Source organism: Perca fluviatilis, chromosome 18, assembly GCF_010015445.1.
Source record: "Perca fluviatilis chromosome 18, GENO_Pfluv_1.0, whole genome shotgun sequence".
NCBI classification, from domain to species: domain Eukaryota; kingdom Metazoa; phylum Chordata; class Actinopteri; order Perciformes; family Percidae; genus Perca; species Perca fluviatilis.
The window spans coordinates 6,740,529-6,812,617 of NC_053129.1; the positions used below are offsets into that span (position 1 = coordinate 6,740,529).

The 72,089-nt window shown below is 39.8% G+C and overlaps 1 protein-coding gene across 1 annotated transcript; it reads right to left on the reverse strand.

Moving 5' to 3' along the window:
- Window positions 1-22,182: 22,182 nt before the first annotated feature.
- meis2b (Meis homeobox 2b) lies at window positions 22,183-60,265 on the reverse strand. The gene is made up of 13 exons (XM_039781984.1): window positions 59,792-60,265; window positions 59,145-59,377; window positions 58,608-58,749; window positions 58,431-58,481; window positions 58,120-58,170; window positions 57,818-57,964; window positions 52,427-52,541; window positions 37,295-37,434; window positions 33,072-33,148; window positions 31,783-31,841; window positions 31,371-31,460; window positions 29,555-29,652; window positions 22,183-23,555 (listed from the first exon to the last, which is right to left on the reverse strand). Exons 1-12 carry the CDS (start codon window positions 59,801-59,803, stop codon window positions 29,594-29,596), a joined length of 1,176 nt encoding a protein of 391 aa, XP_039637918.1. The 5' UTR covers window positions 59,804-60,265; the 3' UTR covers window positions 22,183-23,555; window positions 29,555-29,593.
- Between the last annotated feature and the right edge of the window lie 11,824 nt (window positions 60,266-72,089).

Below are 72,089 nucleotides of genomic sequence, written 5' to 3' on the forward strand. Positions count from 1 at the left end.
TGTCAGACACCTGAGATAATTGATCATGTCAATTATTTTTTTTTTATTCAATCAAATGTTCAAAAAATAGACAGGAGGTACAAAATAGCCCTCTCCACTCTACATATATAAGTAAAACAGAAATTTCATGCACACTTTATATGTGCAATCCATTATCTCTTTCCAAATAATAAACACTGTCTTATGCAACAGTTTCAACTAAACTGGAAAACTGAATCACAAAACATTTTAACACTTCAAATATGTGAGTTTTGTGCATTTAAGATTGCTCACTTAAAAAAATAAAATTACAGTACATTAAGTACAGAAGCATCGTGCTTAAAGGGCTATTTTTTAACTCAATGTACTCTAACTACTTTAGAGAACGTGCTTTAACATAGGCAATGAGGTACATTTCCAACCCATTTAAGATAAAAGAAAATCAAACACAGCTTAGTCACAATCAATTTGGACATTACATCTGATTCAATGGCCATGTTCCTGACCAGACACTTACAATGGCCACTTTAGTTTATCATGAACACCAACATAAAGAACACTTCCTTATTCTTCAGAGGAAGTCATTATTATCAAACGTCATCCATCCCTCTGATAAACCAAATAATAAATAAACAAGCATGATTTCATGGGATTCGAACTTGTGCCATTTTGGGAAAAAATCTAAGAGGCAGCAGACCAAGTCTTATTAAGAATTACTGTAGAACCTGTGGTGTACAGGTTCTACAGTAAATCTTAATAAGTATAACATCATAATAACTCATACATCGTATCTTTAAAACAAATCAAATCAGATCAAGTTGTGACCATACTATCCATGTACATAAGACCATTTTGGTATTTTACTTTTCCAACACAAATAACAGACATTTCAAACCAGATAATTGAAACCATAATATCACTGGAAATCAATAAAATGTTGATGTAATATACTATAAAGATCCCACATCAGCTTCACAATAAATAAAGAAATTCAAGGAAAAAATGCATATAATTGAGCAATGGAGGACCACTTGCCAAGAACAGTAAGGGATGTTAAACAGTCAAGTTAAATATAGTCCTATTTAGAACAGGCCAAAATCCTACATAAATACAAAACCCGGCTTGAATTACAGTCGGGGAAGTAGACCTACATCCTCATTTGAGTTTCAAGTTTATTTCAATGTGCTCACCTCTATATTGAATGCACTATAGAGGTGGGTGAATAATGTCTTTGTCATCATGTATTTTTGTTTTGTTTTGTTTGTTCGTTTTGTATATGTCACCATTATGTGTAACTTTTAATTTATAGTAAATGAGTGCTGTATGACTGCTGGCTGTCTCTATGTTAGTCCTATTTACCTGCCTAGGGACTGCAGATTATTATTACTAATTCTGGCATATTTACATTGTGTTTTTATTAGGGCTGTCAGTTTAACGCGTTATTAACAGCGTTAAAGTGCCCATATTATGAAAAAATCACTTTTTCTGGGATTTGGGGTGTTCTTTTGTGTCTCTGGTGCTTCCACACACATACAAACTTTGAAAAAAATCCATCCATGCTGTTTTGAGTGAGATACAGGTTTCTGAATGTGTCCTGCCTTCAGTCTCCTAGTGAGCTGTTCAAAATCGGCTCGGACTGTGACGTCACAGTCCGAAATGAGCTGGCTAACCACAACCGTTAGCTTGTTAGCATGCTAACCGTTAGCATTATCATGCTAACGCTAATGCTAACGCTAGCATGCTACGTCGTTCTCAATAGCAAAGCACTGCTACAACACACACAAGTTCACCATAATCTACAAAAGAACTACTTACATGTGTGCCCTCATTTAGAAGTCTCCCAGCTAATCCTGCCTTGTAACTGACCAAAGTTGGAGAAACAGCCTTTCTTTTACTGTCTCTAGAGTTAGCTAGCTGACATGCTCTACATCTGAGCTACTGAGCATGTGCGAGTGCAATCAAAGATAGTACAGAAGAAGAAGATGAAAAGAGGTCTCACTCTGTAGCTAAAACAGAAACCAGGTGAAAAGAGGATCTGCAGCAGTGAGAGAGAGCTGTGCAGTACAACAATATGGTGTTTTTTGAAAATTAAACCATGTAAACCTATTCTGGTACAACCTTAAAATACAGTTATGAACCTGAAAATGAGCATAATATGGGCGCTTTAACGCAAACCCATTTTAACGCCGACAATTTTTTTATCGCGCGATTAACGCATACACAGTTAAGGAAGGATTAACGTTCTTTCGGATCTAGCTAGACCAGAAGCAAAATTATGAATCCCACTATGGCCACACGGCATAAACATTCAAATGAAAAATAACACTCAGTAGCCTAGCTAACCCGTTTCACACACACACAGACAGACGGAGACAGGCAGACACACAAACAAACACAGACACACACACGCAAAACGGCTGAGCGGAGACACGGGAGAGTGGAGAGGATCGCAAATAGAGAAGAGGAAAGAAAACACTGAGAAACATCGAGAGACGCTAGTTAGCTTGGAAACGATCTAAGTGGAATAATGAAGCTGAAGAGGTGTAGCTACACTACGGCACTTTTCCTGTCTAACAGCCGTGGTTTAGAACAACATTGTGTTTCTGGGACTAACAGCTAACTGTAAGTTGGATTTCTGTGTGTTTGCTTCACTGAAGATAACGTCCTGCTGGCTGCTGCACGTCCACATGAGCCCGCAACTTTTTTTTTTTCCTTTTTCCTCTGTGCGTGTGTGTGTGTGTGTGTGTGTGTGTGTGTGTGTGTGTGTGTGTGTGTGGGTAGGTTTGTTAACGCAGTGGTTTAATAGGGTTTGAGTAAGTTTTACATTGAAATGCTGTAGGGGAGGAATCATTTTGTGTAACTGGAGTGTTTTAAGTGGAAACTGATAGAGAAACGGGTAAAGGGGTAGCTAGTTGTGTGTAATATCATTTGAAGAAATATTGCAGTTAGCCTATTTGAAGGGTGTGATTTGGTTTATGTTTTTTTTTGTTATTCAATCTAATGGCTAAATGTTATTTATACATTTAAGTTATTGTTAAGTAAGCAGTACCTTTTTTTGTTAAAGAGTTGTCTGAGGTCAGTTATTCCAATACAGCTCAATAGATTTGCTGGTTAAAAGTAGGGTGGTATATGACTAATCCAAAATAGGTAAACCTTCGTGGTAGCTACCTTAAAGAAATGAACCCAAACACTTCATCATTCCAGTCTAAAGTTACTTATTGCAGCTTACATAGTTTTCTTCATGACGTGTTTACTTATACAGGCTCTGAAGACGAATAGGTGTATTAAATAAAATGTATTATAGACATTATAACAGGAAGAGCAACGCTATCTTCCTGTGTTCCTTAACAGCAAGCCACATTCGAAACGCGACTGAAAAGTTTCCTCAGACAAGACTCCAAAGATCAGAGAGGTAAAATCAGAGAGGTAAACGTCGTTATGTTTTAAAATTTTAATGACAACTTAACAAAAAGGCATTCACGCGGACAGCTACGTATTCTCTTCCCATTTTCAACAGCTGTCGTCACTACGACAACAACAGACGTATTTGGCTGACGGTCGCCAGTTAACATGGTTTCTCGTTAAACCGAAACACCGTGAGCCAAGAACCAGAGTTGACTCATGCGCACTGTGAACTACGGACTAATAATCTTTGGGTAGATTTTATTATGTTTTTTTAATGTTTTTTTTAGGCTGCAATTGTTACTGTTGAAAAATAGGTAGTGTAGGTGGAAGTACTTATAATTATATATTTGCTTGCTGACTAATACACTTCCAGTAAAATTTAAACGATTTGCATGGGTTATAATTACCATCCTCCAAAATTCGTTTTTACAGTGCAACAACCGGAACGCTCAAGTGCTCAAGTCCCCTGGGTTGCTACAATATACAGTGGAGTAGGGGAGACAATTAGACACAGGTGAAACACATTAGGGGTGGGCAGGTGATCACACAGGCGGGAAGGCAGACAAAGACGGGAAGATAAGTGTATGTAACAAAGACAGACAGTGAGTTTTAAAAATAAAACAGGAAGTGTAAGCTGAATGTAAATAAAACAAAACATGACCTAATCATGGGAGCTGGATGTGACATACCAATAGAGTACTTAATCCTTTTTTATAACCCATCATGTGAATGGATGCATTAGTAGCGTAAAATGCTTCCATCACTAGCTGCTGCAGTAGTGGGCCAATCACATGTTGCATTAAATCAAAGACCGCTTGTAATGATTGGGTGCACACAAAACCATATAGTCATTTTTCTTTCTAGATCTTGGTACAAAGGTATTGTTTGACTAAAGCCGTTCCGAAACTACTTGATACAGAGTAAATTTGGTTATTATCTTAAAAGTATGGAGTAGCGATACCCAGACGATGTTCATTGTGCACACTTTAGCATGCCGACAATAGCATTTTGTTCAAAACAACACAGTGCCAACATACAGAAACAACTTGTATAAATACAGCTTTGTGTTTGTTGGTAGGCATTACTTTTAAAATTTTTGATGGAGTTAGGTTTACTCAGGCCACGTCCACACGTACCAAAACAATTTTTTTTCCCCGTCTTCCCTAGCATCGTTTCAAGAATAGTTGCGTCCAAAGGGATCCATTTGTAAATGACTCAAGACGCTACTTCATATTCCAGGCCTATAGTTGGCACTGTTTCTGCTACAGAAATTCACCAAAAACGGAGAAGAAGAGGCAGAGCATGGGCATAAAGCTCGCACGCTATATACAAACAGACAGTAGAAGAAGAAACCAAACACAAGAAGAAGACGACGAAAATGGCTAATGCAAGGAAACCGAATTGTTTGTGTAACAAGCAACAGTCATACATTTTTATCACTAGCTTGAATTATTCGGAATGAGAAAGGAAAAGCTCTGCTCCCCTACTTGCACTTAACAGAACTGCATGTAACATTTCCATTGTCTGTGTTGTCTATGTGCTCTGTGTTCTAAATGTGAACCCTGGGTTTGATTTTTTTTTTCTTCCAGTCCAATCTAATGAGCATCATCTCTGTCTAGGGATGCTGGCTGAGGCTCTTAAATCTCCTTTGTGTGACTGGACAGGTGTCTAACTGAATGATGAATGACCCTGTTTTTCCCCACATAATTGGTTCCTCGCTGTTCGGCCTTAGACTGGCTACATGTCTGCTGGGCAGCCACCTCCATCTGTCAATCACCGACCTGCTGCTGCCTGGCTGGACCACTGATAGCTATGCTAATGCACAGTCCTCGCACCCAATTGGCTGAACCTGCACTGGCCCAAGCTAATCCATTATAGCTGTAACAAGTATAATCTCCCCCAAAATACTAGGTTCCCAGTGTGCTAAACGTTATTTGACTGTTCCTGTCACGTTGGTGCTGCCAGACGCACCGGTGAGGTGATGGATGAGCTTGGCCCCGACCCCCTCATTCATCACCTGCTGACTTGTGTTTGTGTGCTGTTTCAATAATTTTATGATTTTTTATGAGTTTCACTTAGGACTTGTCTTCCCACCTTCATATTCCTGTTCGAATTTTAAAATCATTTTTGGGGTGAAAGTCTATTCTTCCCTCATTTATCAAAGATAAGACTCTTTTCATTGTGTAAAAATGTGCTAAAATATCAGTGGCTAGTATCAAATGTCCTGACAAGCAATAATGCCAAGTGGACTGGCTGACTGTTTATGTTGGGAATAATTGCCCGGGCTAACTGTGATAGCTGTAATCAGTATCAAATGGCCATACTTAAATTGACCAAATATACAGTACAGCTTGTGCACTCCAACTCCACTGGTTTATTTTGCTCTCTCTTTCAGCAGCTGTGGAGGGGTGATTACACTGTTCCCTTCAAAGATTCACGGCAGTCTTTTTACCTGTGAAGGAATCTTTTTGCCTATTTGAAAGTCAAAAACCTTTTGAACCCCATAGGTCAGAGATCTTTAACAGGGGGTCTGGGGCCCCTAGGGGGTCCTCAGAGTTACTGCAGGGGGGCCGCCAAATTATTGTAAATCTTTTGAAAGTTTGTCAGTACAGAAAAATACTGCACATCTATAACGTGAGACAGGTGCGTCAAGAGGGAATTAGTAATAGAAAAGTTGCAGAGAAACTCCTGCACATTGTCTAACGTGCAAAAAATAAATGTAATAGTAGGCAACGTTTCAGTACTAGACCATCAGGCAAAGTTAATGAAGGGAGTTTCTTTGCAACTTTTTCAAGTTTAAAAAAACCAAAAAGGTCTCAGAAGTGTTTGGTATATATGGGGAACTGAACTACCAAGCCAACTCTACAGACCGCTGCCCCCTAAGAGCAGAAGAGTAACAGACTTATCAGACAGAAAGGAAACAAACCAACAGTTTATCTAGATTAACTAAATCACTTGTTTGGAGGCTGCAGGTGAGCACACCTGAAATGTCAATAATAATCCCTCATTGCCCAGTAAAACTGTGTAAAAAACTATGACAACAGTACGTACAGGAGTAGGTCAATGTTGAAGTAGTAAGTTTATGTAATCTGTGATGTTTGTTCATCTTTATTTTCCAAACAATTTATATTTGACCAGGCTGTAGACTAAGGTCATGTCTTCTATGTTCGTGGTGTAATTGGCTAATTCCAGTACAGACTCAATAAAACAAATTTACTTCTTTTAAGCCACAAAATAAATAAACAATTTCACAAGCATATTTTACTCATTGGAGAGAAGACTGAATTTAGACCTAGGCTATCTTGGAAAGTAAAAACTTACAAACTACAAAAGAACAGCTAAATAAATGACATAGGTCGCACTGCCTATGCAGCAATGTCTGTCTGGCATTCTCCTCTCTACTTTCCTCTATCACAATAAAGGCAAATACCCCAAAGCACAATGAATAACAAAATTAATGATGGGACTTATATAAAATGATAATGTAAATTTGAAAATGTATTTACACAATTCAGTTACGCGACTGGTGTGGAGACCCTGACGGCAAAACACACTGGTGTTGGGTACTCGTAGGGTACAGATTTGATCATTGGCAAATTATCAAAGATGTTTTATCAATATTAATAAAGTTATGAATATGGTTATTAATAACTTTATCAAATCGACAAAATCAAAACGGGGCACCACCCTGCAAGTCAGGGGCCAATAATCAAACTGTGGAACAATCTCATTTCTGTGGTAATCCTTCAAAGGAAACAAAGGAAGGGGTGAATCTGAGCACAGACCTGTTATTATTATTATTACAATAAGCACACAAATAATCACAGGCAACTGCTATTTAAGTATAATAGATTTTATTAACGTCACAATTATCAGTAGCCAATCAATAATCCCGTCACTAATAAACTTATATACCTTTTACGATATCACAACCAACAGCAAAAACAAAGCAGCATGTGTCATGGACACGTCTGTGTCTGTGTGTATGTGTGTGTGTGTGTGTGTGTGTGTGTGTGTTTGTGTGTGAGAGTGAGTGAAAGTGGAGGGGGCAGTGTTGAAATGTAGTCTAACACAAAACTACCAAAATGGCTACTCCTCTGAGCTGCACATAAGTATTTAGCCTCAAGAGGGCGGTAGTGGTGCTGGGTGCACGAGGAGGGGCTGAAGAGGCCGAGGGAGTTGCTAGGCAACATGCACGCTTAGCCTAGCCCGTAGGCTAGGTCATGTGTTAGCTCTGTACAAACGTAAGCCGACTCCACGTGGTTAAGCTAGCAGCGCTAGCTCGGGATCTAAGTGGCTAAGTTTTTGTTTCGTTTGTGTGTTTTTTGTGTGTGTGTGTGTGTGTGTGTGTGTGTGTGTGTGTGTGTGTGTGTGTGTGTGTGTGTGTGTGTGTGTGTGTATAATTAGTAAAAGAAGAAAGGGTAAAGAAAGAGGCACTCTGATCTTAGCTATCGATAATGACCAGCCCCCCTCAGCCACTCAGGTCTGGACCACACGTGCAGTTAGGACAGACTGAGACTTTTGTCTTGCTGAGGGAAACTTCGGTCATTATAACCACTCCAGAGGCTAACAGCTGATTTTCCTTGATTGTCTCGCAGACAGTAACTAGAAAATGCATTTCCTGCAGAAAATGCGTGGGAATGCTGAATAGCTGAATTGCTAAAGCTAACTGGATGAATAGCTCAAATCTGTAAGAAGAAGTTGAAATAGTGACAATATTAGAAAAAGTGGAAATCGTTAAAAAGCTAAACTAAACTGAATTGTTGGCTTTAAAAGCAGAAAAATGACAAAATATGTAGAACATTGTGAGATCTTTAGCTGAAGCTGAAGAATAGTTGAAAAAGTGGAAATTGGTTCAATAAGTATGAATTTCATTGAAAAGTTGAAGAACACCACTAATAAAATATAATATATAATAAAAAAATAAAAAATTGGAAGAGAGGGAGAGAGAGAGAAAGAGAGGGAGAGAGAGAGAAAGAGAGAGAGAGAGAGAGGATAGAGAGGGGGAGAGATTTTTTTTTTTTTTGATTTTTGAAAACAGCTTTATTTGCCGCTCTATTTCAAGCCTCAATAAATTACATCAGAACGCATGTTCAAAATAAATAAACTACATGAGCACATCTCCAAAAGTCAGTTTCTCTTCGGAGACAGAACAGAGAACCTGGTTAAACCCCAAGACCTGCTGGAACAAATTCAGGTCTCCAGCAGCTTTATAAAAGCTAAAATCCACCAGCAGTCTGGATTTAATTGCATTTACACACACAAGGAGAACTTCAACATTTAAATCATCCTCCACCTTCCTTCTCCGGCTCACATACATCACCATCTTGGCCTGACCCAAAACAAAATTCAGAACCTGGCACTTGTGCTTGTGATGGCGACTGTAATTAAAACCACAGACATAAACCTGTTTGCTGAAAGCTTCCCCACATTTGGTAAAAACAGTTTGTAAAAACAAAATCACTGTAGAAAGACGCTGACACTCAGAAAAACAGTGAAATACAGTCTCTCTCAGTCCACAGAAAGGACATTTGTCCTCAACAGCAGTATTTATAATGGACACAAAAGAGTTCACTGCGAGAATCCTATGAAGGATCCTCCACTGTAAGTCTGCATGTCTTTTAGACAGTGGAGGTTTATAGAGAGCCCTCCATGCAGGTCTAAAACTCGTATTCAGACCAAGATGACTCCTCCATGGAGTGTCAGTCCGTCCATTCAACTTGGTCTTATTCAATGTCTTCACCATCAGACCATAAAAACCTTTTCCTGAGGCATTCTCCAAAGAGACGGCACGCACCGGCTCTAACAGAGGGCCCCCACAGGCTTTATAATCTGGGAGCAAAACCAGGGAAGGATACGGGTCATTCTCGTTTGGCAGCAGTGACCCATTACTGAAGGAGTCTAGGAGGGACCTTTCATGTCCAGTCAGCTTGTGTCTCCAGTACTCCAAAAGTTGCCCTGTGACCCGGACCGACCTGAGACCAAGTCGAGCAGCCAGATGGACGGGGTCATCCAGCCGAGGACCAGCCAACTCCACCACCTGACCCAGAGTAGAAATCCTGGCAGTGTTCAGCACCCTGGACAGAGATGCTCCTCCCCAGCCAGGATAGTCCAGCACCGTCCCAAACAGCACAGGTTCCAGCAGGAGCCAGTGCAGAGAAACTGCCTGCACCGCTCTTTGTCTCCTCAGCAGGTTCCATACAATAAAAACACTTCTATAAAAACCTGGCATAGACAACGTGCTCACGTTGTTAGTGTCCATTAAAAACAAATTAAAATCCAGGCCGAGTCCGTTAAAACGCTACAGAATACCGCGGGATAAAGGCCTCCACAAAATGTCTATCGGTCCAGTGAGCATCCTCTGCAAAAACTGGAGGCGGAACGCAGCACCTCTGCTTGCCAGATGGACCAGTCCTTGCCCTCCCTCCTCTTTAGGGAGGAACAGGACGCTCTGTGGGACCCAGTGTATCCGATCCCAAAAAAATCCACCAAAAGCCTCTGTACCTGGGACAGGAGAGAGGCCGGGGTGTCAATGCATGCCATTCGATGCCACAAGGAAGATGAGACCAAATTATTTAAAACAAGGACGCGGCCTCGGGAGGACATCTTTGGCAGTAGCCTCTTCCATCTAATGAGCCGACCTTTAACAGTCTCCAAAACATTGTCCCAATTCTTTTGAACATAGGTCTCATCCCCCAGGAAAACTCCAAGGTACTTCAGTCCTCCCTTTTTCCAGACTAAAGCACCTGGCAGCCTGAGCCGATCCCCCAAACTCTCCCCCACCATCACAGCTTCACTCTTCCCCCAGTTCACTCAAATAAAACCAAAATCTTTAAGAATATCTTTTAAAACATCCATATCTCTTTGTGAGTTTATCAAAATCATCTGCATAAACAGAAAACTTAAAAGAGATAGGACACTGAGGGAAACACACACCATTCAACTTGCTCCTTAATTTGTGGAGCAGAGGCTCGAAGGATAATGAAAATAACATTCCTGAGAGAGAGCAGCCCTGCCTCACCCCCCTCTTGATGTTGAAGGGAGCCCCCAGCCCGCCATTTATCTTAAGAACACTCGAAATGTCACTGTAGAGAACCTGGATCATGGCTATAAAACCAGGGTTGAACCCAAAAGCAGCCAGGGTCTGCCACAAGTACTGGTGTTCAACCCGGTCAAAAGCCTTCTCCTGGTCTATGGAAATAAGACCAGTTTCAACAGCCAATGAACTAGAGAGGTCCAAAACATCACAAATTAAAGTGATATTGTCACTTATGAGCCTGCCGGGCACACAGTAAGTCTGGTCAGGGTGGATAATGGACACCATCACCTCCCTCAACCTAAGGGCCAGAGCTTTGGACAGGATTTTATAATCCGTGCACAGCAGCGAGACCGGTCTCCAGTTCTTCAGCTCATTTAGGTCCCCCTTCTTAGGTAGCAGGGTGATGATGGCCCTCCTGCAGCTCAGAGGAAGTCTTCCTTTCAGGAGTCTATCGTTCAGCACTTCGAGCAGGTCCTGTCCTAAGATGGACCAAAAAGACTTAAAAAAGTCCACAGGAAGGCCATCCATCCCCGGAGCTTTGCCGCTCTGCAAACTCCCCATAGCTGTGGTCAGCTCCTGCATAGTCAACTCTGCTGCCAGCTGGGAGTTTTCCTCTGGGCTTACCTGAGGGAGACCACTGAAGAAGCTGCTGTACACATCTGGATTATCTGACCACTCACACTTAAAGAGGTCTCTGTAGAAACCGGCAGCAAACTTCCTGATCTCAGACGAGTCTGAGACGTCAGAGCCGCTACCCGTACGTAAAGAATGAATGATCTTCCTTTGTCCATTTTTCTTCTCCAGCCCAAAGAAGAACTTAGATGGAGGATCCATCTGTGAGATGTTCATGAACCTCGACCTGACCAGAGCTCCCTGTGCTGAAACGCCCAGCAGGTTGGCTATAGCCGACTGTTTGGACTTGAGGGAGACTAAATGCCCTCGATCTCCTGTAGAAGATGCTAAAGACTGCAATTTTTCTACCTGTCTCTCCAGATCCTTCATTGATCGAGACAACTCTCCAGTCACATTACGAGTGAACTGCTGACAAAGTTGTTTTATCTGAACCTTGCCAAAGTGCCACCACTGCTGAATGCAGGTAAAAGCAGGCCTGCTCTCTCTGTGGGAAGACCAAAACAACTTAAAAGTAGACTTAAAAGCCTGGTCATTCAAAAGAACTGAGTTAAACTGCCAATAGGCGCTCTTTAAACGAACATTTTTTATAAAAACAGAGGAGACAAGACAGTGATCAGAAAAACCCACAGGCTGAATAACACACCTTTTAAAGATATTAAAGTGGTGTTTAAAACAATAGAGGCGATCTAATCTAGCCAGGGATAAAACATTGTCTCTTGAGTGACTCCAGGTGTATTGCCTGTGGTCACTATTAAAACCCCTCCACAGGTCAGAAAGCTCATGTGTTTCCACTAGCTGTCTGATCCTGTGGGACGATGCAGGATGAGGTTCAGGATGATTCCTATCTAGGGTTGGATCCACCGTACAGTTAAAATCCCCCCCTAAAAACATATAATCATCCCCACAAGCTTCAGTGGCATCAGATAAAATGTTTAAAAATGCTACCCTATCCACCCCATTGGTTGGCGCGTAGACATTTAAAAACACTAACTTCACCTTTGCATATTGAGCTGTGACCTTCAACAAAACACCTGGCACAATCTCATCCACAGCAAAAGAAACTGGTAAAAAACTCCTGGCAAATAAGACCCCCACCCCTCCACTCAGACTGGACTTATGGCTTAAAATCACTCCCCATTAAAAGCCCTCCTTCAGTCACATTCAATATCTGTGGTGCTGTGGGTTTCCTGTAAAAACATCACATCCAACTTCCTTATCTCCATGAGCTTAAAAAGAGCAGCTCTTTTAAAATCAGCTCTGGCTCCGTTCAGGTTTAAAATCCTGATGTTAAAATCACACATAGATGGAGAGAGAGGAAAAACAACAGTAGAAATACACGACAGTAAGTATAGAAAGAACACATGTTTAACATTCATCATCATCTGTGATGAGTTGTGCTTTCATTTTAACTATAAGTTTCCTTAGACGGAAGATTTCCTGATCTGTGAGCACTTCTTCACCAGACTTTCTGGTGAGAGGCCGAGCTGACTGGATGAACAGCCTGAGATCAGGGAAGTGCTCCTCTACTATGGGCAGCCTGGCTCCCTTAGTGCTCTCCAGAAACTTTTTAATATCCACTGGCAGATAAGGAGTCTGATGAGTGATCAGCTGGTCCTCCTGAGTCATAATAAAATCACTTTCTGACTCTGGTGGAGTGTTTAATAATTTGCTGGTTTTCTTAGCTTTTGAGCGATTTGGCACAGAATCAATCAATTTCCTCTTCTGCGCAATTTTCAGCACTTCCTCATTAGACATCTCCTCATCATCTACCAGCAGATCCACACTCACTGACACGATGTCATTCATCTCTAGGCCTACTGTGTTCACACACTCATTTGTTTTACTTAGATCAGTGATCTGATTTAGTGTAGGCCTACTCAGTGCCTCATCACCTGAAGTGGAGGGGCCATCAGTCAAGGGGGAAATCACGACCACCGGAGCACCCTGGGCCACCGTTCCCGGCAAATCTACCGCCACCGGCAAAAACGCCACCATCGGCGCGGCCACCGGTGCCGGTAGATCCGCCGGTACATCTCCATCAACCACCGGGACGGCGGGAGGCACGGCCCCCGCCGTCAACGGCGCCTCGGTCGCTGGCGGAACCCCGCCAGCTGCAGCCCCCGCCGCCGCCGGCCGCCGCTCCGCCCCCCTCACCGGGCAGAAGCGAATCAAATGCCCCTCCACTCCACATCCAAAACATTTCATCGTTTCCGATGAGGCAAAAACCATATAAGTAAAATCCTCCACCTTAAAAGAAAAGGACAGGTTTAGATCACTTGTTGTGTCTTTGAGGATCATGTACACCTGTCTCCGGTGACACACGAAATGCTTCAGCTGCGGGGATTTGCAGCCCAAAGACACCATTTTTATCGGAGAGACGAGTTGTCCATAGCGGGACAACTCTTTTACCAACATTTCAGTTTTGATGAACGGAGGAGCATTCGAGATCGTTGTTCTATATCTATGGTTACCCTTATGGCCGGACTAACCAGCGGGAGAACGGGAGTGAAAGTATCTTGGATCACTACACCGTTCTCCACCACCTCGCTTACTTTAGCGGTACTGTCCAGAAAGATAACGATCGATCCGTTCATACGGGAAGCAGACTTAATGCTGCTGAACCCAACCACCTCTCCCACCGCTAAACCTGCCTCCTCCACAGAACACTGGACAACCGGGCTGAGTTTGATAGCATGACGCCGAGTCAGCTTCTCAAACTCAGCCGCAGAGGCCTCCGCCACCGGCATTGTGCCAAACAAAGACACGCCACCAGTTACACCACCACCAACCCACCAAAAAGCACAAAACGCACCACTAACTAATAAAAATAAATAAAACACATATAAACACACAAAAATAAAGAGAAAATAGAGTAAGATAAACTCACACACGCTGAAACAAATCAGCACACACTACGCTCTCCACACTCAATCCGCCACACTCAAATCTCACTCAGAGAGAGAGAGAGAGTGAGAAAGGAAGAGAGAGAGAGGGAAAGAAAGAGAGGGATAGAGAGAGAAAGAGAGAGAGAGGATAGATAGGGAGAGAGAGGCAAAGGGAAAGAAAGAGACAGAGAGAGAGAGAGGGAAAGAGTGATAGAGAGAGAGAAAGGAAGAGAGAGGGGGAGGGAGAGAGAGGGAGGGAGAAGGAGGGATGGAGAGAGTGAAAGAAAAAGAGAGAGAGGGATAGAGAGAGAAAGAGAGAGAGAGACGGATAGAGAGGGAGAGAGAGGCAGATGGAAAAAGACAGATAGAGAGGGGGAGCGAGAGAAGACAGACAGACAGACCAGAACAAGAGAATAGAAGAGAGAAGACAGACTAAAGTTCATATACCTGCCTGTAGTATCTGGGTGTGTGTCTGTTGTCAGGGTAACGACTGGCCAGTGAATGTTTGTAGTAGTTGAAGTAGTGAGAGTAGTAGAAAAAGTGGAAATCGTTTTAAGAAGTATGAATTTCATTAAAAACCTAAAAGTTGACGCTAAACAGAACTGTTGGCTTTAAAAGTTGAAAAATGACAAAATATGTAGAACATTGTGAGGTCTGAGAGGGAGAGACAAAGAGAGAGAAAGAGAGGGAGAGAGAGGGATAGAGAGAGAGAGAGAGATGGAAAGAGAGAGAGAGAGAGAGAGAGAGAGGGAGAGAGAGAGAGGGAAAGAAAGAGAGATGGAGAGAGAAAGGAAGAGAGGGGGGAAGAGAGGGAGGGAGAAGGAGGGATGAAGAGAGAGAGAGAGAGAGAAAAAAAGAGAGAGAGAAAGAGAGAGGGATAGAGAGGGAGAGAGAGAGGCATAGGTAAAGAAAGAGAGACAGAGAGTGAGGGAGGGAGATAGAGAGTGAGTGAGGGAGACAGAGAAAAGAAAAAGGAGGGAGGGATACAGACAGAGGGAGGGAAGGAGGAAGGAAGACAGAGGGAGGAAGGGAGACAGAGGGAGGAAGACAGAAGTAGGGCAGGAGACAGCGAGAGACGGAGAATGAGGGAGGAGGAGGGAGACAAAAACAAAAAACAGAGGAGGGACGGAGAGAGAGAAGGAGGGAGGGAGGGAGACAGACAGATTAGGAGACAGACAGACAAAAGTGGAAGGCAACAGATCTAGACTACTGTTCATATTACTGCCTGTAGTATTTGTATAGACTACTGTTCATATAACTGCCTGTAGTATCTGTATAGACTACTGTTCATATTACTGCCTGTAGTATATGTGTGTGTGTGTCTGTGAAAGTGTTGTCATGGTAACCAGTGGCCTGGAAATGTTTATTAACATGCTTTGATCTGTTTAATCAAGTTAACGAGCAACACCTGCTAGAACAGCATTCCCCCAATAAAATTGAATAACAATAGGTGGAATGCTGTAGAACAGCATTCCCCCAACTAACTCTGTCGGTACACGATCCGTTCTGCCTGCACGATCCGTTCTGCACATGCGCAATCCGTTCTGCACATGCGCACAATGGTCGCGCATGCGCTGTTGTACGAGGATTTACGACACTGCACGATCTGTTCCACGCTTCCGGTCGACAGCCAAGCTAATGTTAGTTACGCTTCCGGTCGACAGCCAAGCTAACGTTAGTTTAGCTCACAGCTAATTCGGCTAACCGCTAGCTGAGACAGCATGTAATAACTTTAAAAGACCCTCAAAATAAAATGTAAAAATAAACATTAACATATATAACAGCTGTTACGTCAGTTCTACTTTACTTGTGCTCATTTAAAATACCATTACTCAATACTTGTCTTTATTGTTATTACTGTAAAGTCTTAATGTAGCTGTAGTCTGCTTTTCCCATTAAGTTTGACTTAACGTCATTTTAGACTGAATCTAGCTCATACCTGTCAAGTTTTGGATTTGAAAATAAGGGAAATTTTCCGGCGCCCACCGCGAGCAGTCCCACCACCCCAACCAAGCTCCAGTATCCCTTACATTTTAAGACAGGTGTACAAGAAAGCTAAAATCACCACTTGGTGCAGAATGCTGAAAACATTTACAATTTATAACATTGCTTGTTTTCACATTTACATTTTATTTTCTTTCCACACATTCTTTTCATTTCATATTGCTTTTCTTTTACAGTTTTTCTCTTCATTTCACATGACTTTTCTTTACTCTTTTAGTGAGTTATTGTACAAATTTGTTGCAGACTTTGCATTCTTTAAGACTGTTTAGGAAGGAGTGTATTAGTGGGCGGGGCCAGAGAGGTTCATTTTACATGAGAGTAGAGCGCAGACAGTTCTGTTCTGTCTAACGTCTTCCTATTCTCTGTAACAATCTTTCGTACCATGCTGAACACCCTTTCTCAACTTGCATTGCTATGGGGAATGCATAGTAAAGCCTTCATAAGTTTTGGCAGCGCACCGTCTCTGTCGTAGCGTCCATCATCCGTCTCTGTTTTTTCTTTCTTTTTTTCCTGCGTTGTCACTCATCATCTGACCTCACACACTAACCTTGCGACAACTGCCACCTACAGCACCTGTAGTAGGCTACTGCCCATATATCTATGGGCTACTGCCTACTGCAGGTTATCGCGAGGCTAGTGACAGAGCTCAGATTGGGAATGTTTTTTGTTTTTTTTTAACTCCGCTCGGGCCCGGGCTATTATTATCTTTAATAACGCAGGTTAAAATACGGGAGATTTACGGGAAAATACTAATACGGGAGGACGGCGGGAAAGAAGGGTAAAATACGGGACTTTCCCGGCCAAAACGGGATACTTGACAGGTATGATCTAGCTGTCAGCCGAATTAGCTGTTAGCTAAACTAACGTTAGCTTCCCGGTGGAGCCGGGCCGTAGGCTAGCGTGGAACAGATCGTGCAGGTCGTAAACAGCAATATCTTGCGCATGTGCAGAACGGATCGTGCAGGCAGAACGGATCGTGTACCGACAAACTCCGTGGAAGGAGTGACAGCAGGTAGCGGTTACAGTTTTACCAAGCTACTTAACACAACATATCAACAGTATCGTGATCAATGATACATTCACAGAAACAGATTAATAATCACATATGGACCAGTACATGATTAAAATCACAGATCACATTAATGGCAACAAATGGTAGCGAACCCTTTGCTCATTAATAAAACACACTATTTATCTCTGCCCAGACGTAAGCCTTCTTACTGTGTGTTCAGTCCGTTGTTCCTGTCCATAGATTTCCACAGAAATGAAACAGAACGGGTCCCTGGCGCTCGTCAGCGGCCACGGAGAAACTTCCCTCCAAAAAGGTAGCAAGGGGAAAAGTTTAGTCGACTTTGAGAAGAAAACGTTGTTTCCTTCTCACTGCAGATATGAAAAACACGGGTGCGTTTTCATAGGATCCTCCGAAATTAAATCCACTTTCTCCAGAAAATAGAAGTTTAGCACAAGCGCTTGCGCGCCTCCTTTCAGCAACGTGAGTTGCAATTGAAGACAAAGGATTTTCTAGGATCAGGCTATTTATAGGTTAAGACTTCATGCTGTGTTTATGGTCCCGCTGAACCAATAGGAAGACTCGAAACTCTTGAAAGTGTGAAGACTACAATCTTGTAGTTCTTTGACTTCCTGCCAGTTGTGAGGCTTTTTCCCCTCTGGCTGGGTCTTTCGCATAGAGGTGTGAACTCACCAGGCTGGGACGCTTGCAAGTAGGCCTGTCTTTTGTCTCTGAGCTCTTTGTCTCTGAGCACATGTGTGTCTTGTATCCAGAGGTCAGTTTAATCTGAGGCCTTTTGGTTAAAATCAGGTTTAACACCACTGACATCCATAGAGCTTCCGCACAAGCCTTTCAAATTTTCAGTGTTTACAACCCACAAGAGTTTAGATCACCTCTCAAATAACAAAAACAAAGATATATAAACTGCAAGTCCTAAGACTTGCAGTTTATATATCTTATATATGTTCAGGAGGAAATTATTCAACTTGGCGTCCTTTTGGGCTCTAAGCTGTCTTCATCTTTCAAATACATCTCCAATATTTACCCAGGGTTTGTAATGTCTCTGAACTGAACTGTTAGAAACATGCCAGATTTTTTTTTTAATATAATTTATATACCGTTGATCCTGTTCGTTTTATTTTAACCCGGCCTGGCTGTCAAACTTGGCAGTTGATAACAACACACAGGCCAAAACACAAATAGAAATTCCATCACGGAACAGAAATTTCAAAAGGAGAAAATACTGGCATTAGCATTGTTGTCAGAAAAGATAGTGTTTCAACTTAGCATGTTTCCTTAATAGCTGATGACGCATTGGGGTCATTTTTTGATTTATTACAGTAAATATATTACATATTGGACCTTTAAGATAATAATGCACAATAATTAGAGCTTGGTCAATTGTGTAAATGGGTCAGATTTAGCCATACAGGCAATTTTTATCTGAAGCTGCTGGCAGGTTGATAACGTATCATAACAAACAGTAACATAATATGTTAACCTGAACTATAGCATGTCATTGATAGATTTATTAACTGAAAGTATATTAAAACAACGCGACAAACACCAAAATTGCACTATATAACAGGCTTTGATATGAAGCTAACATTACCATTACCATTGATTACCCAACACCACCATAAATGATTAAAACGGGTTAATGTTACCAGCCCCAGTGGGACCATTTTGCATACATAGACTCTATGTATGCCACTGTCGCACTGCTTGCTCTTGAAGGACTTATTGTAATTGTTGGGGCTTTGTAAATTATAGAGTGTGGTCTAGACCTACTCTATCTGTAAAGTGTCTCGAGATAACCTATGTTATGATTTGATACTATAAATAAATAAAATTGAAAATTGAAATTGAATTAAATACATTTTAATAATCTATTTTTTCAGTTTATGTTTGCATTGCAAAAGTTTTTAGTTAGCCAGCTAGCTTGGTTAATGAGGTGCAACTGAGTTCACTCTAACTAAAAACAGGCTTAAAACTAAATGTAACATTACTTACTGGAAAAACTAAACAGCCGACTTCTTGAGTGTTTTGTAGTACAATCGAACACTTAACAAGCCATTGTTATGTGACCAAAATGTTTTTTAAACATAAGTCAAATTACTGCTGATGAAACCCAACAATTCCTGATTTGGCTGCTTCATAATAAACGCATTGAAATAAATAACAGAGGGGACATTTTACGTGAAAAATGAACAGGAAATGAAACTGTTCCACAGTCGCTGCTTTGACCACTTAGCCACTTTTCTCAGCGCTGTGGAGATTTGGCAATGCAAGACTAGCTAATAACTAACAAAAGGAGACGACATAAGAGCAGGAATGTTTGTAGTACTGGTGAATCTGGGGAGGTTTTATGAAACTAAAAAATAACATTTTATAAAAATGTATTTTATAGGTACCGGCTGAATAAGTTAAAGCCTTTAATAACCGTAATATTTTAACACGAGTGTTGATGAAAAAATAGATCATTAATGAATAATATAGGAGGTCTGGGGAACAAAGAAGGAAACAAATGAGTTATATATACATTTTGGAGCTTTTCCATAGGTCTGAGTCCAACCTGAGTTCCTGCGATATTAGTAGCCTATATTGACAATATTCTCAGTTTGCATAATACTTAAGGTATATATGCCCATAGTATTCATCCTGTGTGTAAATTTACAGAACAGTTACTGCACCGGTTGGCAGTGTGAAAATATTTTTCCTAAAATAGCACATTTTACACTGCTAAGAGTACCCCAGTTTTGTGTGGGTTTAAGCTGTTTAATACGCTATCTGGCAGTGTATGGTGGGGGTTGTGTGTTAATGGCCCATCAGCAAAACAGAAGGATACTGACAGTCTTATTGAGTAATATACAAGAAAACATTTCACCCTAAATGTTGCAGTATAGCTGACAGTGGTCTATATTATTAACTAGTAAAAAGGACAAGGCAGCAAAACATCCTTTCATTTTATAATTTAATTTGGCTATAATGTATGTAACATTGCCATAGGAACATGGTTACATATAGCCTAACCTTTGAAATGAGGGACATTTTAACCGTGCACGGGTAAAATAAACAGATGTAGGTAGAATTAAAGGCTAAATTACAAGAACTGTTCGACTAACTCCAAAAAATAGCTAGACTAGAGACTAGAGAATAACTACAGTAGGCTATAACTATATACTATACTACTATAAGACATCATTGACTTGGAATGAACTTGATATGCTACATGTCTCTAAAGCTTCATTGTATGTAGAATTGATTGATAGCTTAACTCACTCACTACCCTTTGTGAAGGAAGCGCCACCTCATGGTAAAATGGTGTGCTTACAGTGGAAAATTTAGATGGCTTCATCTGTAAGTGAGTGATCTTTTGATCCAATAGTATCACAATATTTTTTCTTTAATATTCTGGTCATCTGTGTCTGTGTGGCCCTCATATGTTTGTAGTGTATATAGAATAGAGAATAGGATATAAATATATAATTAAGAGCAGAATCCCTATTACACATATGTGTAATAGTGATTCTGCTCTTAATTATATATTTATATCCTCTATAATAGTTATATAATATCATATTTTTTCAGAAGTTTTTCGTGACATTATTGTAGGCAAAGTTTGGTTTTACACTCTGTTAGAAAGAATAAATGTCATAAAAAGTGAAAGGTATTTGAATGTATTTTAGGCTACTTGTTTTATTATTTCTAGTAGCCTTCAGTTTTTTTTTTACAATATTCCTGAAAAGTCTGAAAAGTCAATGAAAACAATAATATAAAATGGTATTTTACTCTTCAATAGCTTGAATACCCCGCTGTTGTTAGGAGGGAATTCTGTTTAAAAAGCAGAGTTTGTGCATCATGTGATGCAGCTTTCTGCGGGAGCTATGACCCATATTTCAAACGGATAGGCGCTTGTTTCCGGCAGCCTTCAAAACGCATTTATCTTAAGCACAGTCGGCAGGGCTGAATGAATTAGGCCTGTTAGCGGCGCTCATATGCGCTGCAAGAGAAGATACAGAGAACATTCCAATCTGTATGTGTCATACTGCTTTTCCTCATATGAGCGACGCAGCATTCTACAATTTGTCTCTGTGTTGAATAAAAGAAGACGAAGGTTATGATTAAAATAATTGTTCGTTACTCGCAATAACGGAATGCTACTGTTTGGAATATTTTTTTCCGCGGAAAATACGATATGAAAACTGCAGACTACTGCTGTTTTCACAATCTAAATTATAACCTGGAAGGTCATTCGAAACATAAATTTGTAAGCAGAAAATATAGGCTAACCAGCATTGCGCAATTTAGGGAAATCCAGTACAATAACCGTGCAATAAATGTTAATTTTGTTGAGACTAAAGTTGATTCAGTGGTCAGTATGCTGTGGTATTCGTTTACATTAGGCTACACATCTGTTTGTTGTTTTTTTCACTCAGGGGATATCGGTAGCAGAAAGTATTTTTATTTTTTATTTTAGATTTTACAATCTAAAGAGCCAGAGTGGAACAGGATTTGAACTGCAAAGAGGCCTGGTACACATCCAGGCCCGCAGGTCAGACTAATCTTGCCCTAAACATTATGTGCTTTTAGCAAGAAGTATATTTAAAGCAATAAGTAATTGCTCAATGTGACAAAAAAACGTTGACTATAGTTGACAAAAATTGAAAGTGGTCGTTTTATTCGATGACAGTGTGACAGCACCTGCCGGAAGAAAAGGAACTGTAAAACTCACTTTTCGGATTTAACAAAATATATGACCAGTAGGCTATAATAATACTAATACTAATACTACTACTATTACTCATAATAATAATAATAATAATACTAATAATACTAATAACAACAACAATAATAATAAAAAGCTTATAATAATATAGGCTATTGTATAGGTCTAAACAATTCTTTCCACAGTGTATAAAGCGAAATCCTACGGATTGTATGGACGGATGAAGCGCTTTATAATTTCGATCGATTGTTGAAGATTAAAATGAATTTCTATCAATAATTATAAAGGCGCATTACGGCCATCTCCAGCTCTAACAGTCTGCTCTGGCTGCTGCTTTCCTTGTCAATACAAACCGCAGAGGATCGTTACAGGCTGACAGTGATAAATGAAAAGGTGCTGCGATGCCTATGTTTATACATTTACATAGCTTGCATAAGTCGTAGGTTTTGTAATTTTTATTTTCTCCTGTGATGCAAATGTAGGCCTACACTTGAACCGACAGTGTTTCATTGAAAACTAAGTTTTTTTGTTTTTTTTTAGGAAACAATGTTTTTCATTTTACGTGTCTACATATTTTTGTCTTCCTGTCAGAGACATACTCACACATATGCATCCAACCATCCCAGCAGTAGCCCTATAACTATATATAGAAACAACAACATTTAGTAAAAGCTGCCCGCCGCTGCAGCCTCCGACTTCGCTCTGAATTTTCTTGAACTTTGCAGCCAGGCCATCCATCATTCCTGTCACCATCAATCGAATAACGCGAGACAACTGCAATCCCGTCTCATATCGAACCAGTGCTTGCTACGTGACCTGCACCACCAACTAATGTCGTTGCTTAAACAATTTTCTCCAACGCCTACACTGACCTTTCTCGATCGGATTTTAAAGTGAGCAAGCAGGAAAATAGCATAACGGAAACAATCAGGATGGCAGATCTGCTCGTCACATTAAATCACTTTGCTCGATCCTTTTTTTTGTCTTCCTCATTTAAGCTTCTTTATTTGATTTTAGTGCAGACTTCTGTGTTTTGGTGCTAAAACTATTCAAAACATTGTCAAAAAAGGTTTCCGTTCCAATTTATACAAACACAAGTAAAAGGAAAGAGATGTAGTGCATTGAAAACAAACAAAAATATACAGTTTTTTTCTTTAAATTTTTTGATTAAAGTTGGGATTTTAAAAAAAAACATGTCAGTGGTACAAGCTCACTCCTCTAGTGATCACAAGCACAAACATAAATAGAAACAACCAAATAAGGAGCACAAATCTAGCACAACAATTAAAGTCCTCATATTAAACAAAAATATTCACAGTGTTTTTTGTTTTGTTTTCCTGTAAAGAGAGGGTGTGTGTGTGTGTGTGTGTGTATGTGTGTGTGTGCGCACGTGCATGCGTTTGTGTGTGTGTGTGTGTGTGCACGTGCATGCGTTTATGTGTGTGTGTGTGTGTGTGTGTGTTTTGTACAATTTTATTTCCGAGGGTAAAGCTTTAGTTTAAAAATGGGAAAAAGGTAAAAAGTTGTCTTTCCCATGGTCCGCTGTTGTAGAAAAATAAATAAATAATTCAAACGAAATGGAGGAGATGTGTCAAACTGCTTCTCTTCACTATGAAGTCCTTCGTCCTCATATTTTACATGCAGCCTTAAAGCTCCAAGTCTCTGTTCCGTTTAATGTTAAAGTTTTGAGCGGCCTGGTGCTTCCATGCGATCCTCTACACGTGCGCACTGTGCAGGCTCGGGCAAGGTGAGGTGGGAGTGGGAGTAGCCAAGTGGATGATCAGGTGGGTTTGACGTGGTGGCTGCGGAGGCGGCTACAGTACTGAGCTCCACAGCCAGATGTTAGAAGATCCCTGAGCCCACCATGGAGGCCTGAACACATGCAGGACAGAGAATAGAAGGTTAGGACACATACTACAACTGCCTGGTCTTACATGTGTAAGACACAAGAACACAAACCAGCACATATACAGTACATTTATAACATTACTACCAGCAATTTCCAAAACAAACAAAGAAAATATCAGTTCAATTTTCAGACCTTCCTGTCCACACCAACATTCAGAGATAACTGTTAAAGCACAAGTTAAATAATTGGAACCAATTAACTCAGTTCCAATAAAGAGTGATTATTTTCCCTTTATTTAAAGTGTTAGAGGCCTGAGGTAAAGTGATTCACCTGGAAACAAAAATAGAGTAAAGTCTGAAATAAGAAACATTTTGAAACAGATTTATCTTCAAACCCCCACTTTGGGAACCACATGGTTTAGAGATATGATAGTAAAGAGCAATTAAGACCCGAGCGCCGACAGCAGCGAAGGACCTATTGAAACTGAAGGAATTATTATTACGGAGTGTCTATTTGCACCCCCGGTACGAATAACCTCGGCCACACAGCTGAGCTATTCACACCCTGTGACGTAAAAACAAAAACACGTTGCTCGCGTGCACCGAAATCATGGCGGACGTTCATCTTCCATGACCGCAGAAACTGGCAAAGTTTTGTCTCTAAAGTTTATAACAATTGAATTTCTAGCAGAAAATGCATACTACAGTTGCGCTTTCTGTCTTCAGTGAAAGCATACAACCGTTAGTTTGTTAGCTAGTACCTATTTTTTTTATATACAGTACCGTTACCTAGCAACCGAGGCTCGAAGAAACCAAGTGGTAAACAGTTATACAACGTTCTGAAAGAATTGCTAGGTGAGTGGTTAGTACGCTTACCTTAGGTATGGGAGTTTGGAGTTTGATTCCACTGTGAGGCGATCTTGTTTTTTTAATTTTGGATTGGATAATTTGCATGCAATTGCGCAAGTCAGGGCCCGCGAACCCGAAATTTTTTATTTTTTTTTGCAGGGTGGTAGGGGAAGACTCATGAATATGCCTGCTCTGGTTGGGTTGGTTAGGTTTAGGCAACAGGAGTGGGATTGGTTAGGGTTAGGGTATAAAAATGGCTCACTAGCGCCCCCTATAAAATAAAAATAAAAATGGAGCCCCTGCAGTACGTCACTCATGAAACTTGGTACACATGTAACATGTCAAAACGTACAAAAAAGCTCATTGGAGCCATACCCTAAACCCAACAGGAAGTCCGCCATTTTGAATTGAATGTTAAAAATTAGTGCGATTTTGGCCATTTCCACGTCATACTTTAACGAACTGCTCCTAGAGATTTAATCCAATCAGCTTCAAATTTGGTCTGTGCCTTTTTTTTTTTTTTATAAATCTTTTTATTGGAAGATCAAGGATGTTATATTTTACAGTGCGAAGTGAAACAGTTCTCCAGTTTCATTTTATCTTAAACAACTAAAACCTTATACAACCCCCCCAAAAAAGACACTGCTTAGTAATACCCCCCCTCTCCCAACACAGTTGTCCCACCCTTCCCGACCCCCATATTTTGACAACATTCTGGGAAAAAAGCTTTTTTTCCCCATTTTTTTGTTACACAGTTCTTCAAAACAGTTTAAGGATCTACACACTGAAAACAAGCACACAACTGCAACCCACATTTCGACACCAGTTGGTTAACAAGGCTTTAAACTCACAGTTTCACAATTGTCAGTCAGGCTACTCAGTTCCCACCACATTAAGGTAGTTGACCATTGATTTGAATAAACATACATAGAAAAAATAAAAAAGGAAACAGTGAGAAGAAGTAGAATATAACATAAAAAGGTGTCTCATACTTCAGGCAATACTTTAAGATTCTCAAAATATGTCACAAAAGGGTTGCCATTTTAAGTAAAATTTCTGGACTGACCCTTTCAATGTGAATTTAACTTTTTCTAGTTTAAGAAAAAATAAAACATCCCTTAACCATGCGGCCACCGCTGGTGGAGTAGCGGATGTCAAACCAATAAGATTCTATGACAGGCAAGAAGTGATGTAAAAGCAATAACGTTATATGTTAAATCAGCTCCCGTCCATTCCTGGATATATATCTGCTAACCTAGCCCTACTGAAATGAGCCCTATGCACTACTTTAAACTGAATGAGCCCCAAGCGTGGGTCTGTGACAAGACCTTAGAAATGAAAAGTTATTAAAAGAAATACTTTTCGTCATAGGGCATGGCCGTCGAGTGTACATGTCCAATTGGCTCGAAACTTTTCAGGATTCATAAGTGTCCAACCCTGAGGACAGATAAAGGCCGATATTTACTCAAAGTCATAGCACCTCCTAGCGGCAACAGGAAGTAGGCCTAAAAGTCAAGGTGCTATACTTTAACGAACTCCCCCTAGAGATTTAATTAGATTGACTTCAAATTCAGTCTGTGTCATCTAAAGACCTTAACGATGAAAAGTTTTTAAAAGCAAAACTTTTTGTCCAACGGTGTGGGCGTGGCGGCCATTTTGAGCATTTATTGATGAATGAAGAAGTTGTTGTAACTTTAGCGTACATTGTCCAATTTGGCCGAAATTTCTCACGACAGCTTATGTTCTCTACAAGTTGCTCTGCAATGTATGTATATCGTCAAGATCATGATATGTTGGACAATATGATTCCCACTTTGTTACAAACTGGCATGCAACCATAATGTGTAATAACATGAGAATGAGACCATGTGTCTCAATGAGATTACCTGTATAAATAAAGGTTAAAAAAAAAAAAAAACAGTGTATAGACAAGCTGTATAACTGTGTCTAGAAAGTAGTAGTACCAAAATTCTTCCCCCGCTTCTGTTCAGCTGCCGTAGCCGACAGGCGTCGACTGTGACCTGGGTACAAACTAGAGCTGTAATCGGGCCTTAAAAGTACGGCCCGAAAAGGCCCGAGCCTGACAGAGTTCGGCCCGAGCCCGAACAGTACATTTTGATTGACAGCTTTTTAAAAGCCCGAACCCGTTTACAGCCCGACTGTAAAGGTCGTCTATCAGCATCATTACAGTGTCAGACACGCGCTTCGCACCGCGAGCGGGCACACGCACCACTCGGCGGAAAAGGGAGAGAAAGAAAAAAGAGCACACAGCTCCTTTGTCTTTCGTAAAAAATGAGTCATTTATACATTTTTAACATCATTTATTCATGAATAACGGAGGCTATAGGCCACTTGGAAGTTGGAACACAGAAATTAAGTAAGTCCTCCAGAGACCAGCCTCCGTTTCACCTCCTCAGGATCCATTTTCACGCTAATCGAAACGCATCAGCTGACTGCTCATATACCATGCAGCCCGAAGCGCAAGCGCCGAGCCCGTGAAAAATAATAGAAATTAAGCCCGAACCCGACCAAACCCGTCGGGTCCCGTCGGGTTCGGGCAAAGATCTTCAGCTCTAGTACAAACAAGTTCGCAGTCTGTAGCAGTGACGTAAGCCGAGAAAGGGTGGCTGTCAGTCAGGCACAACGCTTCGCAAGATTGCGATTTTTTTAGTGGTCGTTGTTATGTTTAGCCGATAAAAGGTGAATGTCAGCCGGGTACAGAGCTCCGCGAGAGAACAGGCTTTTTATAACCGTAAACATAGCAGCATCTAGCAATTCCGCTGCACTGCTGAGTAATGTCTAGCGAGACTAGCATCTAGCTAACATTGTGGGAAACGACTCTCCAGTATTTTGGATTTGGACAGCAGTAACCATTTTAAATGCTAGCTGTCAGTACATATTGGACCTTTAACCACGTATTTAAAACAGCGACCATGTCGCATATGCACAGGTAGCTGGAAAATACATTTCCCTCGAAACGAAATTGAGAATGCAGTTTGCTTGTATGGGAACGTAATTTTTATTGGAGAGGGTTGTCCTTTGTGGATGAACTTTGCTCAGTTGTCAAGAAGATACTTTAGTCCAATTGTCACCATCTGACTTATTGAAAGTATGGAATATGTTATGCAATAATTCCTTCATCTGCTGATCATTGGATGCAGTTGAGAGCTAGCAGTATAAATAATTAAATTAAATAATAAAGCATATGGTGGAGTTAGCAGAGAGGAGAATAAAATAGTGCAAATTCAGTCATGTATTCCACGATGGTTAAATGTTATGGCTCGGGCTTAATCGTGCATGGAAAACCCTCATATTATTTAAAAAAATGTCTCTCTTTCTTTCTGCAGTCCTAGGGAGATTTACTGCCGAATTCAGAATACGCTCTTGCCACAGATCAAATTAGGGGAAGCAAAAACATCCGGCTCTACTAAGCTATTACTGTAACTAATGATCATTAAATAAATAATAATTAGAATAAATACTCTCCAAAATATTTCGGCTGCATTTATTCAGGTTGAGACCGTGATGTCTCTATGTAGATCTAGATGTATTTATTTATTTAGTTTAATATGAAGCATCACATCTGTTCTTTGAACTTTATTAACAAAGCCAGGGGAATCATCAGAAAGGGAAGAGGGGGCTGTGTTGGCAAAAATTGGCAAACAAAAAAAAATGAAGCAAATGCAGCTCCTATTTACATATAAAGAGCTCTATTAATCAAGGTAAGTGTCATTACAGCGTGGCTCATTGAGCAGTGGAGAGTGGGTGTTAAATAAAAATCTCTGTGCTCGGGTGCCTCCGGCAAGCGATACGTCTTGATTTGAGAACTGTCAGCAGTGGTGGGGAGCTGATAGAGGCTTGAGGAGGAGGTAGGGGAGGGGTAATAGTACCTTGATTCTTAATCAGATTGACAGGGGAGAAGAGATGGAGGAAAAATTGAGGAAAAAGAGGGTAGAGCGATAGAGAGGAAAAGAGGAACTGGTACGAAGATAGACTGATGGAGAGGGTGAGTTTCCCACACAGTGTTTTTATTTTATTACATTTTTCTTTCTATAGTCAAAGATGCACATAGGCTGTTACCTAGGGCTGTCATGATATCAGATTTTCACTACACGATTATTGTGGCCCAAATAATTCATGTTGACAATATTATTGAAATATGTATGAACAAAAAATACAAGTAAATACAAGTAAGTAAATAGTCTAATTCATCTTTCTTTCTTTAGAGATAATTTTTTTGGGGGCATTTTAGGCCTTTATTCGAGAGGACAGCTTAGACATGAAACTATAACTAACTATATTCCAAATTGCTAAAAACATCACTGTCATGGGCACCTGGTTGGCTCACCTGGTAGAGCAGGCGCCCATATACAGAGGCCCAGTCCTCGATGCAGCGGCTCAGGGTTCGGGTCCGACCTGCGGCCGTTTGCTGCATGTCTTCCCCCTCTCTATCCCCCCTTACCTGTCTACAGCTGTCCTGTCTATTAAAGGCTTAAATGCCCAAAATATTATCACTGTCATGAAAAAACTGGGTCTGGTGGTAAGATGATAAATCCATTAAAACCCTAAAAAAAAAACTCAGTGGTTGCTTAGCCCTGTGTTGTACGCACCAGGTTAACTGATGAGATCTTAGATTAGGGTGAGATCCGTACAAAGTTCATACAATTGCCATAAGCAGCTCCCCTTGATTCCATCTCCATCTGATTCAGAAACTCCTTACGCTGTTAGACATAAAAAAAGACCTTAGTAATCCTAGAATGATTTGCTTGTGTGATTACACAAGAAAATCATTCTAGGATTACTACGATCTTTTTTTATTCCCGATAGAAATAAGGTCAAAACCATTAAGACAAAACCAAAGTTCTAATAAACCGGAGTTATCCTTTAAGAATTAAATGCAGAGAAGTTCACAGGTTATGTTGCCTTAAAATAAAACCCAGAAGACAAACGCAAACATTGATATTGTGAATAGATATTTATGACTATATGTAACGCATTAACATCAAAGTCCCAGGTCGCAAAGACATTTTCCAGTCTAGATTGGATTTCCAGTCTAAAGAATGGGAAGAATAGAATAGAAATATGAGTGAAAGGAGCAGAGGAGAAAGTGGGGGAATGGTGAAATTCTTTTTTTGTTGTTACAAATGAAGACATACAACGACTGGACTACTTACTTTACCAGTGTTTTTCAGGCTTGCCTCAGTGAAATGGATTTACATGTAGTGCCATTGCCCATCCATGCCCATGTTCATGCCCATGCTACCCATTGGCCCTGGAATGAGGAGTAAAAACAAAACAACAAGATAAGAGACTACTCAGAATCTGGCAGAACTCTTACAGACCACTATTATTTACAGCTGCTGGCAAGCAAAAGTGTATGTACTAGTTTCAGCTTTGATGCTAGAACAAAGGATAAAATGCCTTTATCACAAAGTTAAAGGTGGTATAAACACAATTCTAACTTGTTCTTTAGATATCATGTGAACGAGTATTGTATGTAGCATAGCGTCTGTGTCTGTTATTTTACTTTAAGGAACAATTTCATCTCTATTTCCAGTACAGAGACAGGTTTAGTCTACTTTAACAAAGACTGGAAGCAGGGGCAAACTGCTAGCACTACAGTACATTCAAGAACAGATGAAGAAAGAGATCGGAGAGACCGGAGATGTTACATTGTAGCAAACTCAAACATTTCAAGCATCAGCAATGTAACTTTTGGAATGAACAAGTTTGTTCCTGAAAATAGCCTTGTCCCAAATAGCTAGCTGTTAGCAAATGACGTCTATGCGACACAACTAAGTCATGGCAGGTGTATTGCTTAGGACCCAAGGAAGCGCAGTGTCGGGTATGAGGTTGTTTGGATTCAGTTCTTGAGAAAGTTGCAAGCAGCAATACTGGAGGCCAAACACCTGGCACATCAGGCACATTTTCAATAGGCACTACACTAGTCATTTAAAAACAAGTGTATTTCCATTGTGTCATAGTGAATCTTGCAACTTTATAACTGAGGCACAAAGTCTGTTAGGAAACTATGTTTATAGGTAATTCTGAGTTCAGTATCATCCTTGAAAATAAACAACCTTATCAGAGTTGTATTATTTGTATGTTTAATGTGCCGTTTCACTTATTAATTAAAATCAGTTTCTCTTTATGAAACACTGTAGCTTGTTTCTGTTTCTTCTTTGACCTTTGGTATACAGGAGAGGGTTTTTTTCCACTTTTCTCCAAGACTACTGGGCCAAAACACATCAGCCAAAGCACAACTTACCCTCAGAGTGATCACACCAACATGCTTCTTAAAACAGAGGAAGGATTGTTTCCACGCACTAACTGTGGTTATTCTACAAATTGATTTCCTAGACAACTGTATGATTAGGTTTAACTTGCACTTTCAGAAAAGGCTAACTGGCTAACATGGATAACCTTTTATGGCTACATTATACTCTCTTACTGTATATAACATTTGTTTCTTCTTTTTTGGATTTTTTTTTATTGGGTTACAGTCTAATGTTACTTGATATGATATTGAATGAAGATGAACTCAGCTAATGAGGTTATTTTTTCCTCCAGAGAAATGATCTGAATGTTGTCATCTTGTTAAATGCTTTACAACCAATTTCATTTATGTCATGTTGTACTTGCTGGATTGGCACCAAAAAATGCCACTAGACATAAAACATGAGGTGCGTAATTGTTATCATTGTAGTAAAGCATTGATTTTTAGAAGGTCTTATGATCAAGATTTCAAATGACCAATCACAAACTGTTGCCTTATGGCGATGCTATACAGAAACAGATATACATACATACAATATTTATATATTGTTATGTATGTCTGTCATGGCACATTACTGTATGAAAAAAAGTGCTTAAAAAGAGCACTTCAGCTTTCCTCTCTTTTAATTGTTTAAAACTCAGCTGACCACAACCAGAAAATGATTATAGAGATTTTGCCATTGATGGTTTAATAAAGAATGGGAGATTGCTCACCTCCAGGTCGGAGACCCATGTGCTGCTGCCCATCAAGAACAAATCCTCCCATTGGCTGGCCATCCGGACTGTAAGATGTTCCCTGACTCACTGTGAGAGCAGAAGCAAGATTTTCAGAGTGAGCAACCCAAGAGTTCTACAATCGCTTTGCAGTTAACCCAAACATGCTGCACACAAAGCCACCTCCTCATTCTTCACCTCCTTCATGCAATCCATACTCCAAAAGCCTTATGATTGGCTCCTCTTATATATAATCTTTCTCACTTTTCATACTGTCTTTAACTCCTGTCTCTGTAGCTGCAAAAAGTGATATTAGTAAGGCAGTACAGTTTGCATTTAGTTTCACCTGATCATTTGATAGAATGGAAGAAACAATTTGGTACACTGAACATTAAATAAACTGCAGTTTTACCTGCTCTGTTGGACTGATCAATCATAGGCTGGACTATTCTCCTCCTTGCATTGATAAACCTGGAAAAAAAGAGCAATATCATATGAATTTGATAAACAGGCGAAAGAGTGAAGATAAAGCATGAATGAAAAAACTAATTCTGCTTCCACACCTAGTGTGAAAATAATTTTTATTAATAATAAATTATTCTTGGAATATGTGATAAAATATAAACTCAAGGGTCAATTTCTTGCTTTTTTCCGGGCTGTTGACAGTATTTCGCAGCCTTTTTAGTTCACTAGAGAAGTTTAAATAATCTAAGTAAGCTTTGAGTTACAATAGTAAAAAGATTTTTCAAGTCTAAATCTGTTGTGCAGATTATATAAGGGAATCAACTAGATATTAGTAAAATTAGTAAAAACAGAGCTCCCAATTATTCTGAAAATGCTGAAAACAAAAAAGAAAAAGTAGTGTCACATTAGAAAATATTTATTCTTAAATTTTTTGTCCCACCCTGACCTGTCCCCTGACCTGGTCTACTTGTAATTCTTTCAAAAGAAAGATGCCCCATACATCATCTGATGCAGCACTTTGCATTGTGGAGTATGTGAGATCAGTGACATCTGCGTATTTTTGGTAATACTGCAGATTTTGATTTTGTTTGCATACTTCATACTACATGCTTCATTTTGGCCAAATCAGTACATATTGCTAGTATAGTATGTGCTTTTGAAAACGGCCATAGTGGAGGAATATCTCCTCTTTAACCCCTTGAACCCTCAGCTGTTTCCTTCCCATTATTCAGAGGCCTGTAGTCATGACATGACTTAGCCAGGCATGCCATATATTGCTATTTCCAGGTTTAAAAGAAAATACATTTTCAATTAATTATTTTAAATAAATTGCAAGCATAAACTCCAGTATTTCTGTCACTGCACAGTAGTGCTGCTTGGGCTTAATATGTGTAAACTCAACACAAATAAACTGATGGATGAACATCAAACAGCTGAATTACTTTCATACTGAAAAAGGGCTAAAATTGATTATCATGAGCCAAGATCCTAAATTATAAGGAGCCCATCTTTTATATCATTTTAAGCAGCTGTTTGAACATCAATTTTTGATGGCCATGCTAAATCCGACAAAATATGTATGACATCTGTGTGTTTGGTTTGACTTAATTATGGTTATTAATTAAGTCAAGTGAAGTGTATTTCTAAAATGTAAATTTATTTTCCATACCAAAGAGACAGATTGTGCATGTACATGTGGATATGAGAGCAGTCAAATCTGGCATTAGAGTGACTTACCAGTTGTTCACTTGAAGGATGGTGAGGCCTGTGTCTTGTGCTAGCTGCTTTTTCTGTTCCTCTGAGGGGTATGGGTGCTGTGAGTGACAAAAAGATAGAACATTCAATAAATAAATGTCAAGGCTCGAGACAAAAACAGCTGGCTTTCATTTAGGGGCGTATAGGACTAATTTGCCTTTTAGTGCAGGCTCTTGTACTATAAAGGTAAAACTCCCACTGAGGAAGTGTAATCGTATTATGTGCCGGCTCTCCCACTCCTGGAAGTGAGTGCACAAGTTGGCTCTGGAAAAACAAAGGCTGACCACAGCTTGGCCCCCTAAACACTCTATGCCAAAAGCGCGTGCCATTGTGTGACAGTATTTGACATTATTTCATATTGTTTGATGACCGATCGGGTGGGATATAAAGAGGGACAATGGTGGCTTTTTGTCTGGGGCCTCGATAAGGTTAGGTCCCCTGTCCCCCCCTAACCCCTTCATCTCCTTGTCCTTGATCCCTTCACTGACTGTGCGTGTGCGTGTGTGTGTGAGACAGTAAGATGAGGGCGGCAGATGGTAGACAGAGGTGATCCTTGTACCCCTTGAGCAGGGTCGCGGGACAGTCCCCATTCTGCTGCTGTCAGCCTCCTCCTGTGGTCATCAGTGAAGGATGAGCTTCCAAGCACTTCATTTTTAAACTGCCTTTCAGGCTAAGCGCGCGCGCACACACACACACACACACACACACACACACACACACACACAAAAAAAAACACACACACACACACACACACACACACACACACACACACACACACACACACACACACACACACACACACACACACACACACACACACACACACACACACACACACCAATAGTGACACCAGGTGCAAAAATGCACACACAAATGTTGATATGGTTACACACACACACACACACACAATACAACAGTCAAGTGACAGATTACTCTAAACTTTGCCCTCAAATCAAAGCTCTATATCACAGCCAGACAAAAGAAAAATAAATCCTTCTGTCCATCCCTCTACAGTCTCCATTTCACACGTGACCAAACGCCATGACATGATGTTCACCAGAGGGAGTCTTGTGTTGATTCAGTAAATGATCACTCAAAGAAAACCATGTATTGATCCCTCTTTTATTATAGGCTACAAAATCATCAACCAAAAGATCAATGATCTAATTTTGCCCAACAGTCCAAATCCTTTCTTGCTTTAGTTAACAGTCCAAAAATAAAATCTGAATAGAGTAAATCTGGCCTCTAATGAAAAGGACTAAATAAAATCTATTTTTTAGTAACATGTTTAAAAGAAGGCTAGTTCTCAATTTGTACGTTATAACTCATTTTCTAATATGCTACTGTTTGAATCCATGGTTGTATTAGGTTAACGTTTGAATCTATCGCCTCACTGCCAGATCCTCATACTCAGAATTGAAGATGACATTTGGAAATTATCATTGGACCATTGGATGTCAATCTTGATTGGTTAGGGAGAACGTCCTCCCTTGGAGCATCACATTACGTGTTTTGACCAATAACAGATGAGCATGAAAAAAATTAAGTACATTTACAGTTTTTCTCAATCGCTGAAACAAACTTACAATTTTCAAAACTCTAAGTACAATCCTCACACCACATGGTACATTCAGCACATCACTCTAAGTAAGTTGCTAAAGGTGATTATTCAATCAAAAATAATTAACTTGTTTCAAATGTAAATAAATCCATCAATGAATCATTGCCATCAAAACAAAAGGTTCCTTTATCATTGCTAAGACCAAGACAATCAAAATGCAAAAACATCTTGTCAAATGACAGTGTACTCTAACAGGGTGATAGTTACCCTCTGTAATATTGTCCAGTTGCTAACATTGTACACTACCGGTCACAAGTTTGGGGTCACTTAGAAATTTCCATTCCACTCCATTATAGACAGAATACCAGCTGAGATCAGTTGCATTGTTTTCTTAACCAGGGCAGCAGTTTTCAGATTGTATGTGCTCACATAATTACAAAAGGGTTCTTCAATGTTTTCTCAGTTAGCCTTTTAAAATTATATCAGATTAGTAAACAGAATGGGCCTTTGTAACATTGGATGAATGGTTGCTGATAATGGGCAATGTAGATATTGCATTAAAGATCAGCCACTTCTTTCTACAACAGTCAATTTGCAATTATGTAATCTGAAAACTGCTGCCCTGATTAAAAAAACAATGCAACTGATCTCAACTGGTATTCTGTCGTAATGGAGTGGAATGGAAATTTCTAAGTGACCCCAAACTTTTGACCGGTAGTGTATATTTAGGCAGCTGAATAGTATTGATGTCAGCGATGGCCCACACTATACTTGCTAAATGTATGTACACACCAGTCAACCACAAATACACAAGGAAGCTTGTACAGAAAAAAAGATATACAACAGCAAAATTATCAGGAACTGAAAAAAGAAAATATGCTGAAAATGTATCAACCTGGGTCATCCAATCTCTCCTCTCTTTCTGGCCACAACATTTTATCGACATCACACCTGATATCCTCCATTGCAATGCAATGAGGGAAAAACTTTTGGTTATCCACCCCCTACAACAATCTGCTGTGATATCCTCACCTCTCACCTGTTTGCGTTTGGTTGCTTTTAGAGGAAATTGAATTGTTCCCCATATAGCCAAATTCTATTCATCTGAAAACAAAACCACATACCTATTATGTATCTAATATAATGTGACAGGTGACTGTGATTGTTGGTTGCTCTAAATGACTATAGTCATGTGACAGCTGACCTAATGTTCATATACATAAATAGTCATATAGTTTGACAAAGTTTAATAGTCATTCAACCATTGTGCTAAAGCGATTGAGAAAAACTGTAAACACTAATAGTGTCACAAATCACATTGAAAACACAAGATGACATCAGATTTCAGACGTTCATTCAATATTCTCAACTTTCATTCCATATATTCAGACTTTCATTCCATATACCCAGACTTTCATTCAATATCCTCAAGTTTCATTTAATATATTTAGACTTTCCTTCAATATTCTCAAGTTTCATTCCATATATTCAGACTTTCATTCAATATTCTTCAGTTTCATTCCAATTCAATATTCAATATAGAGTCAATGTTGGAAGAAACCAGTTAATTATGCAGACTACTTACTTTTATGGGAGAAGTACAAATAACTAGGAACAACAACAACTCTGCTAGTCGGGCAGGCAAAAAGCTTTTATATCTTGGTTAGATTATTATAGCCAAAAAAAACGATCGCACGCCTTCAACTAGTACAAAACAAAGCTGCTTGGCTTTTAACAAATACTCGAAGACAAGATCATATCACTACAGCCTATTTTGTTCAGCAGTAAGTTTGAGGGTTAATTTTAAGATTTTACCGATTACATTTAAAGCACTTCATGGTCACAGATGCAGGAACAGTTACGTACCAGGCTAATGGTCCAATAATGAATAATATAATGAATTAAAACATTTCACAGCTGCTTTCTCTATAGCTTCCACAGAAGGGGATCTTTTAAGGGTCTTCCAAACGAACGACAAAAGCAGGAGGCTACAGCTAGTTGTGGACAGAAACACCCCCCCTCCCAACGGCCTACCAACCGCAGGCCTCACACTGCAACGTCTGACAAAACATAATACCGCTCTTTTCACACCCTCAACGACTGATGAATGCTTGATCGCTTGGGTGTTGCAATAGGCCTTTCAGAGGCCAAAGTCCCCTTGCACACTTTTCATAGACACATCCTGCCATGGCAAACACTTGTGCTTAACAAATTAGGCCTGAAAGGGAATGGGGAACAGAGAGGGGATAATTCAATTATCCTCCTTTTTCATCTGGAAAATCTAAAGGTGCGCTTTGGAAAGGAAGGGATTACTCTGAGTACAGGACCTGTATGGGCCTTTTACAAACTAAACAACTGAGGCACAGCGCTGTGGAGTAAGGTCTGGCTACACCACAGATACATTCTGAGATATGAGAAATAAACAACACTCTGGGCTGTCTGCATTTCTGTAAAACAATCACAATTGTCTTGCGGCACTATGCTCCGGAGGCAGCAACGGTGGCTCTGCAAAATAGTCTCAGGAAGAAACTTGTTTTAGGGGAACATATGCACCCTGCAAAAGTTTGAAATCTATTAAAAGCCACAGCTAGATGTTGCTTGTACAGAAAAGCAATTTCACAGAATCCAGGGTAAAGTCCCTTACCGTAAGGTGCTGGAAGAGCCATGCTCTCATTATATTTGTTGCTACTTTGGGGAAAATGCCTCGTTTCTTCTGCCTTTTCTTGTCTTGGTCATCCTCGTCTCCTGTGCCTGGTGATGCCAGGCTGTTGTCGAGGGCATCTCCTGCAATCAGAGAAAAGAGGAGTGACGTTATGAGAAAGCTTTAGTGTGGCCCTCATTCTCCTCCGTGAAAATGCGCCGCTAAAGGGCAGACAGAGGAAGATTTTTTCCTATGTGGCACAGTAGCGCAAGATTCTTGCTTTCACCTCGCTTGACTCCCTGGCCATTGGATAATGAAGAGAAGTTTTGTAGTGTGGGAGCTCAATAAAACCAAGAGCTATTAATTCAATCCGAGCCACGCGTTTGACATGCGGTAATGACTGCAGGAGCTGTGCGCCTGAAATAAAATAATGAACGTTCAAACTGCTGTTGGACTCAGTACTATGTATGTACTGATATTTATATGTGACCACTGTTTGAAATAAGACTAAACGTTTTCTTATAACTAAAAAGAGGATAACAAAACAAAATCCTAGCCTGTGACTGAAGTATGAACCCAATAACACCAAACCTTGTGCTGTTTGAAGTAGGAAAGATGCCGTTCATTTGGGGCACTGAGGCAGAATGTAGGGGGTGTGAATGGTGTTCATTGATTGACCCCCCCTCGACTGACAACAGCAGTGTCGGATTTCATATCAGGCTATGGATCAGGATCCATAGCCTGCATCCATTACCAGCATCCCTGTTTGATTCCAGCAGGAAGCTGCCACGGATCATGGCAGGAAGCTTCCTTTCAGCCCCTTGTAGATACATCACTCCATTTGCAACAACAAGGGGCAATCCGCCGCTTCTCCCTCTTTGCCATTAATTGTGCATCACGCGAGATGATTTACTTTTAACAGTGGTGGTTATTTTTCTTGCCCTTGAGGCAGAGAAGCCTTGAAAGCTTGCCTGGAGGGCATGTGAATAATGCATCTGAGTGACTCCTCCCCTGAGGCGTGACAGGAACCCTACTTTTCTTAAGATTTGCCCTAGCATGTCTTTTTGTTTTTAGAGATGCATCAATCAAATGCGCCTATATGAGCCATATTCATGCATAAATATTTTAGCTAATGAATATTGACATTAAAAAGGATGTATTCTAGGGTCGTAGGCTCTGGGGGTTGTGGGATTTTTGATGGATGGTGTCCAGCTCTGCGTCACAGACAGAGTACAGGGTTCACACTGCCTTTGTTCACTACTTTTCACTTTGTTTATTCTTACTTACTCTTCAGCCTGTCGATTAAATTACTTCTTTCTAGGCATAAGTTCCCTCAGATGGTGGAAAGTTCAAGATCAAGAATAGGCATGTTATCTTCCTTCAAAACAACAATGACAATTCAGACTAATTATCAGTCTATAGTAATCTAGCATAATTAAGGTCAACAATTTAAAAGAAAATGTATGCAATGATTATTTTTAAAACCTACTTGATATAACTGATAAGACTGGTGCATCTCTGGCTCTTAAAGAAAAAGGGCAAGTCTATTTAATATAAAATGAGAAATCAAAGAGCAGCTTTAATAATAACTGTATTATTTTCAATCATCAGATTATAAAGCTACAGTTTATATGTATTACTTTTTTTTTTTTAAGTTAGAAAGACAGAGTGAGAAAGAAAGACAAAAAGAGGAAAAGAGGACTCCCTCTGCCTAATTATATCTAAGTAAGGCCACTGTTCTCCCCCTCGAACCCCATCCTTGACACCCCACCCTAGTCCACCTCTTCTGCTCTCCTCATCCCTCTTTCTTCTGCTCCAGAGAGGGGAAAGCCGCAGGGCAGATCTTCTGCTACACTAATCGTTACTGACTGTTCCCCGGCAACTCAGCCAATCTAACCAGTGTGTGACGGTGCAGTCTCAAAGTCATACACCCGTGCAAGTCTCCCATGCCCCCCCCCCCACACACACACACCCCCTGCCCCCTCTTGTCTCTTTCTTTGCCTGCCAGTGTCTGCACAGTAGATGAGAGGGGGTAGATGGAGGGGTGGGTAATACCGCAGGGATGGCTGGAGTATTGCCCTGGGGCTAAGAAGAAACACACACACACACACACACACACACACACACACACACACACACACACACACACACACACACACACACACACACACACACACACACACACACACACACACACACACACACACACACACACACACACACACACACACACACACACCACCCTAAGATATAAAGAGTCTTCCTTTCTAGCCCCTTCTACCTCTGCTGCTCAATTATGCTCAATGCTGTTCAGCCTGTGTTGTTATAGACTTATACCTATGTAAACTATTTAGGCCATTCCAACTCAGCCTTAACTGCTTATTTTTCGTTTCCATTATGCTCCTTCCTGCATTCACACACTGCAGAAATCTCCATCTTTGCAACATTTGCCTAAGGTGGTAGTATAACATTGGAAGCTGGACCAAATACTATACCTAGCCTCTTACTTACATAGATTTGTGGCTTACAGAAAGTTATAGTAACAATAATTTTGTATGTATACAGTCTCATTCATTACGGTTGTATTATTTTTAATTTAGTCATTGATTAAATACTTATTGATGTATTCTGTATTATAATTATCAATTTCCCCAATACTGTTAATGCACATCTTTGATTGGGGAATTGGAAAATGTATATTTTTCAAATTTAGTTTTATTTTCTCTCTCATCTCCTCCTCCATAGCCTCTGCTTTCTGTCACTTTAATGCTGTTGATGTAGTCGGTGGATGACATTTCCATAAGACCGTGCAGAGCAGCTAGCAGAACTGATTATAGCTCTCCCAGCAGCTGGTTTTGCATTGGTGATGCAAAACCAGTGCCTGTCTAATGACTTGAGCAGAGCCTGATCCATCATCAGTGACACTTTGGGGCTCCTCCCCTTATTAGACATGATACAGATCTCTAAATGGAGTGGTCTGGAAGGTTTCCAAGACATGACTAATCCTGCATGTGAGAAAGTAAACCTGACGATCAGAAGCTGTTGATGGGAGATGCAACTCTTTAAGCTGTTTGAAGCTGACCATTTGCAGTTTTGATTTATCACATTAATGGTGAAGCCCACCTGACTCAAGTAGGCTACAGCCTAGTATGTAAAAATGTAATTTGGGCAAACGTGAAACACAGCAGGCTTGTCAGCTTTTAGCACAATATCAATGTCAATATTTTACATAAGAAGCCATCCTTTTTTTGGTTTTAAAAGATTGTCTTAAAGGTGGAGTCAGCCATTCTGGAGAAATATTGTTGATATTGGAACCCAAACAAATACATCCCTCCTGTAAGTGCTCCTTCAGTAGCTTTGCCTCCCAAAGCCATGGCTGGCACACACACACACACACACACACACACACACACACACACACACACACACACACACACACACACACACACACACACACACACACACACACACACACACACACACACACACACACACACACACACACACACACACACACACACACAAATGTGATGGTTTATTTGTGTATTCATCAATGTGTTCATTAGCTTTGTCATCAAGGTAATAGGGTGCTGTCATTTTTGTATTTGAATACTGTAACAGGCATTACTGCATAAGATTATAGTCCAATAAATGTCTTTAATCTATAATGTCTGCCTTGATTAGTTGTGTGAATAACATTCAATGATCTTTAGTGAGGTTAAAGTTTCTGTGATTTATCTTGAGTTTTTTTAAAGAGGTCTTAAAGCTTTTATCTTCCTACTTTTACCAGACAGCAGCAGCAGGAGGGTCATTAACAAAACAAAAGATGTTGCCTTATTATTGCAACACATGGGGGAGGTGTGAAATGTTTTCTATTCAACCTAATTAGTTAGAGCCCATTTATGGAAAGCGATGGCATTACGTTTGGATTGATTTCAGATGTCAAACTTACAGAAGCATATTGCTGTAATGCAAGAAAACGGTATCAGTATTCCATTATAACGTGAAAAGTTTGCTGTTATAACAACATGCTTTTCACGTTATAACCAGGGGTTAAAGACAAGTGGGCCGGAATGATGTGGAACTGCGTTCTGAAAGCTTCGATTAAAAGTAACTGAATCTGATTTGCACTTTCATTCATCAGTGTTTCATTCTGCAGCAGCGGTGAATTGCAGTGATATACAGCCTTAAGTCCAGTTTCAGGGTTTAGTTCATATTTCTGCAATAACAGCAGGACAGTTGGATGTCTGTCAAACTGTTTAAGTCAGTTGAGTTGAGTGAAGGGATGATAACGTTGTTGGTAGCCTAGTGGTGACAAACAGGCTGACAACCAGTCATATTAGAAGGCAATTTGGTCTAGTGTGCTCTGATTAATTTGGCAGTTAATTTAAACTCTAATTCTGGCATTTCTCCTAGTGTTTTTCACCACTTTGGAAGGATATAAAGCAGGCAAACCAGCTTCCCACGAAATTAGGGTTCCCCCACCTACCAAATCTCACTTGAATCCTTGACTATAACTAAACGATAATATAAATCTACTCTAAGGCATATTTAATATTTTAATTTATATTTTTTATTGCCCACATGGTATCTACGGTTGTTTCCAAATAAACAAAAGTACATGGCAAATTATGCAGGATGTCGGTTGGATATTTCATCTATCAGTCCCTCTCACTGGTGGGAGTTATGGAGCATGCTATGCAGCGGTTAAATTATGATGGTAATGAGGCTCATGTAACACTTGTTACCAAAAGTATTATGTTATTATATGCACTTTGCATGTTAACTGGGATGTTTACCATAAGACAGGAATTACATCACTTACACTTCTTCCTCATCACTTTTAGCACACTTTTCTGCTCAGGCTGTTCTTATGAACCATTTGTAAATATAGCTACGAAAAGTAAAGCTCTGTAATTCATAAATTCCAATTTTTTTTGATGTATGCTCCACAACGACTGCTGCTGCATAAAACCACATATGGAGTAGGTCAGGGTGGATGTTGTTGAAGGAGATGAAAGAGATTAGAAAATTCAGAGTTGTAATAAACATAACACAAACCACGAAAGGACATCTGTTCTGAGGAACTGTTCATTCTGAAAACACAAAATGGAGACTTATGTTGTACTATGTTGTACTGTTTGTACGCTGTATCCAATAAAATATATGAAAAAAAAAAAAAAAACATAACACGTGAATTAGCCTATACTAGACGCATCCAAGGTGGCTGGATTTATAGCGCGCGAGCCAAGATCGCGCACCACTCTTTTTTTTTCAGCGGCGCGCGACAAAGAGAAAACAGGAAGCATGAGGAGCTCGAGGGTAACCGGATGCCAGGACTCTCAGAGTGACTGCAAGTCTCTCTGGTAAACTTACTGGGTTAAGATGAGTTATTTTATGGTGAATGAAAGGCTTGATCTGACGAAGTAGGTCATCGAATCAAATCAAAGCACTGACGACAATGCTGCTGCCAGTTCTGCCGTTGTTTACCTTTTTCTTCTTCTTCTAGTCCTAGAAAGAGCAACGTCGGTAGCCTTTGCTCATTAGCGCCACCGCTGTTCAGGAGAAGACTGCAACTAGTGTCGCAACCACCAGCACGGGTATAAATTGTCACGGCGATCTCATGACGTCACATTTGCAAGCGCCAGCTGGGCTTCGTCTAGTATATAAGAGCCTTAATGGGACAGATGATTCACTAAAAGAAGATCTAGTGACAATGTCCCCAACCAAGCCTATTTTGAATAATAATAATAATAATAATAATAATAATAATAATAATAGAGCTTACTGAAAACAAAAGAAAAGACAAAATAAGGAAAAAGAATATGAAAACCGCCGACGGTGCGGTGTGGGTAATTGACAATCGAGTACACAGTCATATTACACACATTACATTGTCTGAAACCGTAAGTAATCACCCCTTCTTTCATACTATTATAGTAGTAGTAAGTATTATTATGACGCTTGAGCTTGTAGAAACATATTGGGTTTAGAATAAGAATTTCCTGTAGCCTGGGATGGCCTCGCTGTCTCCTCCTGTCTGGCATGTGTAAGATAAGACGGGTTCAAATTTAGTGGAGCAAAAGTGCTCCTGATTTGTTTAATAAACAATTGGAACAGAATGCACCTAATGAAATCTCTTAAAGGAACAGACAATCTCTAGCACACAACATCTCTATCTTCTCGGAGACAGAAAGTCTGAGTGATATCCAACCAATTGGCGGCCCACACGCAGTGGCGGGAGGAGAAACCTGAAGATGAATAAAAGAATAGGGAAAAGGAAGGTCCGGTGTCAGACCCAGAAAGACTGTTGGTGGTTAGGGAGAGAAAGCGGGTGATCCATATGCATATGAAATATCTGTTTGCAACATCATTTTACTAGAGATTGTTACAGTTTAACTGAACGAATCCTGAGTATTAATTTCTTGGTCTGCCTTTCAACGAACAAAAAATTAAAGGGGAAACTTTGAGAAGTGACCGGTGGTTCTTAAAAGACTCTGGCTTTTGGAGCCAGAGTAGAATTGGTCGCTTTTTTTCCTACAAGCTGTATAAAATATATTCCTCTCAAAATACACCCTCTTAAAGTGTGTATTAAAGTGAGCTTGTTTAGCAATTGCACTGCCTTGAATATATAACTGATTGCTTTAGAATAATACACTTTTAAAGTGTACAGAATTTTAAATCTCTCTTATCATTTAATGAAGTATTAGGTCACAGTATGACTCGTTCTAAAGCGTTGGATGTATGTTGTATGTAGAAACATAACCTATGCATTGAGTACTGAAAAGCCTGTTGTAGCCATCCTTGATGTTCACTCACATGTTTCGTCCAAAGCCTGTGTAAACAAACAATTAATTTATTCCAACTCTCAGGCCATTAGAATACTTACTTGATAGCATGGAAATGAGAATCAAGGATGAACAGCATTTGTTATAAAGATATATTTTTTGCTTATTCTATGATTTAACAATGTATGTCATTACAAGACAAGGGAAGAGACGTTGATCTTTTAAACTCTGACAAGGTGTTCTTATCCTGTCCGTCAGGAAGAAGGCAATGTTTTCACTCGGGAAACATCAGGGCTACAAGTCTCACCTAGGCAACAAAACTCTAAACAAGGTAATTATGGTTTAATTTTCCAGGAGTTGTAAGAGTGTAATTTCACTTTGCAACAATTTGGTGAAAAATTGATAATGAACTAAGACTTGGTGCCTGTTGATTTTATAGACTAGGGAACATCGTCTCCAAATGCAGAACAAGCGGCAGGAGCTCGATGGCAAAGAACCCACTGCCATCCCTTATACTCCCAAACTTGAGTTGTAAGTGGACTGGTTGTTGGAAGAACTCTACAGAGACTGAGTTTTACAAACAGTCAATGTAGGTAAATTCCTAAATTTAATATTAAGAAATTTAAATGACCTTAAGTGACCTTATAAAGTCAAACAACCAAATTTAAACACCTTTTACGTCGAATAAGCCCAGAAATAAGGGTATGTAGACGACTTAAGGATAAAGTCTCCTCCCCGGACTCTTGATTCAATATTTTTCTCATTGTTTCGCTGTATTAACAAATTATCCACTGGTTGTTGAATAAAAATCATGTAAGAACCCAAGGAAAATCTCTGGTGTGCACTTAATTTCTTGGCACAAGTGGATCAAAGACCAAAGGATCAGGAGTTTCTTCAAACCGGACCTCTCTCAGCCCCCGAGGTGAGTATCAGCTAATTCCCGCACTACGGCTGTAAACAACTGACTATAGAAACACACTCCATATTCAGGTAGAATAGTCTTAGATGCCTGTGTATGTCGATATATCTGTGTATAGAGATGTGTATATTTTAGGAATTTTTTCGAGGCGGAGTAAGGCAGGTTGTCCTGAGAGGCTTAACCCCCAGCGACAAAAAGGCCAGTAGATGTCAAATTAGGAGGAGGCTTGACGTGACCTTCGGCCCCCTCCTCCTCTTCTTGCTTCGCTTACTACTTAAGAATAGGAAGCCAGGGGTCTAAAAAACTGAAGAACTGCCGTCGCCGCCGGCCAGGCCTCGGTTTTGACTCTTTTTAAAAAGGGGCCGAGCCGGGGGGTCCCTGCCACTGTAAAACTTAGTGAGGCGGGTTGTGACTCACGCGTGCGCTCCCTTGCTCTTGCAAGGCATCTCGTCTTACAATGGGTAGTTCATAAAACACTTTCAGCCAGGAAGTGCACTTTGCTTCCTTGAGAAAACTAATAATTTTGGTGCCTAAAGTTTACTGTTGTCGCCACATGACGCTCACTTTTTCTCGGCCAAACTCAACTGCCCTGTCCCCTGAAAGGACCGTCATCTGGCGGTGCCTGTATTCGGCTCACAGTCACCTGTTGGCAGCTAACAACAACTACCAACTGCCTCTAATACGACGGAGGTCTGTAGCTGGCGTCCTGGTGCTCTGTTGCGGCTAAACAAACCTGGGTGTGACACTTGACGACCAACTCTCCTTCACTGCCAACATTGCTGCAACTACCCGATCGTGTAAATACATGCTGCATAACATCAGAAGGATACGTCCCTTTCTAACGCAGAAGACGGCTCAGGTTCTGGTTCAGGGTCCAGTCATCTCATGTCTAGACTACTGCAACTACCTCCTGATTGGCCTGCCAGCATGTGCCATCCGGCCCCTGCAGGTCATTCAGAACACAGCAGCTCGACTTGTCTTCAACCTCCCCAAGTTCTCTCACACTACACCGGTCCTGCCCTCTCTTCACTGGTTACCAATTGCTGCCCACATCCGCTTCAAGACACTAGTACTTGCATACAGGGCCACAAACGGATCAGCCCCAGCATACATCCAGGACATGGTCAAACCCTATACCCCAACCCACCCACTCCGCTCTGCATCAGCCAGCCTGCTTGCTGCCCCCTCATAGTGAGGGAGAACTAATCACTCAACGAAATCCCGACTGTTTGCTGTCCTGTCTCCTAAATTGTGGAATGACCTCCCTATTGACATCAGGATGGCCGAAAGCCTACGCATCTTCCGGCGAAGGCTAAAAACACATATCTTCCGACTACACCTTGGATAAACGTAAAAAGTAATAAAAATATATATATATATATATATATATATATATATATATATATATATATATATATATATATATATATATATAGCTGCACTTTCATATGGCTCTTTGTAGTTTCACTTATTTAAAGCTAATGTACTTGCACTTACTATTTGTTGTCTGGAGTTTGAACCTTCAGGGTTGAAAGCACTTAATTGTAAGTCACTTTGGATAAAAGAGTCAGCTAAATGACATGTAATGTAATGTAATGTAACACAAATACCAACTTTTGCTTGGCATCACGGAGCTCTGTAGCCAGCGTCACGTGACCAGCCTGCAGTCACCTAGTTTTGCAGGATATCATACGAATTGGTGTGCATACATTTTCGTACCATATCGTACGAACCAACACAGTCTCACTCCGCATGGTCAAGGACCTCTGGCTTTAAGTTTCAACAAAAGAGGGGTACCTGTTGCATTATTTTTGGACGGGGGGGGTGGGGGGGTGGGGGTAGACATCAGATAGACATAATAATCCCTCAACGTCGGATATAGACAAAAGAAAAAACACGGCCCCCTTAACTCGAAATCTGTGACTGTTTTATTATTGGTATTTTTAGCCCATAACAGCTGCTTTAATCAACATTTATTCACGAGATCTTATCATGGTTTATATGCATTTCTTTTAATGGTATTATTTTGATCTATTTCGGCCAGGGAAGCCTTTTTTGTTTATTTATATTTTTTAAACTATAACGCTACATCTACCAACATTTATTTAGATGTTCTCATGGGATTCATTTCTTTATTTTAATAATATTAATTCAGTTTTATTACCGATGAAATATTACAGTATGCTGTAATACAGAACATTATGATATAATCCGAGCTAGACGCATTCAAAGCAGATATCCCGCAATGCAGGCATTCATTCACAGAATCAGACAGCGATCAGCTGGTCTTTAACGTATCGCTTCAATGTACATATATATAGTCAGTGGTTTGGTCACCAGCAACAACATGTTGCTCAGCTTTGTTCCAGTGAGTTATGCATCGTAATAACGTTTAAGAAAATCAGTGGAATTGACGTAGTAATTACCCATCCTTGTCTGTGAAAGAATGTTGCACGTTGTATGTGAGAATTTACACAATAACGGAAAAATTGTGTTTTATGGTAAGAACTTTGATTTGCCTTATAAAAAAACATACAGTTGAGTGTTTAGAAATACAGCCTAATGGCTTGTTTAACTAATTTGAATTTGTTTTGACTTGTAGCCTACTGTTGTGAAAAAACAAAAAATAAACTATATAAAGAGAAGCATTTTTTTTATTTTATTTTCCATGCATAGTTATTTAAAAACGCAACTTTCTAATTTTATATTAATAGCAAAGACTAAAGGGAAAAAAACACGAGCATATTTATGTGTGGGACTTAGTTTGTTTTAAAACGACACTGCATTATTAGTTGTTTTAAATAAATGACGTTTTTGAAATATCAATTTATGAAGAAAATGATCCTCATATCAATCACTGTGGTTACAGATTGTAGCCATCCTAACCTTTGTAGCCTTTTTCAAAATTAAGAAGGGACTAGTTTTAGGAAGCATTTTCAGGAAATTAAAAGGATAAGCAGATAGTTGCCGAGGTTTTTGTTCACAGAGTAAGATGCTTTGTATGGGCATGTGTACATATACAACATGTGTTTGGTATTTTTGGCACACTTAGCTCAGCCTATATACTGCACACAGTGAAATGGTTGAATGAGATGTGCGTGTTGTGTCTACAACTCACACATCTCATTCAACCATTTCACAAGCTGAGGAAAGGGTCGTGACATGGGTCAGAGGGTATCAGAGGTCATAAATGATGAACCAATCACTCTGCTCTAAATAATAACGCAGCAGGTACCACTATTTCATTGAAACTTAACACCAGAGGTCCTTGGCCATGCGTCAGACATTTGACGAGTAGGGAGTGAGACTGTGTTGTACGAACCCGTTCGTGAGATTTTGTTGTCCTGCTAGCGCTAGCTAGCTAGCTTGGTTAGCAGGGTGCAACCGAACAATAAACATGATATTTTAAGCTGTTACAAATAACTTTGTTGAAGTAAAAACACCCAGTGAAATGATCAAAGTTCTGAGACAAAAACCCAGACAACACCCGGCTTTTTGAATGTACACAGTGCATGCAATGGTTAGCATTGCTAGGTCTCTATTTTGTCGCTACTAGGACGACCTGTCAATCACAAGGTAACCACTCCTAAAGCATACCCTGCTTTATCGTCTATTTTTGGTGTGAAAATTTACAAAATAAAAATTATTCTATAATCATAACACAAATGTCCATTATGAAATTAAAACACTGTAATATGCAAGTATATTGTACAGACCCGGCAAATTATTTAACAGACTGCTGGGACTCATTTACAAATACTTTCATAGTGTTTTCTCTGTTCCCCAGTCTACAGAGAAACTGCATATGGACTGCTCGCATGGGCATCCTGGTGATTGTTGCACACTGCATGTATTACTGAATAAATTATTCCACCTCCTAAACTGCTGCCACGGCGCTACTGCGGTATTACCCACAGTAATCACGTGAAATAGAACCAGTTACATTTGTAGATACCTCTAGAGGTACATAAAAAAATAAACTCTTTGTAATCCAGGTGAATCGACCCTCAAATAGTAAAATATGCACAATTTTCGGAACACAAAATAAAAAATGTTGTCATCTGTTATCAAGTAAACAAGTATTTGTTTTCTGTGAGAGCAAACATCCAGCATTTATCTCTTTCTCTTCCCTCTCTTTTTAAAATATTTCTGACATCCAAAGCATGACAGATGCTAAAAAGAGAGTAGCCTATGGTCACAGTGAAGCTGTGATGTCATTGGCATGTCAACACCTCTACCTCACCACATTCCTAACTTCAGACTCCAGGCTCTTGATGTGACAAAAATATGCAACCTGTTCCTCACACTCATTTTCTCAACACAAGTGTGCACGATATTTCTGCATCACTCCCACTGCCTTTTGTTTTATTTGGGTCTTTGTGATGGACATTTCAAGCTTCCCCTTGTCCTCCCCCTTTCAAACATCCCTTGGAGATCTCAACCCCTGTTGCTGTGGCCAACAGCATTCCCCCTGGGGGTTGAGCTAAAGAGAGCCCCTGCATATCACACAGCTTACAAGGCAACAACCAAAACCTGAGGAGCTTCGAGAGGAGGAGGCAGCCATGACACAAACCACCAGCCACATATTGTATGGATCATCTACCTGTGGTTAGCCAGGGCTGGAAGCCACATCACAACCACTTTAATGACAGCAAATTTTAAAAGGTTTCATCAGACCATGGAAGCATTACTAATGACATCCCACTATCATGAGGACCACACAATCACTTCCTGTGTTGGACTGTCATTACATTTTTAAGTTTCTCCTAATCATTCTGGAGTTTTGAAAACCTCATGATGATATTTGTCATTTGTAATTTCTCTATCTATATTTGATCTGACTTTCTGTTGCTGCACTCAGTCCCAATGTTATAGTCTTTGAATCACTTTGAATAGGGTTCTGTCTGTAGCCCAACCTGGGGGATACTTCCACAAGATTTTAAATTGAATTCTTCTGTTGTGTTAGGGATAAAATTCATATAGACAAATTGTAATAAATAAATAAATGAATAAGATTTGTAGCAAAGGCTACGATATTCTCCTTTCATCATTTATCATTAGTAGACAATAATTGTATTGCATCAATTTGGCAACAACAGAAACTTTGAGTTTTTGTAAAGAATGTGTCCCTAAATATTTACTGCTGACACTTTCCCTGTTATTCTTACAATGTTTGGTTACTTTTATCCAGCTAAAAGCACTTTAGCTTAAAGACTGTGATCTTGGTTAAACATAAAACAAACAAACAGGCCTATCACCAGATTGGCTGATTTTACCATTTTGAAAAATTTTCCCTCTAATTTAAAGATGTCTCTTTCGCCATGTAAATCTATAGGGAGAAGTATTTTTTGGGCTCCATGGCATCACGTGGCGGACATGGAATTTGTAATTCCACTGTTTGTACGCTATGTCCAATTGGCTTCAAAGCAAAGTGTTATTTCCTTAATTGCAAAAGAAAAAAAAACATTCCCAGTGGACATAATCCAGAAGCAATTATGTCTCGTCCAAAATGTTCGGGGATGGCAAATTAGTAGGGTATACTTTTATGTTGTAGCAGACAGGGTTCAACTGTGATACTCAGTGAGGAAACTTTGTGGAATTGCAGGTGATAGTTGGGCGAAGGCACACAATTTGGGAGAAAGGGCACAACCTGGCAGGCTGGTGTTAGAAAGATCAATCATCAATCTTTTTATTAGTCTATAAAAACTAATGCAAAATAGTTGCATATGAACATAATCTTAAAAAGGAAAATTTAATTGAATGTAAAATTGAATTGAATTTAATCTGAAAAGAACATGATACGTCTCTAACTGTCCTTACTATCCTTTCAGGTCATGTGTTTGACTTTCACTGGCATAAGAATAGATTGGAAACAAGGCAGAAAGGCCCGGGCAGAAGCAACAGGTAGCATGCAGCAGATCCTGCAGCAGCAACCACAGCTCTGATCATTCTGCCTTCTTCCTTTCCTTTGTTCCTCATACATAAAGTACTCTGTCCTTACATCCCTACAGGGGGCATTCTACACTCCCATCCCCTATGCATTCTCTCCCAGGTCAAAAGGGCATGGACCTTGGGTTTTCCCCCAGTGATGTTTAAAAATAGCTTAGAGAAAAGAAGCTATTTACACTGTGGCCTTTCTTAGCTCGTCTCAACATACAATTTCTGGATACTTAATGGTTGAATTAAGAGTTATAAAACAAACATTTCACGCTGTGGGTATCTCAGGTGAAGTTGAGAAGCAAATATAATTTTTAAGAGTCTTTTTCTGATTGTCTCTTTATCCTGTTAATTTCTCTTGTCTTGCAAAGCATCCTCCTATTGTTCTCAGCAAAGGTCTGGTCCTTGATAACTAATGTGCAGAGGATGGAAAGTTGCTTTGAATTCCATTCTATTTTTACTGCGCCCAAAGGGGAGAAAAACAAAAACAAGCCATAAAACCCTTACAGCCTCCAATTAGCACATCAGAAATCACATTAAGTGCAGGAACACCAGGGGACCACAAGAAGGACAAGGGCTGGATGGCATCAGAGGGTGAGTAAACTAAGATGATCACTTTATCAGCGCTAAGTGACCTGTAATTGAGAACCCACACTGACCGTTAAAGTGAGAAACTGCAATTACATGGGAAAATCAACCTTAAATGCCCTTTTGATGTTTTTCGTCTAAATAATTTACTTCTATGTACATTGTGTATTGTATATTTTATTTACTGTCAACAATTTTTTTGTTGTCAAGTTTTTCAATGTGTTTGTCGTTTGTTGTGAGTTTGTCTCTTAAAAAGGTAAAATGCGACTATAGGCCTACCTATGTTTTATATATGTATGTATGTATGTATGTATGTATGTATGTATGTATGTATGTATGTATGTATGTATGTATGTATACATATATATACACATATACATATATATACATATACACACACACACACACACACACACACACACACACATATATATACATACACATATATATACATACATACACACATACATATATATGTATATACCAAATGTGTTTAACAATATTCAAACCAAGAGAAATCTTTAATTTTATTTTAATGACACGGGACGTTTCGTTTAGTCACCTGTCGCCTTTAGTTATCCCTCTAGTTACTAAAACACAGATGATAGTTTAATTTAAAAACCAAACTGCTTAGTAATTCCCTGAAGCAGCTGTTTTTTAGCAAACATACTACACATACTCAGAAGAACAGTTAAGGGGTAAAACCTGCAAGAGCAGTTCTCACTAAACTGAATTATCTGTTTTCATCAATGCAATCAAAACAAAGTGATTAGATTAAATAAATGCATGAACTTTTTGAAAGGATCCCCCTCAGTCACCAGTGTCCATGCCTCAGAAAGGTGTCACAAGAAAGTCAAAGCTTTGATTTGAAAAAGGACACAGGAGGCCTGCAAGTGCTCTTACCAAGTTCACTGGTGTTGTCGCCACTCTGAGAGACATGTCCTCCGCTCGACGGTCCTGGGGTGCCCACAGAGGGCATGGAGTGGGTGTCATCCATGTCTCTCCAGGATGCAGGGTTCTGAAGAGGTAAGGAAGAGGTCCGAAAACCAGGGGACAGGAAATAAGGAAACAGAGGAGAAGATGAGAGGAGAGAGGAAAAAATAGATGAGAAAGATCCAGTAGTTCCAGTATGAGGTCCATTAAGCAAATTCCCAAAGACACAAAGACAGCTGTGTGGCATGATTAGCAAAGTAAGTTGTAAAAAACAAAAATGTGATCAAGAACAATTACCATTCTGTCCAAGAGGGAGATTTAAATATAGTTTCAACAAGACTAGCAGCAGAATTTTAGAAGTTTAGTAACCCTGCAGCATGTGGACCCTCCTGTGTCCTGGCTGTTACTGTGACCTGTGTTGGGAGGAAACCCTGTATTTATTGGGCCGATTGGCCTGGCCACTCAGACAGCCACAAGCCCAAACCAAACAGCAGAGCTCCCTCTTCAGCCTCTCTGCGTCAGCTGTTTGCCTGATGGTGATTAGATGAAGAGCTCGGCAGATGACAACAAGAAGCGCTGGGACAATGGCGCAGTGTGAATAAGGCCTCTCAATGATGGCCCCTCTTTTCTTATCCAGCCATCCAATAATTACAACTCCTAAGTACACACAGCTACATAAAGAGGCGCCATGTGTGTCCACGTTTATCAAGCTAATGAAGGTCTTATTTCCAACATCCCATCTGTTAAAACCCAATTAAAAAGGAATGGTAGTGTACAGCCAAGGACCCACATGTGTATGAGAAATACACAGATGTATAGAATTCTACCAAACATTATGCATACATGTTTGCCTTAATACAGTTTCTCTTTTACTTTCATGGTTTTCCAGACCAGCAGCAAATTAGGGTAAAGACCAATATCAAAATGTACACAAACTTTGTTTTTCCCAACATGGCAAATATTGTGAATGAAGGGATGTTTGTTCAGCAAAATCAGGTCAAACTGGTTATTACTGATTATATAACCATTTCTGCCAGCTATTGTAACAAAGAAGACAATTACCTACAGACTTATGACTTATGTTCCAGAGAAACCAGAGCAGTCCAGCTTAAGGAGGATTTAGGATAACTGTGGATAAACAGTTATTGTAACTTTTCAGGTACAGTACAGTACAGTTGGTGTGTTATTTTGTGTTTCTGGTGCTTCCACACGCATACAAACTTTGAAAAAAACAAAAAAACATCCATGCTGTTTTGAGTGAGATATGGTTTCTGAATGTGTCCTGCCTTCAGTCTCCGGGTGAGCTGTTCAAAATCTGCACGGCTTTCTACGTCACTAGCCGAAACGAAGGGGCCTAGGGGGCTAACCGTTAGCATGTTAGCGCTAACGTAAAGTTGGAAGTGCGGCCTCATTTAGAAGAAGTCTCCCGGCTAATCCTGCCTTGTACAGGCCGAAGTTGGAGAAACAGCTAACTAGCTCATGTAATCCTTACCTAGCTACTGCGAATGTGCGACAACAAAGAGGTTACAAAAGTTGAGAGGTCTCACTCTGTAGCTAAAACAGAGACCTGACACAGGGTGAAAAGAGGAGCTGCAGCAAAAATATGTTTTTTGAAAATTAAACCATGTAAACCTATTCTGATACAATCTCAAATTACAATTATTAAACTGAAAATGAGCATAATATGGCCACTTTAAAGTGCTGAGCATGTATAGTAACGTCGTTTTTTTTAGTCAGACCACGTATCTTCGTTTGCATGTCATCTCTCTCCCATCAATTCTTAACCTATTACTCTCCAATAAAGGCATTAAATGCATAGTGAGTATCGCCTGATGTTGATACAAAGTTTTTACTGAACCATTGTGAGGGGTGTCAGTAAAGCGTTCATGAAATATACATGTCACATGATGGTCTAAATGTAATTTTAGATGATGATTTTAACAATCGAAAACTGTGGTTTTTTGTGATAAGTAAATGGTCAAAATATATTTACCAAATATCAGTACATATGAAAAAAACAATTCCGTCTTAATTTTAAGATGTACTTATTTGTATTTATTTATTTATAATTTTCAAAAATGATGCCAGTAGAGATATGTGTAGCTATGTTCACTGTGCAGTTTCCTTTGGTAATGGAATATCGAAGAAGAAGAAAATGATACTAAAAAAAAAAATCTTGAACCTGATGACATAAAATCGTGCTGCCAGATATCCACTTCCTTTTAGAAAATACAATGTTAGGTCTCAATAGACAACATTTTTCAACTGGGATTTTTTTTTGCAGGGAGCAAAGGGTTAGACATCAGGTGCTTTCAGTCCAAACCACAGTGTCAAAGGAATGCAAAAAACAACCAGTCTAACAAACCAAACGCCTGTTTTTACCCTCCTGTTGTCCTTGGGTGAAATTTGACCCAAGTTTCTATATCAGAAATTTGGGTTTCTTTCAACAACAAAAAACGCTCTTCACAAATAAAATAAATGATCAGTTTGTTACTTTAATTGAATTTTGGTGTTTTATTCAATTTTATAGCATTTGAAAAAAAAAGATAAAAGAATGTTAAAAAAGTGACAAAAATGTCGGAAAAGGCTTCTAAAAGGCACGAAAATTCCCACAAAAAATGTCAAAAGGCGCAGAAAAAGGTTGACAAAAACATGCCTAAAAAACTTGGATAAAAGTGACAAAAACTTCAAAATGTTGATCCAGAAAAAAAAAACGTTGCATGGTTGACAGGAAGACAAAACAAGGTTTAAATGTAGATATATGTGTAAACTCACGCACACTTATTTTAGCCCTTGTGAATGATAAACAGATAGTGGTACACTCAGTGGTAAACTTGCATGTACGTTACACAGCTGTGCATGTCTTTGTACCCAGAGGAAAGAAGCACATCCATTAGGCAGCAGTCGTTAGGAAGGCATTACATTAGGAGAGTGTCCTGTCAAATCAACTGGTGGCTCACAGACAACACACACAAACACGTCAACTGTGTTTTGTGGCTTAATGCAGAAGGAAGAATATTAAGAATTGAATTATCAAGAACAAAGATAATTTATGTTCATGAAGTTATTGAAGTCAATGCTGAGATTTTTCAGAAAAGCCACAGACAATATTTTGAGCCAGTTTTCGCATTTGAAAATTTTACAGTCAAAATATTAAAGGATGCACTCTTAGCAAGGTAAAAATGACACTAAAAACCATTTCAGATAGGGTTTATCAGTCTTTTCTGGCCCATGATTGCCTTGAAATATATTATACTGAATTTAGGATTTGTTTTCAACCTGTATACTTTATATTATTTCAAAAATCTATTTATAAATTTAAAAAATACTTCCATGAACCCCTGTAGCAATGAAGCTCCTTAATGTTAATAAGTTAAGAGTAGTCGATCCATGGGACCCAGTGGAACACATAATTCAAGTACAGATGGTAAAACTGTTTGGTTAGTTTACAGTCTACAATTCATGGAGGAACTTCCATCATATCCAAAGGGAATGATAGTTAACTGCTTTCTAAAATCTGAATAAAAATCCATAAAGTAAGCTGTTTTCAGCAAACAGCCAATTAATTTGTTGTAGTATTGTGTCAATAAAGCAATACTCCAACACTGCTGCTGCTACACTAGCTCTGAACCACTAGAAACATTTTGTAAATGAACACAGCTGCCAAAAATAGGAAGAGACGGTGTAAAGCGCACAGCAGGGGGGCAGCCTGACAAAGAGCCCCTGCACTCTAGCTATAATAATCCTATTGGCTGAGAAATACCAGGCTGAGAGGGACTGAAGCCCCAAAACCAACACTGTGCAGCTGCACTTTGTGTTAAGAAGATCACCATCATCATGTCGGACTACCTTCATATATAAATCAATAGATAAATAAGTAACAATGTCTCATTTGCAGGCAAAATATGATTTAAACAACAAATCTCAATGGCCCATATTGTGATTATTCTCAAAAGAGCTGTTTCTCTCTATATCTTACAGAAGTCTTCCGCTGGGGCTATGTTCAGCATAATTAACAGGACTGACGCCATCAAACAGCAAACAACAGCAGCCTTCGGTTTCATTAATGCTACATTCATCAGATCTTTTAAAATGTCTTATGTTAAAAGGCTAAAAGGAATTCAACTCTAATATACTTTCAGATTCACTCTGTGCATTGCCAGTAAAAAATTTTTTTAAATGGCTCTTGTTGAGAAATGCATTGGTCTAAAGTAGTTATTCCCAAACATTTTGCTGCAGTAGGTAAGATTGTGAACAAATTTGAACATCGACAACTTCTCAGTCCCTCCTCCCTTTCTGCTGCAGTCCAAACCGTCTCCTAAACCCCTCCCACACAACGGAGTTTGACAGAACTGCCGGCATGTCAGACAACATGACTAAACACTAACACAACCTTAACTTTACTCACCAACAGTAAAACGATGCTAACTAGCAGGCTACCGTTAGCCATTTCAGCATCATATCAGACCGACCACTGTGCTAACGTTACTATCATCCTCACCAACGTAGCTTTGTGGACTTTTGACTACTAATAACCAAGTGAAAGATAAATCATTCATGGTAATTATGTTACCTGTTGAGAGAAAATGTGGCTACATCTGCATTGTTCTTCAGATCTTTAAAATCCTGCAGCCACGCTACCTCTGAAAAGCCGCTCCAATATTTACCGGAGTTTTGGAAAACTTTTCTGCAGCTCGTGCCCGGGGAGGGGGGGAGGGGAGAACGCTATATATGCATGTGCCTGAGCAGTGATTGACAGGCAGATAGACCACCCCTGTGGCCCTGATTGGAGAAAATCGACCGGGAGCAGTGGAATTTTGCCAATGGCACTACAGGCTGTAGTAGGTGCCAGAGGTTGTAGGAGGTCTTTATTTTTTTTATTTTTATTTTTTTTTACATAATTCATGTAGTTCTACTGGAACATAGGGTCAGTTTCAGCAAATATGAAAGAAATTTAGTTTTATAAGACTTACCTACTGCATCTTTAAAATAAGCAATGTCTTCTTGCAAGTCACATGTTTAAATTGAATTATTCTCTTCTCAGATTGTTTTATCTGAATCATTTTTATAGAGATAAGTCTGGAAAAAAAATATAATTTTTTGTAGCAACATTTTTTTTTATCAAAGTGATTGTACCCTTAGATGGGCCCCAAACCTCAGTTTGATAACTAGTGGTCTACAGCATAAAGCAGCTATTATCCACTTGTGTGGGTTAAAAACAGATGTATGTTAACTTTTCATTAATGGGAATAAACGCAGGACTCTTCAAGCAACTCTCCGAGTTCTTAAATTAAAATAAAATAATTCTTCTGGTAATCAATTAAAGTTTTTTTATGAATTTAGAGCAGGCAGGTGACTCACATGATCTGCGAGGTTGGTGGAGGATCCGGAGAGGTCGTCGAAGTCCGACTTGCAGATGTCTCGGTCCTCTATGACCAGGTCGATAGGCATTTTGCCTTTTAGGCAGCTGATGTACCGATGGCAGAAGTTATCACAGAGCTCATGAACCTGAAATCCAGTATTTCATTTAGATTCTCTGAATTTTGGCTGAGCACCAGAATAATAAATAATTAAAATAGTCAGTGTTGTTTAAATACAGTGTTGGTAAAAGGTGTGGATTAGATCTGGCATTGAGCCATCAAAATATATACTGTATATATTACCTTTTCTAATTCCAGGAGATGAAATCGTAGGACTTGAATCGCTTGAATCATCTAAAAAATACATGGTACCAGAACATTACATGGTTTTAGAGACACCCATTGTGCTATAATAATAATAATGACGAATAATAATGATGAAATGTGCTAATAAACAACATAATATTATTTTTGTTTTATTACAAAAAAGAAGAAATGTGGCATTTAGGTAGGTTGCCCTGGCAAGTGTGTGACGTCGCGGTGCAGGCAGAAAAAAACAGATTACAGGAAAGAAAAAAAAGTGGAGAATAAATGAGAAAGAAAGAAGTGCTCACCAAGTTATCTAGCTCTGGGTTGGAAGAAAATAAAGGTTTCTCTGCGCGGATCTAAAGAGGGAAAGAAAATGCTTCAGTTGGTGTTTCACTGCTTCTTACACACGTTTCATTGCTTCTTATTTAAATTGGCTCCCTTGCTTTTAGTGTATTAAATTCAGTACACGTTTGTGCTTCTACCTGTTTTGCAAATACGGCTATGTCTTCATTGAAGGAGTCGGAGGAGCAAACGTCTCCTCCCGCAACCCCGGGCTCCCTGGGCGTGCAGGTCGCCAGCTCGCACTTCTCAAACACCAGAGCCAACAGTGGAAATAAAGGGTGGCTGGAACACAGGCAAAGACAGGCCCATTTTATTCTATAGCCATTGTTAGGCCTGTGCATGAACTATTGCCTATTCAGTAGGCTATCAAAGCGGCAGATAACATTTTAAATTAAGCTGGTGAGTTCAACAAAAGAATACCTTTTTTTAAACTGCGACAAATATTTGTTTATTGCTACTTAACTTAAAGGGAACAAACGCGCCAATGTTTCCAATGCAAACAACCTGTTAAGAGATTTTAATCAATTATCCATGCTGCTGAGGTATTTCGTCTCGTGCCAAGCAGCAGCAGCAGCAAAACAAATACATTAATAATAAGGTTTAAAAAAAAACAACACAAATATTAATATAAGATTTTTTTACGGAATATTTATCTTTCTGTTTAACAACTCCCATACCCGTATATTTGGTCCTTGTCTCTCTTTAGTGAGTCGTTGACGGCGCTGCCCATACTGCTGGGCATGATGTTGTGCGGCGCGTGGGCTCCATAGTGCTGCGTCGGATGCGGAGGCGGCCCGTGGTTCAGGTGGTGGACCTGGGGCAGGGGCCGGGGGGCGTGCGGGTCTCCGTACATGGAGGTGGGGACTCCGACTCCGTCCATCGCGCCTCCGTAAAGAGCCAGCTCATCGTACTGGGTTGAAATTTGAAGATGACATCAGGGCATGTGTCGGGAGGACAAGTGTAGGGAATTAATAAGCGGAAAACCTGGGACAATTATATTCTTATAATGTGTTTGTGTATTCAGGACAATTTAGGCATCAGACCTGTATACTTTATAGTTTAAAACCACGGCTACTTAATTAGCTTTTTTGCATATGAATTCCGATCATATCGTTTGCATGTAGCCTATTTAATAATAACTTGTGCAAACCATTTCAATAATCAAAATTCAACTTAGAAACAAAGTGCCGCACTCTGCTCTTGCTATAGCATCACCTTTCATTTAGAAAAACTAACGTTTCGGTCCCTCCGAACCTTCATCAAGAGTATCTTTTCTTCAAAAAAATAATCAAAATTCAACAATTATCTGTTAAATTAGATTTACCCTTTGCGCCATCTCCGTGCGCAATTTCCAGACGTGTAAAGAAAAGTTTGGTGTTGATGAGTAGGAAAATCGATGACTTTTACATCCAAGAGGGAATTATAATCCTGCCCTGTTCTGTGGCATGGGGTAAATCAATGACTGAAATCAATGCAAAGTGATCAAAAAAGACATAGGTCCTTCCGTTGCCACGAGGGCCAAAATGCGCACTGGCAAATGTTCTTAGTTCTTTAACGGGTGTTAGTGATAATCTGTCAGATGTGAGTGTTTGATGATGTTGATTCCGCGAATCAGTTGTCCTTATCACAGGAATGCCCTGACGGTCCGCGGCTCAGTGCAGTCTGCACTCAGTGTGTCCTCATGTCCATGTCTCTTCGCGACACGCTCACTGTCTGCAGGTCGGCAAGGCAGATGTTTATAGGACCGCTCTGTCGTCTACAGTACACGCTGATGACGGAACGTGGAGGAGCAGTGTGGGTGCAACCAGCCTCTTACTACTGACACGTTTTTTTGTAAACATTGTCTTCCGGTCGTTACTTTCAAAATAAACTTGGACGACTAAACCTTTAATGATCCCGCAGGCAAAGGGGGTCGTTCTCACACACACACATACACACATACACACATACATACATACATACATACATACATACATACATACATACATACATATATATATATATATATATATATACATACACACACACACACACACACACACATATATAAAAAATATATACATACACACACACACACACACACATCAGAATCAGAATACTTTATTGATTCCCTCAGTGAAATTATTTAGTTGCAGTTGCTCACAGTCACATTCAAGGTAAAATAAGAGTAAGAAAAGAGCAAGTCAATAATTGTATACAGTAAATACCGTAAGTAACATATCTACAATAAGACATGAATACAAATTTTACAGTAGTTAAGTATTTACAGACATAACTAAAAACATTAAAGTGCTCATATTATGCTTTTTGGATTTTTCCCTTTCCTTTATCGTGTTATATATCTTGTTTGTGTATGTAAACCTATTGGTTTACAAAGTGAAAAAGCCCAAAGTCCACACCAAAGGGACTTACCATCTCCAACAGAAAACACTGTTCACAAACTGCTCCCAACAGCTCTACTGTAGTCCAGCCTTTACTTCCATGACAAACGTGCATCACTTTGTAACACGTGTCATAATGCTCGCCTAGCTGCTAGCGTTGCATGCCCTCAAACTCTGCTTTTGACTAGCTAGTAGTCCTTACCTAGGTACTGGGCATGTGCGACTCCCAACAAAGAATAGAATAGAAGTGAGATGCCTCACTCTGTAGTAAAACAAAGAGCTCAACGCACAGGGTGAAAAGAGGAGCCCCAGCAATGTGCAGTACAACAAAAACAATAAATAAATAACACATTTGTTCATGTAGCTGATAACTGTTGCAGAAATTATTGTACATAATTGTCGAAGAATATTGCGATGTGATGTGGGGATCCTTTTGTTTTTGTCACACTGAGCTGCAAATAATTGTCCTTGCATCATGTGACAAAGTTCTCCACCACAGCTCTGTATTCATCCTACTCACCATCACTGATACATCCCACTACCGCAGAGTCATCAGAAAACTTCTGAAGACGGCAGGACTGTAGCTGAAGTCCGTGGTGTAGACGGTGAAGAGGAAGGGAAAGAGGACGTGGTGGAGTGTTGCTGACTAATCTTTCCATCACACAGTGTTGCTGGCGCACATACTGAGGTCATCCCGTCAAGTAGTCAACAATCCAGGACAAGAGGGGGGCATCCACCTGCATTGCTATCAGTTTGTCACCGAGAAGAACCGGCCTGATGGTGTCAAAAGCACTGGAAAAGTCAAAGAACATGACCCTCACTGTGCTTGCCGGTTTATCCAGGGGTGTGTACATACGGTTTAGCAGGTAGATGATGGTGTCTCCAACTCCAAGTCTGGGCTGGTAGGCAAAATGGAATGGGTCCAGGTGTGGGCTGAACATGGGCCGGAGCTGCTGCAGGATGAGTCTCTCCAGGGTCTTCATAATGTGAGAGGTCAGAGCCACTGGTCTGTAGTCCTTGGCGCCACCGGGATGCGGAGACTTTGGCACAGGAACGAGGTAAGACGTCTTACACAGCATATATATATATATATATATATATATATATATATATATATATATATATATATATATATATATATATATATATATATATATATATATATATATATTAGGGCTGTCAATTGATTAAAAAAAATTAACTAATTAATCGCACAATTTGCTGTAGTTAATCGCGATTAATCGCGTTTTTAAATTGAGACTGAAGCTTGTAGTAATGGATATTTAAATAATGCTAAATCACTTAACTTTACAAATATGAAGAGAAAACAAACAAGGAAAGGTTCTGCTAAGTTCAGAATGTTTAATATCTTTCAGAACAACAGCAGCAACAATTTGGCTTATTTAGTCCTGCTGAAGGCTGCTGAAACGGCTAGAAACTGTCCGACTTGAGAGCTGATTTTTGTCACCACCCCCAATATTAGCCACATACCTAATATACCATATTCTGAATAATATACAAATGTGTGTGTGTATATATATATATATATATATATATATATATATATATATATATATATATATATATATATAGAATATAAATTACAATCTAGGCAGTACTTAATATCATAAATATTATAATATACATAGTGTTTAATCTGAATGACTAAGCAAAGCACATATATCTAAACACAGAAATGCACATCAATATCAATGTTACACATTAAACCAGTAACCCAAAACCACAAAGGTGTATGTTGGCCTAAAGGGAAAACATTGAGTGTAGTTTTAGATAGCGACGCTGTGCACAGCAATCCATTACCAATGTAAAGCGATTGACTACATTTCCCTTCCAGCACCGCAACCAGGAAGTAGCTTGTGTGACAGTGAGACGCACCAATTTCAAACATTTACTGGAATAAAGTCACGGATACTAATCGAGTCGACAGCGTTAAACATCAGACTGCAAATAAGGTTTTATCAGCGTGACCAACGTAACAGTTATCAAGCAAACAAATCGCGACGTACATATCGGCAGCACGGCGCATGTAGCGAAACAGCAGCTTACCGGTGGCGCATCTCTCCTGACGAGACAACATGTCGAAAGTCCCCGTGCTCATTCATTTCTGGATTCTAACACATCATCTTTTTTCTCTTTGGGATCTTACTGGTCCATGTTTCAACTCTTGACTGGCCCGTAGGCCTACTTCAATCAGGTAAATCCCTCCTACAGTAGCGCCGCCTGCTCTTATGGAGACGTATTACGTTTCTCAGCCGCCACATGAAGTAAACAAACACAGCTGCATTAATTTCGTTAATTTTTTTTAACGAGTTAAATATAAAAAAATTAACGCAAAAATTAACGCGTTAATTTTGACAGCCCTAATATATATATATATATATAAATATATAATATATATATATATATATATATATATATATATATATAATATATATATATAATATATATGTGTGTGTGTGTGTGTGTGTGTGGGGGTTTGTGTCACCTGATAGTCTGTGTAGTTAGCCTGATTAGAGGGTCAGAACTGACGTATACAGTGACCTAATGGCGAGGTAGAAGCTTAAAAAGAACGCTCTACTACATTTGTCCTTTCAGAGATATGTAGCCGGAGACACTTGGCTCAGTTTGGAGGAGAAACATGTTGTTCAACGAGACCAGGTCAGCTTAGCCCCGTAACACTTATGCTTTACATTACCGCTGACAATTTTTCTAAAGCATTTTTAGATTTTCAATGTACAGTTCCTGTTTTCCAACAATAAGTTGGAAAAACTTGAAACTTGCTAACAGTGAGTATCATCAGAGTCGTCTGCCAATCAGAAGGTTGATCCCTGACCCCTGCAGTCTACATGTCGAGGTGTTCTTGGGCAAGACACTGCACCCCAAATTGCTCCCAATGGTGCGCCATCAGGCGTGTGAATGTGCATAAATGTTTATCTGATCAGCAGGTGGCACCTTGTATGGCAACCTCAGCCACCAGAATGTGTGGGTGAATGGTGATGGTGTGCGTAAAGCACTTTGAGTAGTTGTTGAGACTAGTAAAGTGCTATATGAATGCAGTCCATTTAAGTTTATTAATTATTAGTTCTGACTTCTCTAATGAATTCAAACTTTAAATTGTATTACATTAAAGGGTATTTCAGTTTTCAACCTTGACCCTATTTTCCCATGTATTGATAAAATTACTGTTTATTTAAATGAAGCCTGGTGGGTTTGGTGATAGCGATTTTGGGGCTGTTTCACGTAAAAAAAAGGATCTTACTCTTTAACAAAAAGATTGACCTATGTTGTCAGACACTAAGAATAATCATCTGTGCAAAAAGTGGCAAAACAAGCACTTTTAGTGGATGTAAATTGAAGGTGTACAATTTCCTATTATGTTACATTGCAGCTTGTTTTGCTGCTGCTTACTGTAGCGGTCTTGCTTAATACTGAACCAATTTAAAAAAAATTTTCCTATCTGTCACTAAGACACAAAAACATTAGGGAAATAGGATCCATGTTGAAAAATACGGAAGTTACCCTTTAATGTGATCGTTAACCCCAAAGTGACATGTGGCATGGTGTTTAATGTGATGGATTAGGCTACCTAACTGACTGAGTCTTAATAATAAGTATTTATGCTATGCTAAGCTAACGATCATATAGGTCATATAGTGATCATATAGGAAATAGCTTTTGAACTGTTTTAAGAAAATCATTATAGTTCAATTACATGAGGCACAGACCATTTTTTGTGTGGTTAACACAGAACCTCCATACTGTCAGACATTGACAATATATGCGATAACTTGTTTCATTGATATATTTGTATCCCATTTATTATATATTTGTATCCCATGTATTATTTTACATTTGTAAAGACTGTGCTTGCAAGAAAGACGCCTGGCATGCTCCATTGTGAGGATGTGATTGATCCTTAAAGTAAATCCCTCAAAAACAAATAATGTAACAAGACACATGTAAACCCATTTAGGTTTTTTTGTACAGCATATTTATTTTTCCATCTCAAGTGTAATTGAAATTTGTTTATGTTTTGTCTAAGGAGACAAGTAGTATCACTGAAAACTTACTGATGTGTTTTTGCTCTTATGAAGTCAATCATGTAGATTTGATCACAGCAACTACCATCTATGTGTGTGGATGTAGGAGGGACCATTTCTGGATGGAAGTAATGGTTTTCTAGATCTTTGACTGTATGATGTACTTTCTTCAGCAGAAATTCATGTCTCCCACTACAACATGGGCTTTTGAATGGTCTTGGATGAAGTTGGTCAAGTTGTTTAAGAAATGTGTGTTAGCATCACATTGGTTACAATCAGGACATTTTAGAATTTGGCTGGAATTTGGCTTCTGTAGTTTTGTTTAACAGGACAAACTCTGGATAGGATGAAATTGGTTGTAATGCCTTTTTCACAGCCTACACTATTACATTGTTGTTGTTTAGTCTATAAACTTCTCTGGAATTAACAGAGTTTGTAGACTCGCATTGCCAGACCTTCCTCCACAGCGCTGCAGAGCTGAAGCCTACTGTCCATATAATAATAATAATAATAATAATAATAAATAATAATACAAATACAAATAATTTCCTTTTTTCCTTCAGCTCCAATGACTTCATTAAAGTCCTGTGTCAAGTTTTCTGAGATTTATTAAAGGTGCCCTGCCATACAAAACCGTTTTTACTTGCATTTTTTGAAATATGTTAGGTCCATATGTGTTTGTGTTATGTTGTGAATGTGAAAATGAACTGCTACCTCCTTTGTCAGCTCTAGCCACTGAAAAGAAATAAGCAGAGAAATCAGGCCAATTACAAAAGCTGGTCAGTCTGACATCATATTGCCTGAGCTCATTACTATTTATTAGCTTGCCCAGTTGGGCTGGGTAAAGGATTGTGACAGCCAGGCTCTCATTGGCTAGCTGTTAGCCAATCAGATTCAAACAGCTTAGCTTGTTGAATATTAATGAGAACTGGCAGAAATCGAGCTGAGTCTTCCTGTAGGCTTTCTATACCACGCTAGAATGGCTTGAAACAAGGTAACCAAGCAACACATTCTCACACCCAACTCGTAAAATAAGGACGTTCGGTCAGGATCCTTTCTCGTTCTTATTTGACGTTAAAAGTCTCCTTTAGCGTCTCATGTAAACGTGCTTGGTCGCCACTATTGCCGTCCCTTTTTCGTCCCTTTTGACGCGCTTGGTCGGGGTTTAGGAGAAAAACAACGGGGAAAGGACGCCTCAAAAGCCGGGAAACACACACCGGAGACGGGGAAACAAAACGCCACACGCAGGGCGCAAACCCGAGTCTCCTGAGTGAAAGTCTGGTGTTTTACCCATCTGCCACCTCAACCACCATCCTTATGCATCAATTTCCCCATACATACCACTCCCTAAATCTCATCCAACTGCGGCTCTCCCCAGTACGTTACACAAATACGCCGAAGGGTGCCTTTTTCGTCGCATCAGACGCTGAAGGACACTGCCCAAACTTACTTATTTTACGAGTTCGGAATGAGAACGGGTTGAACCAAGGCATTGTTTCCACAAAAAATGTTACAGAATTCATGGTAGAACTTCAGACATTACCACAAAGTAATGAAATACGTGTGGCAGGGCACCTTTAAAAAACTTTTTTGCATTCCATGCTTTGATTCATTCTGGGTTATAATTATTTATCATTTCATCACATCATTCACAAAATGACAGAGTGAGAGCCCTATATTTGGGAAGTTTCTTGTGGAAGTCCCTGTCAAGATTTGCTGCAGTTAGAATAAGCTCTAGTTGTTTTGCCTTTATTTGATTGATTGGAATATTTTTTTCATGCTCTTTCTTTTTTCAATTGTCTTTTATTTAAGATGTTTTCAATTGCAACAACTTGTCCACAGAGTTTAGATGCTATCTATGGTTTCCTGATGTTTTACCACAGCGGATTTCATGACTTTCCTTTCTTTTTAAGATTTTTATTTTCTTAACTTTTTGTACTCTCTTGTTTATTGAGTGATTGTATTTCAGTTTTTTTTTTAGATGTAACTGACCATTTTGGTCATTTTGTTGGGTCTCTGCAGGTTCTGCCATCAATTTCTCAATGTATTTGTACCAGTTAAGCCATAATGTTCCATGTATATGTGCAGCACCACAAAGCTGAATCTCCACTCTGTAGTAGTAGTATTGTACAGAGAATGTGCTATAATGATTCACAACGATGTGTTCTGAACTAGATGATGAAATTAAAAAAGTACACATTAGAATATTTTGTTTGATGAATTCATGTTTTGATATATTTTCTTTATTTTCCAGATATTCTTCTAAAGGTGTGCAATCAAATAAACACTGTTCTGGGGTCAAGAGCTCCGCCGGCAGACCTCAGCAGGATAAGAATGAATTGATCATCTATTTAGATTAACCCTCCGGGGTCTGAACGTATTTTCAGACACAGATGATTTTGGCATGTCTGATATTGTTCTTAATTTGAACAAATGTAAGCAGTGTTTTCAAAGTACCATGACTTGTTTGTATTTAGCATCTTTTAAATCTTTTTTTTTTACACCCAAGATAAAGCACTCTTACCTGTAGTATCCAGTCGTTTTTAAAGAGAAAAGACAAGGTATAAGTAGCCTATCTAATAAAATGATTGGCTAGTATGACAATTAATTTAATCTGTATTATAATTATTGATATTCAGTGAAATTAAAGTGATCAAAGCAAACACAATTTATTACTTATATATTTCATAGTCCCTCCCCATCACTTTTAAAATAGTGAAATACTGACAGCCAGACTACATCAAACATTGTAACATTCTACAACTTGGTGCATCTATATTTATTTGACAGATCAAGCTCAAGTGTTGCCATAGCAAGGAGTTTGATTGGCAGCCAGTCATCCAATCATGACAATCACATACTGTAGAGCAGCCATCGTCAACTGGCGGCCCGCAGGCCACATCCGGCCTGCCAAAGCTTTCAGTCCGGCCCGCAGAATAATCATGAATTCAGAAAATGTGAAGAGGAAAAAACGCATTCTGGTATTTAGCATTTACAGCAGGGATTTTGTGTGGAGCACGGGCTCCACACACCAGCTAAGCCAAGAGGTGTGTGCGTTACAACATGCACTACCTGACTGGGAACGATACAGAGAGGATTACCAACGGCCGCTGGCTCAGATGAACACAGATGAACGCTAGGCTCGTTACTGTAAGTAGGCTACAATAAAACCTTCGTGAGTAAAAAGTCAATACTTATCAATAGCCTAACCACTCACCTGTCTACACTCTTGTCTGTAGTCTAACTGTTTATCTTAGTTTGCCACGAATCTTGAAATTTGGACAAATTCTTGTAAACTTAACTGTTGGCTGAACAAACCATCCTCTCCGCTGGCGCAGTAAATCTATGGATGTGTGGTGAGTGGGACTTTTTGGTGTGGAGCGCCTTTTTGGCCCGCTCAACGCCCAGACCCAAGGAAGACACTGGCAATGCCACCCGGGGAATTTCACCCGAGAATAGGATTTGGCTAGCTCGATAGTTAAACCCCCAAAATACAGAAAGCACACAGGTTTGACTTATGCATGAAGCCAGAAATGTAGTTCCGTTAAAGACAATTATTTTATTTATACAATTACTAAAAACCTCAAGTATAAAATACCACTAAAATACCATACACACAAAGGTAGAGAAATGGGGGAGAGCAGTGCTGAGGCCTTACCGGTGGAGGGACAGGGTCAAGGGGTGTGGGATCTCAGGGAAGGCTCACCCCAATCACGCGTGAGCACTCGCACACACACACGATGGTGAAAAACTCAAAATAAACCAAAGGGGCAAAACAAAGCACACGCAAGGGAGACACCACCACCGGGGACACCGACACCACCACTTTGGCACTCAGCAACTGTGGGAGAAAGAACACTCAGTTATAGGGAAAGGGAAATAAATCAATAAACCAAAAATAAATGAAAAACAACTTCAATCTAAGGCGAATCTAGGCAGCCGAAAGTGACTAATAGCTACCTAGAGCCAAACAAAAATAAACAAAGATTAACAACAAATAAACCATAAAGTTTCAACAGAAATGAAAGTCTTTATCAGAACTGAAACAAAAAGAAATAGGAATTAACGAAAAATCTCTTAATCCTTGCTGCCTAGAGCCAAACAAAAATAACCAAAGACTAACAACAAATAAACCATAAAGTTTCAACAGAAATGAAAGTCTTTTTTATCAAAACTTAAACAAAAAGAAATAGAAAATAACCAAAAATCACATAATCCTAATTTAACAAAGAAACCCATAAATATAGACCCCAATCTCCACACACATATTATTAATAAACACGGGCAGGCCAAAGACAGGCAAAACTATCGCCCATGGCTCCGGCAACAAAGAGTAGAGAGTGTCAAGAGGACAAACCCCCTGCCTATATAACATACAGTTACTTCCTGATTGGTCCAGAGAGTGAGTGCGACCAATCAACCTGCTAAAGATGTATTATCAGACCAAAATATATGCATGTGGCTGCTTAATATGCACGTGAATGACCCGATCCTTACGTTTAGGGTGACCAGTGTAATGTTCTGGAATGAAACTCCGACACAGCAAAGTAGCTTTTAGACTCTTTAGTGAACTTATAAATCTCCGTTACAATACATTTTATGTTCCGCCATCTTGGTTTTTCTGACCACTTCCTTGCTTCGGCAGTCTCAACACCACAATGAAACTAAAGCGCCCCCTTGTGGACTGAATAAACAAATGTCTCCTTAGAACTTGAGACACATCACATGTGTGAATATTATAACATCATAACGTCCCATGTTATAATCATAAACATTACAACCAGAAGTCCCCGGTTTCCGGGGACAGTCCCTGGTTTCTGTGATCTGTCCCCGGATGGAGCTGTCCCCGGAAATGTCCCCGGTTTTCACTGTGCCTGACAGACCTGAAATTGGAATGAAAGAAAGAAAATATTGACCAAACGTATAGTCGCGCACCCTACACGCGCAGGCTCAAGATATCCAGAACAAGCGCTGCTCAGAGCTCAGAGATGTTCTAGAATGCCCATATTTCTGGCAGCGCGGTAAGAAGAATCTTTGCCCTTTGCGAGATAGCTACAGTGGGCTTATTTCATCCATCCTTTCATTAATTCATTCATTCATTCAGCCAGCTAGCTCTGACGAGTGTGAGTAGTACAATATCGCTAACTGATATGTGTTGAGTGCTTTAGCAAGCTTTTGAATAACATGCTATTGATTCATGTTAACAATATGAGTAGTACAATATCTCATAGGATAGGTAAACCAAAAGTGTTCTTGTAGCCTAAGTGTTATTGTCGAAAGACCGCTGTTCACCAGCAGCAACAGCCATCTTCTTTGTTTTCAAGTAGCAGGGAACCGTCGCAACTCTGCTGTCCATATGTTAAGCCCGCCCACCACAATGTGATTGGCCTGACAAGAATTTGTTTTTTCCAGCTCACAAGCCAACGGAGAGTTGCTAGACTGACCCTGGCTGCAAATTACATTTGCTGCCGCTAGGGTGCGTCTAGATTTCTAGGCTAAGCTTAGAGCCCAAAAGGACACAGAGTTGGTTACTTTCCTCCTGAACAGGTAAGCATTAGTTTCAGGCTAATTTATCACGGCTACAAGGGACGGGCATTTTATGTAATTTCAAGTTGGTTACTCGCAGAAACAGCTGAGACACAGCCAGTAAAGTGATGCCGACTGGTCCTGGCTAACGCCGCCATGCTAACCCTGCTAACTGCTAGCTAACGTTACCGGAAGAACAGGCAAGCGGGCCACGGCTACGTTGTCGGCTACAGCCGCCTGTTCAGTGGCTGTAGCCGACAACGGTGAGTTATTTTAAGCCAAAAGAGGGGGGCTGTAAATTGTGTTTAGTTATTGTTGCTGTAATTCTAAGCCGAGGAAGTGTGTCTCTCCTTCGGGTGGAGGGACAGCGAGGTTGTTGTGTTTTTAGCTTAGGGTGTCCCGATTTTGAGTTGCTTGTCCCGAGTCCCAACAAAAGCCTGTCGGGACGCTAAAATTTCCCGGTTTACACCAACCACTCTGAAATTGTCCCGGTTAAAAAGTTAAAATGCTGACAGCTAAACGATGTAAAAGTGTGACTGTATTGTAGAGGATTCCAACAGCGGGACGTACAACAGTCTGCAGCTAAAGCTATGAGCTAAAAGTATGTACCCTTACCGTAAAGTGTTACCATAACTTTAGTTCAAGCCTGTGGCAGCAGTTCCAAATAATTATTTTAGTGCCATGCAATGAAAAATACCTTTTCACAAAGTTCAGTGGGTGCATTTTCCAAAAAAATGCTTTAATTCTAGATAAATAAGTTGGTCCCCCACAAAACTCACTCAATGTCTTTTAATATTATTTCTTAGATATGCAGGCTACATACCAAGAAAATTCATGAATATTAACTGAGAAACCCCATTATGTAGTGAGCAGTAGGCCTACGTGTGCTGCAAAATTGTGTATAATCTGTCGTCTATGTCTGACCTGGGCTGGCACATGGTCACATTAAAAAGCGCGTGCGTGTGCGTGCACGAGCACTACGGTCACGCGCAAAGTGTCCCGGTTTTAGTTCCGGGAAATCTGGTCACTCTATTTTAGCTGTTCCTACCGTAATTATAAGCCGAAAAAGTCAGTTGGGTACAGAGCTCCGCGTGAGCATGGGCTTTTATGACTATCTATATAGCCAGCATCTAATGTTAGCTACTCCGCTGTGCTGTGAAGTAATGTCTGTTTATGTGAGACAAGCGTCTAGCAACATTGTTGTGGATGCTGCAGTCTCAGCCTGGCAACCTCAGTGAACTTCGAGTCTGGGGAGGAGAGGGCGGGGGAGACGACTCTCTCCAGTATTTTGAATTTGTACTGCAGTAATTATTTTAAACACTAGCTGTCAGTATTATATATTGCACCTTTAACTATCACTCCTCAGTGAACTGCCTCCTAGTCTGAGATCATTTTCTAGTTAAAGAGCCAGTTATCATTATGGAGTTTCCATGTTTTTTATGAGTTTGCTCACACTAATACTTGTAAAAAATATAGCATTAATTCAGTAAGAAAGTGAAAATATCAAACAAGAATAGGCGTATTGGGAATAAATACATTTTATTTTCTTTATTTGAAAGTCCAGCCCCCGGAGAGTGGGCTTAGAAAAATTCTGGCCCTTGAAAAAATTTTGTTGATGACCCTGCTGTAGAACTTTTTGAGTCATCCAATCATG

Bases quoted from the DNA above. Each gene is read 5' to 3' on its own strand.
- meis2b (XM_039781984.1), bottom strand. The intron at 58,482-58,607 runs GTAGAAGCACAA...TTCCCTCTTTAG, and splicing joins TAGCCGTATTTGCAAAACAG to ATCCGCGCAGAGAAACCTTT. The intron at 58,171-58,430 runs GTGAGCACTTCT...TGTATTTTTTAG, and splicing joins ACCCAGAGCTAGATAACTTG to ATGATTCAAGCGATTCAAGT.